A 72,089-nucleotide genomic window follows, 5' to 3' on the forward strand; every position below is an offset into this window, starting at 1 on the left:
TACTTGAAAAGAAAAATAATAATTTTCTTCATACAGAAAATTAAAAAAATAAATTGATGATATGATTAAAAGTGAAAATAAAAAGGATTCCGATGGCGCGGATCGAACCTGCTTCAACTAGTTTACAGGCCGACACTCGGACCACAAGGCAGCATACGACCTGTCGGAGACCGAATTTAAAGCCACATGTTTATTTATTTAATTTTATTCTATAATGGTGCATATCCATGCATGAAAGCCATGTGTATAAGAGAAGGGATAAGTCTGCGCATGCCCAGAATCTCTAACCAAACTGAGACTTTTATTTGCACAATTTCTTTATTTTGGAAGTTTTTTTAAATAATATATTGAAATCTTTGTAAATTCTGGTCAAAATTTTACTACTTGAAAAGAAAAACAATAATTTTCTCTTTACTGAAAATTAAAAAAATGAATAAATAATATGACGAAAAGTGAAAATAAAAACGATTCCGATGGCGCGGATCGAACCCTCGTCAACTAGTTTGTAGGCTGACACTCGGATTACAAGGCAGCATACGACCTGTCGGAGACCGAATTTAAAGCCACATGTTTATTTATTTAATTTTATTCTATAATGGTGCATATCCATGCATGAAAGCCATGTGTATAAGAGAAGGGATAAGTCTGCGCATGCCCAGAATCTCTAAGTAAAATGAGACTTTTATTTGTACAATTTCTTTATTTTGGAAGTTTTTTTAAATAATATATTGAAATCTTTGTAAATTCTGGTCAAAATTTTACTACTTGAAAAGAAAAACAATAATTTTCTCTTTACTGAAAATTAAAAAAATAAATAAATAATATGAAGAAAAGTGAAAATAATAACGATTCCGATGGCGCGGATCGAACCTGCGTCAACTAGTTTGTAGGCCGACACTCGGACTACAAGGCAGCATACGACCTGTCGGAGACCGAATTTAAAGCCACATGTTTATTTATTTAATTTTATTCTATAATGGTGTATATCCATGCATGAAAGCCATGTGTATAAGAGAAGGGATAAGTCTGCGCATGCCCAGAATCTCTAACCAAACTGAGACTTTTATTTGCACAATTTCTTTATTTTGGAAGTTTTTTTAAATAATATATTGAAATCTTTGTAAATAATAATTTTCTTCATACAGAAAATACTTAATAATTTTCTTCATACAGAAAATTAAAAATAAATTGATGATATGATTAAAAGTGAAAATAAAAAGGATTCCGATGGCGCGGATCGAACCTGCTTCAACTAGTTTACAGGCCGACACTCGGACCACAAGACAGCATACGACCTGTCGGAGACCGAATTTAAAGCCACATGTTTATTTATTTATTTTTATTCTATAATGGTGCATATATATGCATGAAAGCCATGTGTATAAGAGAAGGGATAAGTCTGCGCATGTCCAGAATCTCTAACCAAACTGAGACTTTTATTTGCACAATTTCTTTATTTTGGAAGTTTTTTTAAATAATATATTGAAATCTTTGTAAATTCTGGTCAAAATTTTGCTACTTGAAAAGAAAAACAATAATTTTCTCTTTACTGAAAATTAAAAAAATAAATAAATAATATGAAGAAAAGTGAAAATATAAAGGATTCCGATGGCGCGGATCGAACCTGCGTCAACTAGTTTGCAGGCCGACACTCGGAAAACAAGGCAGCAAACGACCTGTCGGAGACCGAATTTAAAGCCACATGTTTATTTATTTATTTTTATTCTATAATGGTGCATATCCATGCATGAAAACCATGTGTATAAGAGAAGGGATAAGTCTGCGCATGTCCAGAATCTCTAACCAAACTGAGACTTTTATTTGCACAATTTCTTTATTTTGGAAGTTTTTTTAAATAATATATTGAAATCTTTGTAAATTCTGGTCAAAATTTTACTACTTGAAAAGAAAAACAATAATTTTCTCTTTACTGAAAATTAAAAAAATAAATAAATAATATGAAGAAAAGTGAAAAGATAAAGGATTCCGATGGCGCGGATCGAACCTGCGTCAACTAGTTTGCAGGCCGACACTCGGACCACAAGGCAGCATACGACCTGTCGGAGACCGAATTTAAAGCCACATGTTTATTTATTTATTTTTATTCTATAATGGTGCATATCCATGCATGAAAGCCATGTGAATAAGAGAAGGGATAAGTCTGCGCATGCCCAGAATCTGTAACAAAACTGAGACTTTATTTGCACAATTTCTTTATTTTGGAAGTTTTTTTAAATAATATATTTAAATCTTTGTAAATTCTGGTCAAAATTTTACTACTTGAAAAGAAAAACAATAATTTTCTCTTTACTGAAAATTAAAAAAATAAATAAATAATATGAAGAAAAGTGAAAATATAAAGGATTCCGATGGCGCGGATCGAACCTGCTTCAACTAGTTTACAGGCCGACACTCGGACCACAAGGCAGCATACGACCTGTCGGAGACCGAATTTAAAGCCACATGTTTATTTATTTATTTTTATTCTATAATGGTGCATATATATGCATGAAAGCCATGTGTATAAGAGAAGGGATAAGTCTGCGCATGTCCAGAATCTCTAACCAAACTGAGACTTTTATTTGCACAATTTCTTTATTTTGGAAGTTTTTTTAAATAATATATTGAAATCTTTGTAAATTCTGGTCAAAATTTTACTACTTGAAAAGAAAAACAATAATTTTCTCTTTACTGAAAATTAAAAAAATAAATAAATAATATGAAGAAAAGTGAAAATATAAAGGATTCCGATGGCGCGGATCGAACCTGCGTCAACTAGTTTGCAGGCCGACACTCGGACCACAAGGCAGCATACGACCTGTCGGAGACCGAATTTAAAGCCACATGTTTATTTATTTATTTTTATTCTATAATGGTGCATATCCATGCATGAAAACCATGTGTATAAGAGAAGGGATAAGTCTGCGCATGTCCAGAATCTCTAACCAAACTGACACTTTTATTTGCACAATTTCTTTATTTTGGAAGTTTTTTTAAATAATATATTAAAATCTTTGTAAATTCTGGTCAAAATTTTACTACTTGAAAAGAAAAACAATAATTTTCTCTTTACTGAAAATTAAAAAAATAAATAAATAATATGAAGATAAGTGAAAATAAAAACGATTCCGATGGCGCGGATCGAACCTGCGGCAACTATTTTGCAGGCCGACACTGGGACCACAAGGCAGCATACGACCTGTTGGAGACCGAATTTAAAGGAACATGTTTATTTATTTATTTTTATTCTATAATGGTGCATATCCATGCATGAAAGACATGTGTATAAGAGAAGGGATAAGTCTGCGCATGCCCAGAATCTCTAACCAAACTGAGACATTTATTTGCATAATTTCTTTATTTTGGAAGTTTTTTTAAATAATATATTGAGATCTTTGTAAATTCTGGTCAAAATTTTACTACTTGAAAAGAAAAATAATAATTTTCTCTATACTGAAAAGTAAACAAATAAATAAATAATATGAAGAAAAGTGAAAATAAAAAGGAATCCAATGGCGCGGATCGAACCTGTGTCCACTAGTTTGCACGCCGACACTCGGACCACAAGGCAGCATACGACCTGTCGGAGACCGAATTTAAAGCCACATGTTTATTTATTTAATTTTATTCTATAATGGTGCATATCCATGCATGAAAGCCATGTGTATAAGAGAAGGGATAAGTCTGCGCATGCCCAGAATCTCTAAGTAAAATGAGACTTTTATTTGTACAATTTCTTTATTTTGGAAGTTTTTTTAAATAATATATTGAAATCTTTGTAAATTCTGGTCAAAATTTTACTACTTGAAAAGAAAAACAATAATTTTCTCTTTACTGAAAATTAAAAAAATAAATAAATAATATGAAGAAAAGTGAAAATATAAAGCATTCCGATGGCGCGGATCGAACCTACGTCAACTAGTTTGCAGGCCGACACTCGGACCACAAGGCAGCATACGACCTGTCGGAGACCGAATTTAAAGGCACATGTTTATTTTTTTTTTAATTCTATAATGGTGCATATCCATGCATGCAAGCCATGTGTATAAGAGAAGGGATAAGTCTGCGCATGTCCAGAATCTCTAAATAAACTGAGACTTTTATTTGCACAAATTCTTTATTTTGGAAGTTTTTTTAAATAATATATTGAAATCTTTGTAAATTCTGGTCAAAATTTTACTACTTGAAAAGAAAAACAATAATTTTCTCTTTACTGAAAATTAAAAAAATAAATAAATAATATGAAGAAAAGTGAAAATATTAAGGATTCCGATGGCGCGTATCGAACCTGCGTCAACTAGTTTGCAGGCCGACACTCGGACCACAAGGCAGCATACGACCTGTCGGAGACCGAATTTAAAGCCACATGTTTATTTATTTATTTTTATTCTATAATGGTGCATATATATGCATGAAAGCCATGTGTATAAGAGAAGGGATAAGTCTGCGCATGTCCAGAATCTCTAACCAAACTGAGACTTTTATTTGCACAATTTCTTTATTTTGGAAGTTTTTTTAAATAATATATTTAAATCTTTGTAAATTCTGGTCAAAATTTTACTACTTGATAAGAAAGACAATAATTTTCTCTTTACTGAAAATTAAAAAAATAAATAAATAATATGAAGAAAAGTGAAAATATAAAGGATTCCGATTGCGCGGATCGAACCTGCGTCAACTAGTTTGCAGGCCGACACTCGGACCACAAGGCAGCATACGGCCTGTCGGAGAACGAATTGAAAGCCACATGTTTATTTATTTATTTTTATTCTATAATGGTGCATATCCATGCATGAAAGCCATGTGTATAAGAGAAGGGATAAGTATGCGCATGTCCAGAATCTCTAACCAAACTGAGACTTTTATTTGCACAATTTCTTTATTTTGGAAGTTTTTTTAAATAATATATTGAAATCTTTGTAAATTCTGGTCAAAATTTTACTACTTGAAAAGAAAAATAATAATTTTCTTCATACAGAAAATTAAAAAAATTAATTGATGATATGATTAAAAGTGAAAATAAAAAGGATTCCGATGGCGCGGATCGAACCTGCTTCAACTAGTTTACAGGCCGACACTCGGACCACAAGGCAGCATACGACCTGTCGGAGACCGAATTTAAAGCCACATGTTTATTTATTTAATTTTATTCTATAATGGTGCATATCCATGCATGAAAGCCATGTGTATAAGAGAAGGGATAAGTCTGCGCATGCCCAGAATCTCTAACCAAACTGAGACTTTTATTTGCACAATTTCTTTATTTTGGAAGTTTTTTTAAATAATATATTGAAATCTTTGTAAATTCTGGTCAAAATGTTACTACTTGAAAAGAAAAACAATAATTTTCTCTTTACTGAAAATTAAAAAAATAAATAAATAATATGACGAAAAGTGAAAATAAAAACGATACCGATGGCGCGGATCGAACCCTCGTCAACTAGTTTGTAGGCTGACACTCGGATTACAAGGCAGCATACGACCTGTCGGAGGTCGAATTTAAAGCCACATGTTTATTTATTTAATTTTATTCTATAATGGTGCATATCCATGCATGAAAGCCATGTGTATAAGAGAAGGGATAAGTCTGGGCATGCCCAGAATCTCTAAGTAAAATGAGACTTTTATTTGTACAATTTCTTTATTTTGGAAGTTTTTTTAAATAATATATTGAAATCTTTGTAAATTCTGGTCAAAATTTTACTACTTTAAAAGAAAAACAATAATTTTCTCTTTACTGAAAATTAAAAAAATAAATAAATAATATGAAGAAAAGTGAAAATAATAACGATTCCGATGGCGCGGATCGAACCTGCGTCAACTAGTTTGTAGGCCGACACTCGGACTACAAGGCAGCATACGACCTGTCGGAGACCGAATTTAAAGCCACATGTTTATTTATTTAATTTTATTCTATAATGGTGTATATCCATGCATGAAAGCCATGTGTATAAGAGAAGGGATAAGTCTGCGCATGCCCAGAATCTCTAACCAAACTGAGACTTTTATTTGCACAATTTCTTTATTTTGGAAGTTTTTTTAAATAATATATTGAAATCTTTGTAAATAATAATTTTCTTCATACAGAAAATACTTAATAATTTTCTTCATACAGAAAATTTAAAAAATAAATTGATGATATGATTAAAAGTGAAAATAAAAAGGATTCCGATGGCGCGGATCGAACCTGCTTCAACTAGTTTACAGGCCGACACTCGGACCACAAGACAGCATACGACCTGTCGGAGACCGAATTTAAAGCCACATGTTTATTTATTTATTTTTATTCTATAATGGTGCATATATATGCATGAAAGCCATGTGTATAAGAGAAGGGATAAGTCTGCGCATGTCCAGAATCTCTAACCAAACTGAGACTTTTATTTGCACAATTTCTTTATTTTGGAAGTTTTTTTAAATAATATATTGAAATCTTTGTAAATTCTGGTCAAAATTTTACTACTTGAAAAGAAAAACAATAATTTTCTCTTTACTGAAAATTAAAAAAATAAATAAATAATATGAAGAAAAGTGAAAATATAAAGGATTCCGATGGCGCGGATCGAACCTGCGTCAACTAGTTTGCAGGCCGACACTCGGAAAACAATTCAGCAAACGACCTGTCGGAGACCGAATTTAAAGCCCCATGTTTATTTATTTATTTTTATTCTATAATGGTGCATATCCATGCATGAAAACCATGTGTATAAGAGAAGGGATAAGTCTGCGCATGTCCAGAATCTCTAACCAAACTGAGACTTTTATTTGCACAATTTCTTTATTTTGGAAGTTTTTTTAAATAATATATTGAAATCTTTGTAAATTCTGGTCAAAATTTTACTACTTGAAAAGAAAAACAATAATTTTCTCTTTACTGAAAATTAAAAAAAATATATAAATAATATAAAGAAAAGTGAAAATATAAAGGATTCCGATGGCGCGGATCGAACCTGCGTCAACTAGTTTGCAGGCCGACACTCGGAAAACAAGGCAGCAAACGACCTGTCGGAGACCGAATTTAAAGCCACATGTTTATTTATTTATTTTTATTCTATAATGGTGCATATCCATGCATGAAAGCCATGTGTATAAGAGAAGGGATAAGTCTGCGCATGTCCAGAATCTCTAACCAAACTGAGACTTTTATTTGCACAATTTCTTTATTTTGGAAGTTTTTTTAAATAATATATTGAAATCTTTGTAAATTCTGGTCAAAATTTTACTACTTGAAAAGAAAAATAATAATTTTCTTCATACAGAAAATTAAAAAAATAAATTGATGATATGATTAAAAGTGAAAATAAAAAGGATTCCGATGGCGCGGATCGAACCTGCTTCAACTAGTTTACAGGCCGACACTCGGACCACAAGGCAGCATACGACCTGTCGGAGACCGAATTTAAAGCCACATGTTTATTTATTTATTTTTATTCTATAATGGTGCATATCCATGCATGAAAGCCATGTGTATAAGAGAAGGGATAAGTCTTCGCATGTCCAGAATCTCTAACCAAACTAAGACTTTTATTTGCACAATTTCTTTATTTTGGAAGTTTTTTTAAATAATATATTGAAATCTTTGTAAATTCTGGTCAAAATTTTACTACTTGAAAAGAAAAACAATAATTTTCTCTTTACTTAAAATTAAAAAAATAAATAAATAATATGAAGAAAAGTGAAAATATAAAGGATTCCGATGGCGCGGATCGAACCTGCGTCAACTAGTTTGCAGGCCGACACTCGGACCACAAGGCAGCATACGACCTGTCGGAGACCGAATTTAAAGGCACATGTTTATTTATTTATTTTTATTCTATAATGGTGCATATCCATGCATGCAAGCCATGTGTATAAGAGAAGGGATAAGTCTGCGCATGTCCAGAATCTCTAACCAAACTGAGACTTTTATTTGCACAATTTATTTATTTTGGTAGTTTTTTTAAATAATATATTGAAATCTTTGTAAATTCTGGTCAAAATTTTACTACTTGAAAAGAAAAACAATAATTTTCTCTTTACTGAAAATTAAAAAAATAAATAAATAATATGAAGAAAAGTGAAAATATAAAGGATTCCGATGGCGCGCATCGAACCTGCGTCAACTAGTTTGCAGGCCGACACTCGGACCACAAGGCAGCATACGACCTGTCGGAGACCGAATTTAAAGCCACATGTTTATTTATTTATTTTTATTCTATAATGGTGCATATCCATGCATGAAAACCATGTGTATAAGAGAAGGGATAAGTCTGCGCATGTCCAGAATCTCTAACCAAACTGAGACTTTTATTTGCACAATTTCTTTATTTTGGAAGTTTTTTTAAATAATATATTGAAATCTTTGTAAATTATGGTCAAAATTTTACTACTTGAAAAGAAAAACAATAATTTTCTCTTTACTGAAAATTAAAAAAAAAAATAAATAATATGAAGAAAAGTGAAAATATAAAGGATTCCGATGGCGCGGATCGAACCTGCGTCAACTAGTTTGCAGGCCGACACTCGGACCACAAGGCAGCATACGACCTGTCGGAGACCGAATTTAAAGCCAAATGTTTATTTATTTATTTTTATTCTATAATGGTGCATATATATGCATGAAAGCCATGTGTATAAGAGAAGGGATAAGTCTGCGCATGTCCAGAATCTCTAACCAAACTGAGACTTTTATTTGCACAATTTCTTTATTTTGGAAGTTTTTTTAAATAATATATTTAAATCTTTGTAAATTCTGGTCAAAATTTTACTACTTGATAAGAAAGACAATAATTTTCTCTTTACTGAAAATTAAAAAAATAAATAAATAATATGAAGAAAAGTGAAAATATAAAGGATTCCGATTGCGCGGATCGAACCTGCGTCAACTAGTTTGCAGGCCGACACTCGGACCACAAGGCAGCATACGACCTGTCGGAGAACGAATTGAAAGCCACATGTTTATTTATTTATTTTTATTCTATAATGGTGCATATCCATGCATGAAAGCCATGTGTATAAGAGAAGGGATAAGTCTGCGCATGTCCAGAATCTCTAACCAAACTGAGACTTTTATTTGCACAATTTCTTTATTTTGGTAGTTTTTTTAAATAATATATTGAAATCTTTGTAAATTCTGGTCAAAATTTTACTACTTGAAAAGAAAAACAATAATTTTCTCTTTACTGAAAATTAAAAAAATAAATAAATAATATGAAGAAAAGGTTAAATATAAAGGATTCCGATGGCGCGGATCGAACCTGCGTCAACTAGTTTGCAGGCGGACGCTCGGACCACAAGGCAGCATACGACCTGTCGGAGACCGAATTTAAAGCCACATGTTTATTTATTTATTTTTATTCTAGAATGGTGCATATCCATGCATGAAAGCCATGTGAATGAGAGAAGGGATAAGTCTGCGCATGCCCAGAATCTGTAACAAAACTGAGACTTTTATTTGCACAATTTCTTTATTTTGGAAGTTTTTTTAAATAATATATTGAAATCTTTGTAAATTCTGGTCAAAATTTTACTACTTGAAAAGAAAAATAATAATTTTCTTCATACAGAAAATTAAAAAAATAAATTGATGATATGATTAAAAGTGAAAATAAAAAGGATTCCGATGGCGCGGATCGAACCTGCTTCAACTAGTTTACAGGCCGACACTCGGACCACAAGGCAGCATACGACCTGTCGGAGACCGAATTTAAAGCCACATGTTTATTTATTTATTTTTATTCTATAATGGTGCATATCCATGCATGAAAACCATGTGTATAAGAGAAGGGATAAGTCTGCGCATGTCCAGAATCTCTAACCAAACTGAGACTTTTATTTGCACAATTTCTTTATTTTGGAAGTTTTTTTAAATAATATATTGAAATCTTTGTAAATTATGGTCAAAATTTTACTACTTGAAAAAAAAAACAATAATTTTCTCTTTACTGAAAATTAAAAAAAAAAATAAATAATATGAAGAAAAGTGAAAATATAAAGGATTCCGATGGCGCGGATCGAACCTGCGTCAACTAGTTTGCAGGCCGACACTCGGACCACAAGGCAGCATACGACCTGTCGGAGACCGAATTTAAAGCCAAATGTTTATTTATTTATTTTTATTCTATAATGGTGCATATATATGCATGAAAGCCATGTGTATAAGAGAAGGGATAAGTCTGCGCATGTCCAGAATCTCTAACCAAACTGAGACTTTTATTTGCACAATTTCTTTATTTTGGAAGTTTTTTTAAATAATATATTTAAATCTTTGTAAATTCTGGTCAAAATTTTACTACTTGATAAGAAAGACAATAATTTTCTCTTTACTGAAAATTAAAAAAATAAATAAATAATATGAAGAAAAGTGAAAATATAAAGGATTCCGATTGCGCGGATCGAACCTGCGTCAACTAGTTTGCAGGCCGACACTCGGACCACAAGGCAGCATACGACCTGTCGGAGAACGAATTGAAAGCCACATGTTTATTTATTTATTTTTATTCTATAATGGTGCATATCCATGCATGAAAGCCATGTGTATAAGAGAAGGGATAAGTCTGCGCATGTCCAGAATCTCTAACCAAACTGAGACTTTTATTTGCACAATTTCTTTATTTTGGAAGTTTTTTTAAATAATATATTGAAATCTTTGTAAATTCTGGTCAAAATTTTACTACTTGAAAAGAAAAACAATAATTTTCTCTTTACTGAAAATTAAAAAAATTAATAAATAATATGAAGAAAAGTGAAAATATAAAGAATTCCGATGGCGCGGATCGAACCTGCGTCAACTAGTTTGCAGGCCGACACTCGGACCACAAGGCAGCATACGACCTGTCGGAGACCGAATTTAAAGCCACATGTTTATTTATTTATTTTTATTCTATAATGGTGCATATCCATGCATGCAAGCCATGTGTATAAGAGAAGGGATAAGTCTGCGCATGTCCAGAATCTCTAACCAAACTGAGACTTTTATTTGCACAATTTCTTTATTTTGGTAGTTTTTTTAAATAATATATTGAAATCTTTGTAAATTCTGGTCAAAATTTTACTACTTGAAAAGAAAAACAATAATTTTCTCTTTACTGAAAATTAAAAAAATAAATAAATAATATGAAGAAAAGGTTAAATATAAAGGATTCCGATGGCGCGGATCGAACCTGCGTCAACTAGTTTGCAGGCGGACGCTCGGACCACAAGGCAGCATACGACCTGTCGGAGACCGAATTTAAAGCCACATGTTTATTTATTTATTTTTATTCTATAATGGTGCATATCCATGCATGAAAGCCATGTGAATGAGAGAAGGGATAAGTCTGCGCATGCCCAGAATCTGTAACAAAACTGAGACTTTTATTTGCACAATTTCTTTATTTTGGAAGTTTTTTTAAATAATATATTGAAATCTTTGTAAATTCTGGTCAAAATTTTACTACTTGAAAAGAAAAATAATAATTTTCTTCATACAGAAAATTAAAAAAATAAATTGATGATATGATTAAAAGTGAAAATAAAAAGGATTCCGATGGCGCGGATCGAACCTGCTTCAACTAGTTTACAGGCCGACACTCGGACCACAAGGCAGCATACGACCTGTCGGAGACCGAATTTAAAGCCACATGTTTATTTATTTATTTTTATTCTATAATGGTGCATATATATGCATGAAAGCCATGTGTATAAGAGAAGGGATAAGTCTGCGCATGTCCAGAATCTCTAACCAAACTGAGACTTTTATTTGCACAATTTCTTTATTTTGGAAGTTTTTTTAAATAATATATTGAAATCTTTGTAAATTCTGGTCAAAATTTTACTACTTGAAAAGAAAAACAATAATTTTCTCTTTACTGAAAATTAAAAAAATAAATAAATAATATGAAGAAAAGTGAAAATATAAAGGATTCCGATGGCGCGCATCGAACCTGCGTCAACTAGTTTGCAGGCCGACACTCGGACCACAAGGCAGCATACGACCTGTCGGAGACCGAATTTAAAGCCACATGTTTATTTATTTATTTTTATTCTATAATAGTGCATATCCATGCATGCAAGCCATGTGTATAAGAGAAGGGATAAGTCTGCGCATGTCCAGAATCTCTAACCAAACTGAGACTTTTATTTGCACAATTTCTTTATTTTGGTAGTTTTTTTAAATAATATATTGAAATCTTTGTAAATTCTGGTCAAAATTTTACTACTTGAAAAGAAAAACAATAATTTTCTCTTTACTGAAAATTAAAAAAATAAATAAATAATATGAAGAAAAGGTTAAATATAAAGGATTCCGATGGCGCGGATCGAACCTGCGTCAACTAGTTTGCAGGCGGACGCTCGGACCACAAGGCAGCATACGACCTGTCGGAGACCGAATTTAAAGCCACATGTTTATTTATTTATTTTTATTCTATAATGGTGCATATCCATGCATGAAAGCCATGTGAATGAGAGAAGGGATAAGTCTGCGCATGCCCAGAATCTGTAACAAAACTGAGACTTTTATTTGCACAATTTCTTTATTTTGGAAGTTTTTTTAAATAATATATTGAAATCTTTGTAAATTCTGGTCAAAATTTTACTACTTGAAAAGAAAAATAATAATTTTCTTCATACAGAAAATTAAAAAAATAAATTGATGATATGATTAAAAGTGAAAATAAAAAGGATTCCGATGGCGCGGATCGAACCTGCGTCAACTAGTTTGCAGGCCGACACTCGGACCACAAGGCAGCATACGACCTGTCGGAGACCGAATTTAAAGCCACATGTTTATTTATTTATTTTTATTCTATAATGGTGCATATCCATGCATGAAAACCATGTGTATAAGAGAAGGGATAAGTCTGCGCATGTCCAGAATCTCTAACCAAACTGAGACTTTTATTTGCACAATTTCTTTATTTTGGAAGTTTTTTTAAATAATATATTGAAATCTTTGTAAATTCTGGTGAAAATTTTACTACTTGAAAAGAAAAACAATAATTTTCTCTTTACTGAAAATTAAAAAAATAAATAAATAATATGAAGAAAAGTGAAAATATAAAGGATTCCGATGGCGCGGATCGAACCTGCGTCAACTAGTTTGCAGGCCGACACTCGGACCACAAGGCAGCATACGACCTGTCGGAGACCGAATTTAAAGCCACATGTTTATTTATTTATTTTTATTCTATAATGGTGCATATATATGCATGAAAGCCATGTGTATAAGAGAAGGGATAAGTCTGCGCATGTCCAGAATCTCTAACCAAACTGAGACTTTTATTTGCACAATTTCTTTATTTTGGAAGTTTTTTTAAATAATATATTGAAATCTTTGTAAATTCTGGTCAAAATTTTACTACTTGAAAAGAAAAACAATAATTTTCTCTTTACTGAAAATTAAAAAAATAAATAAATAATATGAAGAAAAGTGAAAATATAAAGGATTCCGATGGCGCGCATCGAACCTGCGTCAACTAGTTTGCAGGCCGACACTCGGACCACAAGGCAGCATACGACCTGTCGGAGACCGAATTTAAAGCCACATGTTTATTTATTTATTTTTATTCTATAATGGTGCATATCCATGCATGAAAACCATGTGTATAAGAGAAGGGATAAGTCTGCGCATGTCCAGAATCTCTAACCAAACTGAGACTTTTATTTGCACAATTTCTTTATTTTGGAAAATTTTTTAAATAATATATTGAAATCTTTGTAAATTCTGGTCAAAATTTTACTACTTGAAAAGAAAAACAATAATTTTCTCTTTACTGAAAATTAAAAAAATAAATAAATAATATGAAGAAAAGTGAAAATATAAAGGATTCCGATGGCGCGGATCGAACCTGCGTCAACTAGTTTGCAGGCCGACACTCGGACCACAAGGCAGCATACGACCTGTCGGAGACCGAATTTAAAGCCACATGTTTATTTATTTATTTTTATTCTATAATGGTGCATATATATGCATGAAAGCCATGTGTATAAGAGAAGGGATAAGTCTGCGCATGCCCAGAATCTGTAACAAAACTGAGACTTTTATTTGCACAATTTCTTTATTTTGGAAGTTTTTTTAAATAATATATTGAAATCTTTGTAAATTCTGGTCAAAATTTTACTACTTGAAAAGAAAAATAATAATTTTCTTCATACAGAAAATTAAAAAAATAAATTGATGATATGATTAAAAGTGAAAATAAAAAGGATTCCGATGGCGCGGATCGAACCTGCTTCAACTAGTTTACAGGCCGACACTCGGACCACAAGGTAGCATACGACCTGTCGGAGACCGAATTTAAAGCCACATGTTTATTTATTTATTTTTATTCTATAATGGTGCATATATATGCATGAAAGCCATGTGTATAAGAGAAGGGATAAGTCTGCGCATGTCCAGAATCTCTAACCAAACTGAGACTTTTATTTGCACAATTTCTTTATTTTGGTAGTTTTTTTAAATAATATATTGAAATCTTTGTAAATTCTGGTCAAAATTTTACTACTTGAAAAGAAAAACAATAATTTTCTCTTTACTGAAAATTAAAAAAATAAATAAATAATATGAAGAAAAGGTTAAATATAAAGGATTCCGATGGCGCGGATCGAACCTGCGTCAACTAGTTTGCAGGCCGACGCTCGGACCACAAGGCAGCATACGACCTGTCGGAGACCGAATTTAAAGCCACATGTTTATTTATTTATTTTTATTCTATAATGGTGCATATCCATGCATGAAAGCCATGTGAATAAGAGAAGGGATAAGTCTGCGCATGCCCAGAATCTGTAACAAAACTGAGACTTTTATTTGCACAATTTCTTTATTTTGGAAGTTTTTTTAAATAATATATTGAAATCTTTGTAAATTCTGGTCAAAATTTTACTACTTGAAAAGAAAAATAATAATTTTCTTCATACAGAAAATTAAAAAAATAAATTGATGATATGATTAAAAGTGAAAATAAAAAGGATTCCGATGGCGCGGATCGAACCTGCTTCAACTAGTTTACAGGCCGACACTCGGACCACAAGGCAGCATACGACCTGTCGGAGACCGAATTTAAAGCCACATGTTTATTTATTTATTTTTATTCTATAATGGTGCATATATATGCATGAAAGCCATGTGTATAAGAGAAGGGATAAGTCTGCGCATGTCCAGAATCTCTAACCAAACTGAGACTTTTATTTGCACAATTTCTTTATTTTGGAAGTTTTTTTAAATAATATATTGAAATCTTTGTAAATTCTGGTCAAAATTTTACTACTTGAAAAGAAAAACAATAATTTTCTCTTTACTGAAAATTAAAAAAATAAATAAATAATATGAAGAAAAGTGAAAATATAAAGGATTCCGATGGCGCGCATCGAACCTGCTTCAACTAGTTTACAGGCCGACACTCGGACCACATGGCAGCATACGACCTGTCGGAGACCGAATTTAAAGCCACATGTTTATTTATTTATTTTTATTCTATAATGGTGCATATATATGCATGAAAGCCATGTGTATAAGAGAAGGGATAAGTCTGCGCATGTCCAGAATCTCTAACCAAACTGAGACTTTTATTTGCACAATTTCTTTATTTTGGAAGTTTTTTTAAATAATATATTGAAATCTTTGTAAATTCTGGTCAAAATTTTAATACTTGAAAAGAAAAACAATAATTTTCTCTTTACTGAAAATTAAAAAAATAAATAAATAATATGAAGAAAAGTGAAAATATAAAGGATTCCGATGGCGCGCATCGAACCTGCGTCAACTAGTTTGCAGGCCGACACTCGGACCACAAGGCAGCATACGACCTGTCGGAGACCGAATTTAAAGCCACATGTTTATTTATTTATTTTTATTCTATAATGGTGCATATCCATGCATGAAAACCATGTGTATAAGAGAAGGGATAAGTCTGCGCATGTCCAGAATCTCTAACCAAACTGAGACTTTTATTTGCACAATTTCTTTATTTTGGAAGTTTTTTTAAATAATATATTGAAATCTTTGTAAATTCTGGTCAAAATTTTACTACTTGAAAAGAAAAACAATAATTTTCTCTTTACTGAAAATTAAAAAAATAAATAAATAATATGAAGAAAAGTGAAAATATAAAGGATTCCGATGGCGCGGATCGAACCTGCTTCAACTAGTTTACAGGTCGACACTCGGACCACAAGGCAGCATACGACCTGTCGGAGACCGAATTTAAAGCCACATGTTTATTTATTTAATTTTATTCTATAATGGTGCATATCCATGCATGAAAGCCATGTGTATAAGAGAAGGGATAAGTCTGCGCATGCCCAGAATCTCTAAGTAAAATGAGACTTTTATTTGTACAATTTCTTTATTTTGGAAGTTTTTTTAAATAATATATTGAAATCTTTGTAAATTCTGGTCAAAATTTTACTACTTGAAAAGAAAAACAATAAATTTCTCTTTACTGAAAATTAAAAAAATAAATAAATAATATGAAGAAAAGTGAAAATAATAACGATTCCGATGGCGCGGATCGAACCTGCGTCAACTAGTTTGTAGGCCGACACTCGGACTACAAGGCAGCATACGACCTGTCGGAGACCGAATTTAAAGCCACATGTTTATTTATTTAATTTTATTCTATAATGGTGTATTTCCATGCATGAAAGCCATGTGTATAAGAGAAGGGATAAGTCTGCGCATGCCCAGAATCTCTAACCAAACTGAGACTTTTATTTGCACAATTTCTTTATTTTGGAAGTTTTTTTAAATAATATATTGAAATCTTTGTAAATAATAATTTTCTTCATACAGAAAATACTTAATAATTTTCTTCATACAGAAAATTAAAAAAATAAATTGATGATATGATTAAAAGTGAAAATAAAAAGGATTCCGATGGCGCGGATCGAACCTGCTTCAACTAGTTTACAGGCCGACACTCGGACCACAAGACAGCATACGACCTGTCGGAGACCGAATTTAAAGCCACATGTTTATTTATTTATTTTTATTCTATAATGGTGCATATATATGCATGAAAGCCATGTGTATAAGAGAAGGGATAAGTCTGCGCATGTCCAGAATCTCTAACCAAACTGAGACTTTTATTTGCACAATTTCTTTATTTTGGAAGTTTTTTTAAATAATATATTGAAATCTTTGTAAATTCTGGTCAAAATTTTACTACTTGAAAAGAAAAACAATAATTTTCTCTTTACTGAAAATTAAAAAAATAAATAAATAATATGAAGAAAAGTGAAAATATAAAGGATTCCGATGGCGCGGATCGAACCTGCGTCAACTAGTTTGCAGGCCGACACTCGGAAAACAAGGCAGCAAACGACCTGTCGGAGACCGAATTTAAAGCCACATGTTTATTTATTTATTTTTATTCTATAATGGTGCATATCCATGCATGAAATCCATGTGTATAAGAGAAGGGATAAGTCTGCGCATGTCCAGAATCTCTAACCAAACTGAGACTTTTATTTGCACAATTTCTTTATTTTGGAAGTTTTTTTAAATAATATATTGAAATCTTTGTAAATTCTGGTCAAAATTTTACTACTTGAAAAGAAAAATAATAATTTTCTTCATACAGAAAATTAAAAAAATAAATTGATGATATGATTAAAAGTGAAAATAAAAAGGATTCCGATGGCGCGGATCGAACCTGCTTCAACTAGTTTACAGGCCGACACTCGGACCACAAGGCAGCATACGACCTGTCGGAGACCGAATTAAAAGCCACATCTTTATTTATTTAATTTTATTCTATAATGGAGCATATCCATGCATGAAAGCCATGTGTATAAGAGAAGGGATAAGTCTGCGCATGCCCAGAATCTCTAACCAAACTGAGACTTTTATTTGCACAATTTCTTTATTTTGGAAGTTTTTTTAAATAATATATTGAAATCTTTGTAAATTCTGGTCAAAATTTTACTACTTGAAAAGAAAAATAATAATTTTCTTCATACAGAAAATTAAAAAAATAAATTGATGATATGATTAAAAGTGAAAATAAAAAGGATTCCGATGGCGCGGATCGAACCTGCTTCAACTAGTTTACAGGCCGACACTCGGACCACAAGGCAGCATACGACCTGTCGGAGACCGAATTTAAAGCCACATGTTTATTTATTTATTTTTATTCTATAATGGTGCATATATATGCATGAAAGCCATGTGTATAAGAGAAGGGATAAGTCTGCGCATGTCCAGAATCTCTAACCAAACTGAGACTTTTATTTGCACAATTTATTTATTTTGGTAGTTTTTTTAAATAATATATTGAAATCTTTGTAAATTCTGGTCAAAATTTTACTACTTGAAAAGAAAAACAATAATTTTCTCTTTACTGAAAATTGAAAAAATAAATAAATAATATGAAGAAAAGTGAAAATATAAAGGATTCCAATGGCGCGGATCGAAACTGCGTCAACTAGCTTGCAGGCCGACACTCGGACCACAAGGCAGCATACGACCTGTCGGAGACCGAATTTAAAGCCAGATGTTTATTTATTTATTTTTATTCTATAATGGTGCATATCCATGCATGAAAGCCATGTGAATAAGAGAAGGGATAAGTCTGCGCATGCCCAGAATCTGTAACAAAACTGAGACTTTTATTTGCACAATTTCTTTATTTTGGAAGTTTTTTTAAATAATATATTGAAATCTTTGTAAATTCTGGTCAAAATTTTACTACTTGAAAAGAAAAACAATAATTTTCTCTTTACTGAAAATTAAAAAAATAAATAAATAATATGAAGAAAAGTGAAAACATAAAGGATTCCGATGGCGCGGATCGAACCTGCGTCAACTAGTTTGCAGGCCGACACTCGGACCACAAGGCAGCATACGACATGTCGGAGACCGAATTTAAAGCCACATGTTTATTTATTTATTTTTATTCTATAATGGTGCATATCCATGCATGAAAGCCATGTGAATAAGTGAAGGGATAAGTCTGCGCATGCCCAGAATCTGTAACAAAACTGAGACTTTATTTGCACAATTTCTTTATTTTGGAAGTTTTTTTAAATAATATATTGAAATCTTTGTAAATTCTGGTCAAAATTTTACTACTTGAAAAGAAAAACAATAATTTTCTCTTTACTGAAAATTAAAAAAATAAATAAATAATATGAAGAAAAGTGAAAATATAAAGGATTCCGATGGCGCGGATCGAACCTGCGTCAACTAGTTTGCAGGCCGACACTCGGACCACAAGGCAGCATACGACCTGTCGGAGACCGAATTTAAAGCCACATGTTTATTTATTTATTTTTATTCTATAATGGTGCATATATATGCATGAAAGCCATGTGTATAAAAAAAAGGGATAAGTCTGCGCATGTCCAGAATCTCTAACCAAACTGAGACTTTTATTTGCACAATTTCTTTATTTTGGAAGTTTTTTTAAATAATATATTGAAATCTTTGTAAATTCTGGTCAAAATTTTACTACTTGAAAAGAAAAACAATAATTTTCTCTTGACTGAAAATTAAAAAAATAAATAAATAATATGAAGAAAAGTGAAAATATAAAGTATTCCGATGGCGCGGATCGAACCTGCGTCAACTAGTTTGCAGGCCGACACTCGGACCACAAGGCAGCATACGACCTGTCGGAGACCGAATTTAAAGCCACATGTTTATTTATTTATTTTTATTCTATAATGGTGCATATATATGCATGAAAGCCATGTGTATAAAAAAAGGGATAAGTCTGCGCATGTCCAGAATCTCTAATCAAACTGAGACTTTTATTTGCACAATTTCTTTAATTTGGAAGTTTTTTTAAATAATATATTGAAATCTTTGTAAATTCTGGTCAAAATTTTACTACTTGAAAAGAAAAACAATAATTTTCTCTTGACTGAAAATGAAAAAAATAAATAAATAATATGAAGAAAAGTGAAAATATAAAGGATTCCGATGGCGCGGATCGAACCTGCGTCAACTAGTTTGCAGGCCGACACTCGGACCACAAGGCAGTATACGACCTGTCGGAGACCGAATTTAAAGGCACAGGTTTATTTATTTATTTTTATTCTATAATGGTGCATATATATGCATGCAAGCCATGTGTATAAGAGAAGGGATAAGTCTGCGCATGTCCAGAATCTCTAACCAAACTGAGACTTTTATTTGCACAATTTCTTTATTTTGGAAGTTTTTTTAAATAATATATTGAAATCTTTGTAAATTCTGGTCAAAATTTTACTACTTGAAAAGAAAAACAATAATTTTCTCTTTACTGAAAATTAAAAAAATAAATAAATAATAGGAAGAAAAGTGAAAATATAAAGGATTCCGATGGCGCGGATCGAACCTGCGTCAACTAGTTTGCAGGCCGACCCTCGGACCAAAAGGCAGCATACGACCTGTCGGAGACCGAATTTAAAGCCACATGTTTATTTATTTATTTTTATTCTATAATGGTGCATATCCATGCATGAAAGCCATGTGTATAAGAGAAGGGATAAGTCTGCGCATGTCCAGAATCTCTAACCAAACTGAGACTTTTATTTGCACAATTTCTTTATTTTGGAAGTTTCTTTAAATAATATATTGAAATCTTCGTAAATTCTGGTCAAAATTTTACTACTTGAAAAGAAAAACAATAATTTTCTCTATACTGAAAATTAAAAAAAATAAATAAATAATATGAAGAAAAGTGAAAATAAAAACGATTCCGATGGCGCGGATCGAACCTGCGTCAACTAGTTTGTAGGCCGACACTCGGACTACAAGGCAGCATACCACCTGTCGGAGACCGAATTTAAAGCCACATGTTTATTTATTTAATTTTATTCTATAATGGTTTATATCCATGCATGAAAGCCATGTGTATAAGAGAAGGGATAAGTCTGCGCATGCCCAGAATCTCTAACCAAACTGAGACTTTTATTTGCACAATTTCTTTATTTTGGAAGTTTTTTTAAATAATATATTGAAATCTTTGTAAATTCTGGTCAAAATTTTACTACTTGAAAAGAAAAACAATAATTTTCTCTTTACTGAAAATTAAAAAAATAAATAAATAATATGAAGAAAAGTGAAAATATAAAGGATTCCGATGGCGCGGATCGAACCTGCGTCAACTAGTTTGCAGGCCGACACTCGGACCACAAGGCAGCATACGACCTGTCGGAGACCGAATTTAAAGCCACATGTTTATTTATTTATTTTTATTCTATAATGGTGCATATATATGCATGAAAGCCATGTGTATAAAAAAAGGGATAAGTCTGCGCATGTCCAGAATCTCTAACCAAACTGAGACTTTTATTTGCACAATTTCTTTATTTTGGAAGTTTTTTTAAATAATATATTGAAATCTTTGTAAATTCTGGTCAAAATTTTACTACTTGAAAAGAAAAACAATAATTTTCTCTTTACTGAAAATTAAAAAAATAAATAAATAATATGAAGAAAAGTGAAAATATAAAGGATTCCGATGGCGCGGATCGAACCTGCGTCAACTAGTTTGCAGTTCGACACTCGGACCACAAGGCAGCATACGACCTGTCGGAGACCGAATTTAAAGCCACATGTTTATTTATTTATTTTTATTCTATAATGGTGCATATATATGCATGAAAGCCATGTGTATAAGAGAAGGGATAAGTCTGCGCATGTCCAGAATCTCTAACCAAACTGAGACTTTTATTTGCACAATTTCTTTATTTTGGAAGTTTTTTTAAATAATATATTGAAATCTTTGTAAATTCTGGTCAAAATTTTACTACTTGAAAAGAAAAACAATAATTTTCTCTTGACTGAAAATTAAAAAAAAAAATAAATAATATGAAGAAAAGTGAAAATATAAAGGATTCCGATGGCGCGGATCGAACCTGCGTCAACTAGTTTGCAGGCCGACACTCGGACCACAAGGCAGCATACGACCTGTCGGAGACCGAATTTAAAGCCACATGTTTATTTATTTATTTTTATTCTATAATGGTGCATATCCATGCATGAAAGCCATGTGTATAAGAGAAGGGATAAGTCTGCGCATGTCCAGAATCTCTAACCAAACTGAGACTTTTATTTGCACAATTTCTTTATTTTGGAAGTTTCTTTAAATAATATATTGAAATCTTTGTAAATTCCGGTCAAAATTTTACTACTTGAAAAGAAAAACAATAATTTTCTCTTTACTGAAAATGAAAAAAATAAATAAATAATATGAAGAAAAGTGAAAATATAAAGGATTCCGATGGCGCGGATCCAACCTGCTTCAACTAGTTTACAGGCCGACACTCGGACCACAAGGCAGCATACGACCTGCTTTAGACCGAATTTAAAGCCACATGTTTATTTATTTATTTTTATTCTATAATGGTGCATATCCATGCATGAAAGCCATGTGAATAAGAGAGGGGATAAGTCTGCGCATGCCCAGAATCTGTAACAAAACTGAGACTTTTATTTGCACAATTTCTTTATTTTGGAAGTTTTTTTAAATAATATATTGAAATCTTTGTAAATTCTGGTCAAAATTTTACTACTTGAAAAGAAAAATAATAATTTTCTTCATACAGAAAATTAAAAAAATAAATTGATGATATGATTAAAAGTGAAAATAAAAAGGATTCCGATGGCGCGGATCGAACCTGCTTCAACTAGTTTACAGGCCGACACTCGGACCACAAGGCAGCATACGACCTGTCGGAGACCGAATTTAAAGCCACATGTTTATTTATTTATTTTTATTCTATAATGGTGCATATATATGCATGAAAGCCATGTGTATAAGAGAAGTGATAAGTCTGCGCATGTCCAGAATCTCTAACCAAACTGAGACTTTTATTTGCACAATTTCTTTATTTTGGAAGTTTTTTTAAATAATATATTGAAATCTTTGTAAATTCTGGTCAAAATTTTACTACTTGAAAAGAAAAACAATAATTTTCTCTTTACTGAAAATTAAAAAAATAAATAAATAATATGAAGAAAAGTGAAAATATAAAGGATTCCGATGGCGCGCATCGAACCTGCGTCAACTAGTTTGCAGGCCGACACTCGGACCACAAGGCAGCATACGACCTGTCGGAGACCGAATTTAAAGCCACATGTTTATTTATTTATTTTTATTCTATAATGGTGCATATCCATGCATGAAAACCATGTGTATAAGAGAAGGGATAAGTCTGCGCATGTCCAGAATCTCTAACCAAACTGAGACTTTTATTTGCACAATTTCTTTATTTTGGAAGTTTTTTTAAATAATATATTGAAATCTTTGTAAATTCTGGTCAAAATTTTACTACTTGAAAAGAAAAACAATAATTTTCTCTTTACTGAAAATTAAAAAAATAAATAAATAATATGAAGAAAAGTGAAAATATAAAGGATTCCGATGGCGCGCATCGAACCTGCGTCAACTAGTTTGCAGGCCGACACTCGGACCACAAGGCAGCATACGACCTGTCGGAGACCGAATTTAAAGCCACATGTTTATTTATTTATTTTTATTCTATTATGGTGCATATCCATGCATGAAAACCAAGTGTATAAGAGAAGGGATAAGTCTGCGCATGTCCAGAATCTCTAACCAAACTGAGACTTTTATTTGCACAATTTCTTTATTTTGGAAGTTTTTTTAAATAATATATTGAAATCTTTGTAAATTCTGGTCAAAATTTTACTACTTGAAAAGAAAAACAATAATTTTCTCTTTACTGAAAATTAAAAAAATAAATAAATAATATGAAGAAAAGTGAAAATATAAAGGATTCCGATGGCGCGGATCGAACCTGCGTCAACTAGTTTGCAGGCCGACACTCGGACCACAAGGCAGCATACGACCTGTCGGAGACCGAATTTAAAGCCACATGTTTATTTATTTATTTTTATTCTATAATGGTGCATATATATGCATGAAAGCCATGTGTATAAGAGAAGGGATAAGTCTGCGCATGCCCAGAATCTGTAACAAAACTGAGACTTTTATTTGCACAATTTCTTTATTTTGGAAGTTTTTTTAAATAATATATTGAAATCTTTGTAAATTCTGGTCAAAATTTTACTACTTGAAAAGAAAAATAATAATTTTCTTCATACAGAAAATTAAAAAAATAAATTGATGATATGATTAAAAGTGAAAATAAAAAGGATTCCGATGGCGCGGATCGAACCTGCTTCAACTAGTTTACAGGCCGACACTCGGACCACAAGGCAGCATACGACCTGTCGGAGACCGAATTTAAAGCCACATGTTTATTTATTTAATTTTATTCTATAATGGTGCATATCCATGCATGAAAGCCATGTGTATAAGAGAAGGGATAAGTCTGCGCATGCCCAGAATCTCTAAGTAAAATGAGACTTTTATTTGTACAATTTCTTTATTTTGGAAGTTTTTTTAAATAATATATTGAAATCTTTGTAAATTCTGGTCAAAATTTTACTACTTGAAAAGAAAAACAATAATTTTCTCTTTACTGAAAATTAAAAAAATAAATAAATAATATGAAGAAAAGTGAAAATAATAACGATTCCGATGGCGCGGATCGAACCTGCGTCAACTAGTTTGTAGGCCGACACTCGGACTACAAGGCAGCATACGACCTGTCGGAGACCGAATTTAAAGCCACATGTTTATTTATTTAATTTTATTCTATAATGGTGTATATCCATGCATGAAAGCCATGTGTATAAGAGAAGGGATAAGTCTGCGCATGCCCAGAATCTCTAACCAAACTGAGACTTTTATTTGCACAATTTCTTTATTTTGGAAGTTTTTTTAAATAATATATTGAACTCTTTGTAAATAATAATTTTCTTCATACAGAAAATACTTAATAATTTTCTTCATACAGAAAATTAAAAAAATAAATTGATGATATGATTAAAAGTGAAAATAAAAAGGATTCCGATGGCGCGGATCGAACCTGCTTCAACTAGTTTACAGGCCGACACTCGGACCACAATACAGCATAAGACCTGTCGGAGACCGAATTTAAAGCCACATGTTTATTTATTTATTTTTATTCTATAATGGTGCATATATATGCATGAAAGCCATGTGTATAAGAGAAGGGATAAGTCTGCGCATGTCCAGAATCTCTAACCAAACTGAGAATTTTATTTGCACAATTTCTTTATTTTGGAAGATTTTTTTAAATAATATATTGAAATCTTTGTAAATTCTGGTCAAAATTTTACTACTTGAAAAGAAAAACAATAATTTTCTCTTTACTGAAAATTAAAAAAATAAATAAATAATATGAAGAAAAGTGAAAATATAAAGGATTCCGATGGCGCGGATCGAACCTGCGTCAAATAGTTTGCAGGCCGACACTCGGAAAACAAGGCAGCAAACGACCTGTCGGAGACCGAATTTAAAGCCACATGTTTATTTATTTATTTTTATTCTATAATGGTGCATATCCATGCATGAAATCCATGTGTATAAGAGAAGGGATAAGTCTGCGCATGTCCAGAATCTCTAACCAAACTGAGACTTTTATTTGCACAATTTCTTTATTTTGGAAGTTTTTTTAAATAATATATTGAAATCTTTGTAAATTCTGGTCAAAATTTTACTACTTGAAAAGAAAAATAATAATTTTCTTCATACAGAAAATTAAAAAAATAAATTGATGATATGATTAAAAGTGAAAATAAAAAGGATTCCGATGGCGCGGATCGAACCTGCTTCAACTAGTTTACAGGCCGACACTCGGACCACAAGGCAGCATACGACCTATCGGAGACCGAATTTAAAGCCACATGTTTATTTATTTAATTTTATTCTATAATGGTGCATATCCATGCATGAAAGCCATGTGTATAAGAGAAGGGATAAGTCTGCGCATGCCCAGAATCTCTAAGTAAAATGAGACTTTTATTTGTACAATTTCTTTATTTTGGAAGTTTTTTTAAATAATATATTGAAATCTTTGTAAATTCTGGTCAAAATTTTACTACTTGAAAAGAAAAACAATAATTTTCTCTTTACTGAAAATTAAAAAAATAAATAAATAATATGAAGAAAAGTGAAAATAATAACGATTCCGATGGCGCGGATCGAACCTGCGTCAACTAGTTTGTAGGCCGACACTCGGACTACAAGGCAGCATACGACCTGTCGGAGACCGAATTTAAAGCCACATGTTTATTTATTTAATTTTATTCTATAATGGTGTATATCCATGCATGAAAGCCATGTGTATAAGAGAAGGGATAAGTCTGCGCATGCCCAGAATCTCTAACCAAACTGAGACTTTTATTTGCACAATTTCTTTATTTTGGAAGTTTTTTTAAATAATATATTGAACTCTTTGTAAATAATAATTTTCTTCATACAGAAAATACTTAATAATTTTCTTCATACAGAAAATTAAAAAAATAAATTGATGATATGATTAAAAGTGAAAATAAAAAGGATTCCGATGGCGCGGATCGAACCTGCTTCAACTAGTTTACAGGCCGACACTCGGACCACAATACAGCATACGACCTGTCGGAGACCGAATTTAAAGCCACATGTTTATTTATTTATTTTTATTCTATAATGGTGCATATATATGCATGAAAGCCATGTGTATAAGAGAAGGGATAAGTCTGCGCATGTCCAGAATCTCTAACCAAACTGAGACTTTTATTTGCACAATTTCTTTATTTTGGAAGTTTTTTTAAATAATATATTGAAATCTTTGTAAATTCTGGTCAAAATTTTACTACTTGAAAAGAAAAACAATAATTTTCTCTTTACTGAAATTTAAAAAAATAAATAAATAATATGAAGAAAAGTGAAAATATAAAGGATTCCGATGGCGCGGATCGAACCTGCGTCAAATAGTTTGCAGGCCGACACTCGGAAAACAAGGCAGCAAACGACCTGTCGGAGACCGAATTTAAAGCCACATGTTTATTTATTTATTTTTATTCTATAATGGTGCATATCCATGCATGAAATCCATGTGTATAAGAGAAGGGATAAGTCTGCGCATGTCCAGAATCTCTAACCAAACTGAGACTTTTATTTGCACAATTTCTTTATTTTGGAAGTTTTTTTAAATAATATATTGAAATCTTTGTAAATTCTGGTCAAAATTTTACTACTTGAAAAGAAAAATAATAATTTTCTTCATACAGAAAATTAAAAAAATAAATTGATGATATGATTAAAAGTGAAAATAAAAAGGATTCCGATGGCGCGGATCGAACCTGCTTCAACTAGTTTACAGGCCGACACTCGGACCACAAGGCAGCATACGACCTGTCGGAGACCGAATTAAAAGCCACATCTTTATTTATTTAATTTTATTCTATAATGGAGCATATCCATGCATGAAAGCCATGTGTATAAGAGAAGGGATAAGTCTGCGCATGCCCAGAATCTCTAACCAAACTGAGACTTTTATTTGCACAATTTCTTTATTTTGGAAGTTTTTTTAAATAATATATTGAAATCTTTGTAAATTCTGGTCAAAATTTTACTACTTGAAAAGAAAAACAATAATTTTCTCTTTACTGAAAATTAAAAAAATAAATAAATAATATGAAGAAAAGTGAAAATATAAAGGATTCCGATGGCGCGGATCGAACCTGCGTCAACTAGTTTGCAGGCCGACACTCGGACCACAAGGCAGCATACGACCTGTCGGAGACCGAATTTAAAGGCACATGTTTATTTATTTATTTTTATTCTATAATGGTGAATATCCATGCATGCTAGCCATGTGTATAAGAGAAGGGATAAGTCTGCGCATGTCCAGAATCTCTAACCAAACTGAGACTTTTATTTGCACAATTTATTTATTTTGGTAGTTTTTTTAAATAATATATTGAAATCTTTGTAAATTCTGGTCAAAATTTTACTACTTGAAAAGAAAAACAATAATTTTCTCTTTACTGAAAATTGAAAAAATAAATAAATAATATGAAGAAAAGTGAAAATATAAAGGATTCCAATGGCGCGGATCGAAACTGCGTCAACTAGCTTGCAGGCCGACACTCGGACCACAAGGCAGCATACGACCTGTCGGAGACCGAATTTAAAGCCACATGTTTATTTATTTATTTTTATTCTATAATGGTGCATATCCATGCATGAAAGCCATGTGAATAAGAGAAGGGATAAGTCTGCGCATGCCCAGAATCTGTAACAAAACTGAGACTTTTATTTGCACAATTTCTTTATTTTGGAAGTTTTTTTAAATAATATATTGAAATCTTTGTAAATTCTGGTCAAAATTTTACTACTTGAAAAGAAAAACAATAATTTTCTCTTTACTGAAAATTAAAAAAATAAATAAATAATATGAAGAAAAGTGAAAACATAAAGGATTCCGATGGCGCGGATCGAACCTGCGTCAACTAGTTTGCAGGCCGACACTCGGACCACAAGGCAGCATACGACATGTCGGAGACCGAATTTAAAGCCACATGTTTATTTATTTATTTTTATTCTATAATGGTGCATATCCATGCATGAAAACCATGTGTATAAGAGAAGGGATAAGTCTGCGCATGCCCAGAATCTCTAACCAAACTGAGACTTTTATTTGCACAATTTCTTTATTTTGGAAGTTTTTTTAAATAATATATTGAAATCTTTGTAAATTCTGGTCAAAATTTTACTACTTGAAAAGAAAAACAATAATTTTCTCTTTACTGAAAATTAAAAAAATAAATAAATAATATGAAGAAAAGTGAAAATATAAAGGATTCCGATGGCGCGGATCGAACCTGCGTCAACTAGTTTGCAGGCCGACACTCGGACCACAAGGCAGCATACGACCTGTCGGAGACCGAATTTAAAGGCACATGTTTATTTATTTATTTTTATTCTATAATGGTGCATATCCATGCATGCAAGCCATGTGTATAAGAGAAGGGATAAGTCTGCGCATGTCCAGAATCTCTAACCAAACTGAGACTTTTATTTGCACAATTTATTTATTTTGGTAGTTTTTTTAAATAATATATTGAAATCTTTGTAAATTCTGGTCAAAATTTTACTACTTGAAAAGAAAAACAATAATTTTCTCTTTACTGAAAATTGAAAAAATAAATAAATAATATGAAGAAAAGTGAAAATATAAAGGATTCCAATGGCGCGGATCGAAACTGCGTCAACTAGCTTGCAGGCCGACACTCGGACCACAAGGCAGCATACGACCTGTCGGAGACCGAATTTAAAGCCACATGTTTATTTATTTATTTTTATTCTATAATGGTGCATATCCATGCATGAAAGCCATGTGAATAAGAGAAGGGATAAGTCTGCGCATGCCCAGAATCTGTAACAAAACTGAGACTTTTATTTGCACAATTTCTTTATTTTGGAAGTTTTTTTAAATAATATATTGAAATCTTTGTAAATTCTGGTCAAAATTTTACTACTTGAAAAGAAAAACAATAATTTTCTCTTTACTGAAAATTAAAAAAATAAATAAATAATATGAAGAAAAGTGAAAACATAAAGGATTCCGATGGCGCGGATCGAACCTGCGTCAACTAGTTTGCAGGCCGACACTCGGACCACAAGGCAGCATACGACATGTCGGAGACCGAATTTAAAGCCACATGTTTATTTATTTATTTTTATTCTATAATGGTGCATATCCATGCATGAAAGCCATGTGAATAAGAGAAGGGATAAGTCTGCGCATGCCCAGAATCTGTAACAAAACTGAGACTTTATTTGCACAATTTCTTTATTTTGGAAGTTTTTTTAAATATTTTATTGAAATCTTTGTAAATTCTGGTCAAAATTTTACTACTTGAAAAGAAAAACAATAATTTTCTCTTTACTGAAAATTAAAAAAATAAATAAATAATATGAAGAAAAGTGAAAATATAAAGGATTCCGATGGCGCGGATCGAACCTGCGTCAACTAGTTTGCAGGCCGACACTCGGACCACAAGGCAGCATACGACCTGTCGGAGACCGAATTTAAAGCCACATGTTTATTTATTTATTTTTATTCTATAATGGTGCATATATATGCATGAAAGCCATGTGTATAAAAAAAAGGGATAAGTCTGCGCATGTCCAGAATCTCTAACCAAACTGAGACTTTTATTTGCACAATTTCTTTATTTTGGAAGTTTTTTTAAATAATATATTGAAATCTTTGTAAATTCTGGTCAAAATTTTACTACTTGAAAAGAAAAACAATAATTTTCTCTTGACTGAAAATTAAAAAAATAAATAAATAATATGAAGAAAAGTGAAAATATAAAGGATTCCGATGGCGCGGATCGAACCTGCGTCAACTAGTTTGCAGGCCGACACTCGGACCACAAGGCAGCATACGACCTGTCGGAGACCGAATTTAAAGCCACATGTTTATTTATTTATTTTTATTCTATAATGGTGCATATCCATGCATGAAAGCCATGTGTATAAGAGAAGGGATAAGTCTGCGCATGTCCAGAATCTCTAACCAAACTGAGACTTTTATTTGCACAATTTCTTTATTTTGGAAGTTTCTTTAAATAATATATTGAAATCTTCGTAAATTCTGGTCAAAATTTTACTACTTGAAAAGAAAAACAATAATTTTCTCTATACTGAAAATTAAAAAAAATAAATAAATAATATGAAGAAAAGTGAAAATAAAAACGATTCCGATGGCGCGGATCGAACCTGCGTCAACTAGTTTGTAGGCCGACACTCGGACTACAAGGCAGCATTCCACCTGTCGGAGACCGAATTTAAAGCCACATGTTTATTTATTTAATTTTATTCTATAATGGTTTATATCCATGCATGAAAGCCATGTGTATAAGAGAAGGGATAAGTCTGCGCATGCCCAGAATCTCTAACCAAACTGAGACTTTTATTTGCACAATTTCTTTATTTTGGAAGTTTTTTTAAATAATATATTGAAATCTTTGTAAATTCTGGTCAAAATTTTACTACTTGAAAAGAAAAACAATAATTTTCTCTTTACTGAAAATTAAAAAAATAAATAAATAATATGAAGAAAAGTGAAAATATAAAGGATTCCGATGGCGCGGATCGAACCTGCGTCAACTAGTTTGCAGGCCGACACTCGGACCACAAGGCAGCATACGACCTGTCGGAGACCGAATTTAAAGCCACATGTTTATTTATTTATTTTTATTCTATAATGGTGCATATATATGCATGAAAGCCATGTGTATAAAAAAAGGGATAAGTCTGCGCATGTCCAGAATCTCTAACCAAACTGAGACTTTTATTTGCACAATTTCTTTATTTTGGAAGTTTTTTTAAATAATATATTGAAATCTTTGTAAATTCTGGTCAAAATTTTACTACTTGAAAAGAAAAACAATAATTTTCTCTTTACTGAAAATTAAAAAAATAAATAAATAATATGAAGAAAAGTGAAAATATAAAGGATTCCGATGGCGCGGATCGAACCTGCGTCAACTAGTTTGCAGTTCGACACTCGGACCACAAGGCAGCATACGACCTGTCGGAGACCGAATTTAAAGCCACATGTTTATTTATTTATTTTTATTCTATAATGGTGCATATATATGCATGAAAGGCATGTGTATAAAAAAAGGGATAAGTCTGCGCATGTCCAGAATCTCTAACCAAACTGAGACTTTTATTTGCACAATTTCTTTATTTTGGAAGTTTTTTTAAATAATATATTGAAATCTTTGTAAATTCTGGTCAAAATTTTACTACTTGAAAAGAAAAACAATAATTTTCTCTTGACTGAAAATTAAAAAAATAAATAAATAATATGAAGAAAAGTGAAAATATAAAGGATTCCGATGGCGCGGATCGAACCTGCGTCAACTAGTTTGCAGGCCGACACTCGGACCACAAGGCAGCATACGACCTGTCGGAGACCGAATTTAAAGCCACATGTTTATTTATTTATTTTTATTCTATAATGGTGCATATCCATGCATGAAAGCCATGTGTATAAGAGAAGGGATAAGTCTGCGCATGTCCAGAATCTCTAACCAAACTGAGACTTTTATTTGCACAATTTCTTTATTTTGGAAGTTTCTTTAAATAATATATTGAAATCTTCGTAAATTCTGGTCAAAATTTTACTACTTGAAAAGAAAAACAATAATTTTCTCTATGCTGAAAATTAAAAAAAATAAATAAATAATATGAAGAAAAGTGAAAATAAAAACGATTCCGATGGCGCGGATCGAACCTGCGTCAACTAGTTTGTAGGCCGACACTCGGACTACAAGGCAGCATACCACCTGTCGGAGACCGAATTTAAAGCCACATGTTTATTTATTTAATTTTATTCTATAATGGTTTATATCCATGCATGAAAGCCATGTGTATAAGAGAAGGGATAAGTCTGCGCATGCCCAGAATCTCGAACCAAACTGAGACTTTTATTTGCACAATTTCTTTATTTTGGAAGTTTTTTTAAATAATATATTGAAATCTTTGTAAATTCTGGTCAAAATTTTACTACTTGAAAAGAAAAACAATAATTTTCTCTTTACTGAAAATGAAAAAAATAAATAAATAATATGAAGAAAAGTGAAAATATAAAGGATTCCGATGGCGCGGATCTAACCTGCGTCAACTAGTTTGCAGGCCGACACTCGGACCACAAGGCAGCATACGACCTGTCGGAGACCGAATTTAAAGGCACATGTTTATTTATTTATTTTTATTCTATAATGGTGCATATCCATGCATGCAAGCCATGTGTATAACAGAAGGGATAAGTCTGCGGATGTCCAGAATCTCTAACCAAAATGAGACTTTTATTTGCACAATTTCTTTATTTTGGAAGTTTTTTTAAATAATATATTGAAATCTTTGTAAATTCCGGTCAAAATTTTACTACTTGAAAAGAAAAACAATAATTTTCTCTTTACTGAAAATGAAAAAAATAAATAAATAATATGAAGAAAAGTGAAAATATAAAGGATTCCGATGGCGCGGATCGAACCTGCTTCAACTAGTTTACAGGCCGACACTCGGACCACAAGGCAGCATACGACCTGCTTTAGACCGAATTTAAAGCCACATGTTTATTTATTTATTTTTATTCTATAATGGTGCATATCCATGCATGAAAACCATGTGAATAAGAGAAGGGATAAGTCTGCGCATGCCCAGAATCTGTAACAAAACTGAGACTTTTATTTGCACAATTTCTTTATTTTGGAAGTTTTTTTAAATAATATATTGAAATCTTTGTAAATTTTGGTCAAAATTTTACTACTTGAAAAGAAAAATAATAATTTTCTTCATACAGAAAATTAAAAAAATAAATTGATGATATGATTAAAAGTGAAAATAAAAAGGATTCCGATGGCGCGGATCGAACCTGCTTCAACTAGTTTACAGGCCGATACTCGGACCACAAGGCAGCATACGACCTGTTTTAGACCGAATTTAAAGCCACATGTTTATTTATTTATTTTTATTCTATAATGGTGCATATCCATGCATGAAAGCCATGTGAATAAGAGAAGGGATAAGTCTGCGCATGCCCAGAATCTGTAACAAAACTGAGACTTTTATTTGCACAATTTCTTTATTTTGGAAGTTTTTTTAAATAATATATTGAAATCTTTGTAAATTCTGGTCAAACTTTTACTACTTGAAAAGAAAAATAATAATTTTCTTCATACAGAAAATTAAAAAAATAAATTGATGATATGATTAAAAGTGAAAATAAAAAGGATTCCGATGGCGCTGATCGAACCTGCTTCAACTAGTTTACAGGCCGACACTCGGACCACAAGGCAGCATACGACCTGTCGGAGACCGAATTTAAAGCCACATGTTTATTTATTTAATTTTATTCTATAATGGTGCATATCCATGCATGAAAGCCATGTGTATAAGAGAAGGGATAAGTCTGCGCATGCCCAGAATCTCTAAGTAAAATGAGACTTTTATTTGTACAATTTCTTTATTTTGGAAGTTTTTTTTAAATAATATATTGAAATCTTTGTAAATTCTGGTCAAAATTTTACTACTTGAAAAGAAAAATAATAATTTTCTTCATACAGAAAATTAAAAAAATAAATTGATGATATGATTAAAAGTGAAAATAAAAAGGATTCCGATGGCGCGGATCGAACCTGCTTCAACTAGTTTACAGGCCGACACTCGGACCACGAGGCAGCATACGACCTGTCGGAGACCGAATTTAAAGCCGCATGTTTATTTATTTAATTTTATTCTATAATGGTGCATATCCATGCATGAAAGCCATGTGTATAAGAGAAGGGATAAGTCTGCGCATGCCCAGAATCTCTAACCAAAATGAGACTTTTATTTGCACAATTTCTTTATTTTGGAAGTTTTTTTAAATAATATATTGAAATCTTTGTAAATTCTGGTCAAAATTTTACTACTTGAAAAGAAAAACAATAATTTTCTCTATACTGAAAATTAAAAAAAAAAAATAATATGAAGAAAAGTGAAAATAAAAACGATTCCGATGGCGCGGATCGAACCTGCGTCAACTAGTTTGTAGGCCGACACTCGGACTACAAGGCAGCATACCACCTGTCGGAGACCGAATTTAAAGCCACATGTTTATTTATTTAATTTTATTCTATAATGGTGCATAACCATGCATGAAAGCCATGTGTATAAGAGAAGGGATAAGTCTGCGCATGCCTAGAATCTCTAAGTAAAATGAGACTTTTATTTGTACAATTTCTTTATTTTGGAAGTTTTTTTAAATAATATATTGAAATCTTTGTAAATTCTGGTCAAAATTTTACTACTTGAAAAGAAAAACAATAATTTTCTCTTTACTGAAAATTAAAAAAATAAATAAATAATATGAAGAAAAGTGAAAATATAAAGGATTCCGATGGCGCGGATCGAACCTGCGTCAACTATTTTGCAGGCCGACACTCGGACCACAAGGCAGCATACGACCTGTCGGAGACCGAATTTAAAGCCACATGTTTATTTATTTATTTTTATTCTATAATGGTGCATATCCATGCATGAAAACCATGTGTATAAGAGAAGGGATAAGTCTGCGCATGTCCAGAATCTCTAACCAAACTGAGACTTTTATTTGCACAATTTCTATATTTTGGAAGTTTTTTTAAATAATATATTGAAATCTTTGTAAATTCTGGTCAAAATTTTACTACTTGAAAAGAAAAACAATAATTTTCTCTTTACTGAAAATTAAAAAAATAAATAAATAATATGAAGAAAAGTGAAAATATAAAGGATTCCGATGGCGCGGATCGAACCTGCGTCAACTAGTTTGCAGGCCGACACTCGGACCACAAGGCAGCATACGACCTGTCGGAGACCGAATTTAAAGGCACATGTTTATTTATTTATTTTTATTCTATAATGGTGCATATCCATGCATGCAAGCCATGTGTATAACAGAAGGGATAAGTCTGCGGATGTCCAGAATCTCTAACCAAAATGAGACTTTTATTTGCACAATTTCTTTATTTTGGAAGTTTTTTTAAATAATATATTGAAATCTTTGTAAATTCCGGTCAAAATTTTACTACTTGAAAAGAAAAACAATAATTTTCTCTTTACTGAAAATGAAAAAAATAAATAAATAATATGAAGAAAAGTGAAAATATAAAGGATTCCGATGGCGCGGATCGAACCTGCTTCAACTAGTTTACAGGCCGACACTCGGACCACAAGGCAGCATACGACCTGCTTTAGAACGAATTTAAAGCCACATGTTTATTTATTTATTTTTATTCTATAATGGTGCATATCCATGCATGAAAGCCATGTGAATAAGAGAAGGGATAAGTCTGCGCATGCCCAGAATCTGTAACAAAACTGAGACTTTTATTTGCACAATTTCTTTATTTTGGAAGTTTTTTTAAATAATATATTGAAATCTTTGTAAATTCCGGTCAAAATTTTACTACTTGAAAAGAAAAACAATAATTTTCTCTTTACTGAAAATGAAAAAAATAAATAAATAATATGAAGAAAAGTGAAAATATAAAGGATTCCGATGGCGCGGATCGAACCTGCTTCAACTAGTTTACAGGCCGACACTCGGACCTCAAGGCAGCATACGACCTGCTTTAGACCGAATTTAAAGCCACATGTTTATTTATTTATTTTTATTCTATAATGGTGCATATCCATGCATGAAAGCCATGTGAATAAGAGAAGGGATAAGTCTGCGCATGCCCAGAATCTGTAACAAAACTGAGACTTTTATTTGCACAATTTCTTTATTTTGGAAGTTTTTTTAAATAATATATTGAAATCTTTGTAAATTCTGGTCAAAATTTTACTACTTGAAAAGAAAAATAATAATTTTCTTCATACAGAAAATTAAAAAAATAAATTGATGATATGATTAAAAGTGAAAATAAAAAGGATTCCGATGGCGCGGATCGAACCTGCTTCAACTAGTTTACAGGCCGACACTCGGACCACAAGGCAGCATACGACCTGTTTTAGACTGAATTTAAAGCCACATGTTTATTTATTTATTTTTATTCTATAATGGTGCATATCCATGCATGAAAGCCATGTGAATAAGAGAAGGGATAAGTCTGCGCATGCCCAGAATCTGTAACAAAACTGAGACTTTTATTTGCACAATTTCTTTATTTTGGAAGTTTTTTTAAATAATATATTGAAATCTTTGTAAATTCTGGTCAAACTTTTACTACTTGAAAAGAAAAATAATAATTTTCTTCATACAGAAAATTAAAAAAATAAATTGATGATATGATTAAAAGTGAAAATAAAAAGGATTCCGATGGCGCTGATCGAACCTGCTTCAACTAGTTTACAGGCCGACACTCGGACCACAAGGCAGCATACGACCTGTCGGAGACCGAATTTAAAGCCACATGTTTATTTATTTAATTTTATTCTATAATGGTGCATATCCATGCATGAAAGCCATGTGTATAAGAGAAGGGATAAGTCTGCGCATGCCCAGAATCTCTAACTAAAATGAGACTTTTATTTGTACAATTTCTTTATTTTGGAAGTTTTTTTTAAATAATATATTGAAATCTTTGTAAATTCTGGTCAAAATTTTACTACTTGAAAAGAAAAATAATAATTTTCTTCATACAGAAAATTAAAAAAATAAATTGATGATATGATTAAAAGTGAAAATAAAAAGGATTCCGATGGCGCGGATCGAACCTGCTTCAACTAGTTTACAGGCCGACACTCGGACCACGAGGCAGCATACGACCTGTCGGAGACCGAATTTAAAGCCGCATGTTTATTTATTTAATTTTATTCTATAATGGTGCATATCCATGCATGAAAGCCATGTGTATAAGAGAAGGGATAAGTCTGCGCATGCCCAGAATCTCTAACCAAAATGAGACTTTTATTTGCACAATTTCTTTATTTTGGAAGTTTTTTTAAATAATATATTGAAATCTTTGTAAATTCTGGTCAAAATTTTACTACTTGAAAAGAAAAACAATAATTTTCTCTATACTGAAAATTAAAAAAAAAAATAAATAATATGAAGAAAAGTGAAAATAAAAACGATTCCGATGGCGCGGATCGAACCTGCGTCAACTAGTTTGTAGGCCGACACTCGGACTACAAGGCAGCATACCACCTGTCGGAGACCGAATTTAAAGCCACATGTTTATTTATTTATTTTTATTCTATAATGGTGCATATCCATGCATGAAAGCCATGTGTATAAGAGAAGGGATAAGTCTGCGCATGCCCAGAATCTCTAACCAAAATGAGACTTTTATTTGCACAATTTCTTTATTTTGGAAGTTTTTTTAAATAATATATTGAAATCTTTGTAAATTCTGGTCAAAATTTTACTACTTGAAAAGAAAAACAATAATTTTCTCTATACTGAAAATTAAAAAAATAAATAAATAATATGAAGAAAAGTGAAAATAAAAACGATTCCGATGGCGCGGATCGAACCTGCGTCAACTAGTTTGTAGGCCGACACTCGGACTACAAGGCAGCATACGACCTGTCGGAGAACGAATTTAAAGCCACATGTTTATTTATTTAATTTTATTCTATAATGGTGCATATCCATGCATGAAAGCCATGTGTATAAGAGAAGGGATAAGTCTGCGCATGCCTAGAATCTCTAAGTAAAATGAGACTTTTATTTGTACAATTTCTTTATTTTGGAAGTTTTTTTAAATAATATATTGAAATCTTTGTAAATTCTGGTCAAAATTTTACTACTTGAAAAGAAAAACAATAATTTTCTCTTTACTGAAAATTAAAAAAATAAATAAATAATATGAAGAAAAGTGAAAATATAAAGGATTCCGATGGCGCGGATCGAACCTGCGTCAACTAGTTTGCAGGCCGACACTCGGACCACAAGGCAGCATACGACCTGTCGGAGACCGAATTTAAAGCCACATGTTTATTTATTTAATTTTATTCTATAATGGTGCATATCCATGCATGAAAGCCATGTGTATAAGAGAAGGGATAAGTCTGCGCATGCCTAGAATCTCTAAGTAAAATGAGACTTTTATTTGTACAATTTCTTTATTTTGGAAGTTTTTTTAAATAATATATTGAAATCTTTGTAAATTCTGGTCAAAATTTTACTACTTGAAAAGAAAAACAATAATTTTCTCTTTACTGAAAATTAAAAAAATAAATAAATAATATGAAGAAAAGTGAAAATATAAAGGATTCCGATGGCGCGGATCGAACCTGCGTCAACTAGTTTGTAGGCCGACACTCGGACTACAAGGCAGCATACCACCTGTCGGAGACCGAATTTAAAGCCACATGTTTATTTATTTATTTTTATTCTATAATGGTGCATATCCATGCATGAAAACCATGTGTATAAGAGAAGGGATAAGTCTGCGCATGTCCAGAATCTCTAACCAAACTGAGACTTTTATTTGCACAATTTTTTTATTTTGGAAGTTTTTTTAAATAATATATTGAAATCTTTGTAAATTCTGGTCAAAATTTTACTACTTGAAAAGAAAAATAATAATTTTCTTCATACAGAAAATTAAAAAAATAAATTGATGATATGATTAAAAGTGAAAATAAAAAGGATTCCGATGGCGCGGATCGAACCTGCTTCAACTAGTTTACAGGCCGACACTCGGACCACGAGGCATCATACGACCTGTCGGAGACCGCATTTAAAGCCGCATGTTTATTTATTTAATTTTATTCTATAATGGTGCATATCCATGCATGAAAGCCATGTGTATAAGAGAAGGGATAAGTCTGCGCATGCCCAGAATCTCTAACCAAAATGAGACTTTTATTTGCACAATTTCTTTATTTTGGAAGTTTTTTTAAATAATATATTGAAATCTTTGTAAATTCTGGTCAAACTTTTACTACTTGAAAAGAAAAACAATAATTTTCTCTATACTGAAAATTAAAAAAATAAATAAATAATATGAAGAAAAGTGAAAATAAAAACGATTCCGATGGCGCGGATCGAACCTGCGTCAACTAGTTTGTAGGCCGACACTCGGACTACAAGGCAGCATACGACCTGTCGGAGACCGAATTTAAAGCCACATGTTTATTTATTTAATTTTATTCTATAATGGTGCATATCCATGCATGAAAACCATGTGTATAAGAGAAGGGATAAGTCTGCGCATGTCCAGAATCTCTAACCAAACTGAGACTTTTATTTGCACAATTTCTTTATTTTGGAAGTTTTTTTAAATAATATATTGAAATCTTTGTAAATTCTGGTCAAAATTTTACTACTTGAAAAGAAAAATAATAATTTTCTTCATACAGAAAATTAAAAAAATAAATTGATGATATGATTAAAAGTGAAAATAAAAAGGATTCCGATGGCGCGGATCGAACCTGCTTCAACTAGTTTACAGGCCGACACTCGGACCACGAGGCATCATACGACCTGTCGGAGACCGCATTTAAAGCTGCATGTTTATTTATTTAATTTTATTCTATAATGGTGCATATCCATGCATGAAAGCCATGTGTATAAGAGAAGGGATAAGTCTGCGCATGCCCAGAATCTCTAACCAAAATGAGACTTTTATTTGCACAATTTCTTTATTTTGGAAGTTTTTTTAAATAATATATTGAAATCTTTGTAAATTCTGGTCAAAATTTTACTACTTGAAAAGAAAAACAATAATTTTCTCTTTACTGAAAATTAAAAAAATAAATAAATAATATGAAGAAAAGTGAAAATATAAAGGATTCCGATGGCGCGGATCGAAACTGCGTCAACTATTTTGCAGGCCGACACTCGGACCACAAGGCAGCATACGACCTGTCGGAGACCGAATTTAAAGCCACATGTTTATTTATTTATTTTTATTCTATAATGGTGCATATCCATGCATGAAAACCATGTGTATAAGAGAAGGGATAAGTCTGCGCATGTCCAGAATCTCTAACCAAACTGAGACTTTTATTTGCACAATTTCTTTATTTTGGAAGTTTTTTTAAATAATATATTGAAATCTTTGTAAATTCTGGTCAAAATTTTACTACTTGAAAAGAAAAACAATAATTTTCTCTTGACTGAAAATTAAAAAAATAAATAAATAATATGAAGAAAAGTGAAAATATAAAGGATTCCGATGGCGCGGATCGAACCTGCGTCAACTGGTTTGCAGGCCGACACTCGGACCACAAGGCAGCATACGACCTGTCGCAGACCGAATTTAAAGGCACAGGTTTATTTATTTATTTTTATTCTATAATGGTGCATATCCATGCATGAAAGCCATGTGTATAAGAGAAGGGATAAGTCTGCGCATGCCCAGAATCTCTAACCAAAATGAGACTTTTATTTGCACAATTTCTTTATTTTGGAAGTTTTTTTAAATAATATATTGAAATCTTTGTAAATTCTGGTCAAAATTTTACTACTTGAAAAGAAAAATAATAATTTTCTTCATACAGAAAATTAAAAAAATAAATTGATGATATGATTAAAAGTGAAAATAAAAAGGATTCCGATGGCGCGGATCGAACCTGCTTCAACTAGTTTACAGGCCGACACTCGGACCACGAGGCATCATACGACCTGTCGGAGACCGCATTTAAAGCCGCATGTTTATTTATTTAATTTTATTCTATAATGGTGCATATCCATGCATGAAAGCCATGTGTATAAGAGAAGGGATAAGTCTGCGCATGCCCAGAATCTCTAACCAAAATGAGACTTTTATTTGCACAATTTCTTTATTTTGGAAGTTTTTTTAAATAATATATTGAAATCTTTGTAAATTCTGGTCAAACTTTTACTACTTGAAAAGAAAAACAATAATTTTCTCTATACTGAAAATTAAAAAAATAAATAAATAATATGAAGAAAAGTGAAAATAAAAACGATTCCGATGGCGCGGATCGAACCTGCGTCAACTAGTTTGTAGGCCGACACTCGGACTACAAGGCAGCATACGACCTGTCGGAGAACGAATTTAAAGCCACATGTTTATTTATTTAATTTTATTCTATAATGGTGCATATCCATGCATGAAAGCCATGTGTATAAGAGAAGGGATAAGTCTGCGCATGCCTAGAATCTCTAAGTAAAATGAGACTTTTATTTGCACAATTTCTTTATTTTGGAAGTTTTTTTAAATAATATATTGAAATCTTTGTAAATTCTGGTCAAAATTTTACTACTTGAAAAGAAAAACAATAATTTTCTCTTTACTGAAAATTAAAAAAATAAATAAATAATATGAAGAAAAGTGAAAATATAAAGGATTCCGATGGCGCGGATCGAAACTGCGTCAACTATTTTGCAGGCCGACACTCGGACCACAAGGCAGCATACGACCTGTCGGAGACCGAATTTAAAGCCACATGTTTATTTATTTATTTTTATTCTATAATGGTGCATATCCATGCATGAAAACCATGTGTATAAGAGAAGGGATAAGTCTGCGCATGTCCAGAATCTCTAACCAAACTGAGACTTTTATTTGCACAATTTCTTTATTTTGGAAGTTTTTTTAAATAATATATTGAAATCTTTGTAAATTCTGGTCAAAATTTTACTACTTGAAAAGAAAAACAATAATTTTCTCTTGACTGAAAATTAAAAAAATAAATAAATAATATGAAGAAAAGTGAAAATATAAAGGATTCCGATGGCGCGGATCGAACCTGCGTCAACTGGTTTGCAGGCCGACACTCGGACCACAAGGCAGCATACGACCTGTCGCAGACCGAATTTAAAGGCACAGGTTTATTTATTTATTTTTATTCTATAATGGTGCATATCCATGCATGAAAGCCATGTGTATAAGAGAAGGGATAAGTCTGCGCATGCCCAGAATCTCTAACCAAAATGAGACTTTTATTTGCACAATTTCTTTATTTTGGAAGTTTTTTTAAATAATATATTGAAATCTTTGTAAATTCTGGTCAAAATTTTACTACTTGAAAAGAAAAACAATAATTTTCTCTATACTGAAAATTAAAAAAATAAATAAATAATATGAAGAAAAGATAAAATAAAAACGATTCCGATGGCGCGGATCGAACCTGCGTCAACTAGTTTGTAGGCCGACACTCGGACTACAAGGCAGCATACGACCTGTCGGAGACCGAATTTAAAGCCACATGTTTATTTATTTAATTTTATTCTATAATGGTGCATATCCATGCATGAAAGCCATGTGTATAAGAGAAGGGATAAGTCTGCGCATGCCTAGAATCTCTAAGTAAAATGAGACTTTTATTTGTACAATTTCTTTATTTTGGAAGTTTTTTTAAATAATATATTGAGATCTTTGTAAATTCTGGTCAAAATTTTACTACTTGAAAAGAAAAACAATAATTTTCTCTTTACTGAAAATTAAAAAAATAAATAAATAATATGAAGAAAAGTGAAAATATAAAGGATTCCGATGGCGCGGATCGAACCTGCGTCAACTAGTTTGCAGGCCGACACTCGGACCACAAGGCAGCATACGACCTGTCGGAGACCGAATTTAAAGCCACATGTTTATTTATTTAATTTATTCTATAATGGTGCATATCCATGCATGAAAGCCATGTGTATAAGAGAAGGGATAAGTCTGCGCATGCCTAGAATCTCTAAGTAAAATGAGACTTTTATTTGCACAATTTCTTTATTTTGGAAGTTTTTTTAAATAATATATTGAAATCTTTGTAAATTCTGGTCAAAATTTTACTACTTGAAAAGAAAAATAATAATTTTCTTCATACAGAAAATTAAAAAAATAAATTGATGATATGATTAAAAGTGAAAATAAAAAGGATTCCGATGGCGCGGATCAAACCTGCTTCAACTAGTTTACAGGCCGACACTCGGACCACAAGACAGCATACGACCTGTCGGAGACCGAATTTAAAGCCACATGTTTATTTATTTATTTTTATTCTATAATGGTGCATATATATGCATGAAAGCCATGTGTATAAGAGAAGGGATAAGTCTGCGCATGTCCAGAATCTCTAACCAAACTGAGACTTTTATTTGCACAATTTCTTTATTTTGGAAGTTTTTTTAAATAATATATTGAAATCTTTGTAAATTCTGGTCAAAATTTTACTACTTCAAAAAAAAACAATAATTTTCTCTTGACTGAAAATTAAAAAAATAAATAAATAATATGAAGAAAAGTGAAAATATAAAGGATTCCGATGGCGCGGATCGAACCTGCGTCAACTAGTTTGCAGGCCGACCCTCGGACCACAAGGCAGCATACGACCTGTCGGAGACCGAATTTAAAGCCACATGTTTATTTATTTATTTTTATTCTATAATGGTGCATATCCATGCATGAAAGCCATGTGTATAAGAGAAGGGATAAGTCTGCGCATGTCTAGAATCTCTAACCAAACTGAGACTTTTATTTGCACAATTTCTTTATTTTGGAAGTTTCTTTAAATAATATATTGAAATCTTCGTAAATTCTGGTCAAAATTTTACTACTTGAAAAGAAAAACAATAATTTTCTCTATACTGAAAATTAAAAAAAATAAATAAATAATATGAAGAAAAGTGAAAATAAAAACGATTCCGATTGCGCGGATCGAACCTGCGTCAACTAGTTTGTAGGCCGACACTCGGACTACAAGGCAGCATACCACCTGTCGGAGACCGAATTTAAAGCCACTTGTTTATTTATTTAATTTTATTCTATAATGGTTTATATCCATGCATGAAAGCCATGTGTATAAGAGAAGGGATAAGTCTGCGCATGCCCAGAATCTCTAACCAAACTGAGACTTTTATTTGCACAATTTCTTTATTTTGGAAGTTTTTTTAAATAATATATTGAAATCTTTGTAAATTCCGGTCAAAATTTTACTACTTGAAAAGAAAAACAATAATTTTCTCTTTACTGAAAATGAAAAAAATAAATAAATAATATGAAGAAAAGTGAAAATATAAAGGATTCCGATGGCGCGGATCGAACCTGCGTCAACTAGTTTGCAGGCCGACACTCGGACCACAAGGCAGCATACGACCTGTCGGAGACCGAATTTAAAGCCACATGTTTATTTATTTATTTTTATTCTATAATGGTGCATATCCATGCATGAAAGCCATGTGTATAAGAGAAGGGATAAGTCTGCGCATGTCCAGAATCTCTAACCAAACTGAGACTTTTATTTGCACAATTTCTTTATTTTGGAAGTTTTTTTAAATAATATATTGAAATCTTTGTAAATTCTGGTCAAAATTTTACTACTTGAAAAGAAAAATAATAATTTTCTTCATACAGAAAAATAAAAAAATAAATTGATGATATGATTAAAAGTGAAAATAAAAAGGATTCCGATGGCGCGGATCGAACCTGCTTCAACTAGTTTACAGGCCGACACTCGGACCACAAGACAGCATACGACCTGTCGGAGACCGAATTTAAAGCCACATGTTTATTTATTTATTTTTATTCTATAATGGTGCATATATATGCATGAAAGCCATGTGTATAAGAGAAGGGATAAGTCTGCGCATGTCCAGAATCTCTAACCAAACTGAGACTTTTATTTGCACAATTTCTTTATTTTGGAAGTTTTTTTAAATAATATATTGAAATCTTTGTAAATTCTGGTCAAAATTTTACTACTTGAAAAAAAAAACAATAATTTTCTCTTTACTGAAAATTAAAAAAATAAATAAATAATATGAAGAAAAGTGAAAATATAAAGGATTCCGATGGCGCGGATCGAACCTGCGTCAACTAGTTTGCAGGCCGACCCTCGGACCACAAGGCAGCATACGACCTGTCGGAGACCGAATTTAAAGCCACATGTTTATTTATTTATTTTTATTCTATAATGGTGCATATCCATGCATGAAAGCCATGTGTATAAGAGAAGGGATAAGTCTGCGCATGTCCAGAATCTCTAACCAAACTGAGACTTTTATTTGCACAATTTCTTTATTTTGGAAGTTTCTTTAAATAATATATTGAAATCTTCGTAAATTCTGGTCAAAATTTTACTACTTGAAAAGAAAAACAATAATTTTCTCTATACTGAAAATTAAAAAAATAAATAAATAATATGAAGAAAAGATAAAATAAAAACGATTCCGATGGCGCGGATCGAACCTGCGTCAACTAGTTTGTAGGCCGACACTCGGACTACAAGGCAGCATACGACCTGTCGGAGACCGAATTTAAAGCCACATGTTTATTTATTTAATTTTATTCTATAATGGTGCATATCCATGCATGAAAGCCATGTGTATAAGAGAAGGGATAAGTCTGCGCATGCCTAGAATCTCTAAGTAAAATGAGACTTTTATTTGTACAATTTCTTTATTTTGGAAGTTTTTTTAAATAATATATTGAGATCTTTGTAAATTCTGGTCAAAATTTTACTACTTGAAAAGAAAAACAATAATTTTCTCTTTACTGAAAATTAAAAAAATAAATAAATAATATGAAGAAAAGTGAAAATATAAAGGATTCCGATGGCGCAGATCGAACCTGCGTCAACTAGTTTGCAGGCCGACACTCGGACCACAAGGCAGCATACGACCTGTCGGAGACCGAATTTAAAGCCACATGTTTATTTATTTAATTTATTCTATAATGGTGCATATCCATGCATGAAAGCCATGTGTATAAGAGAAGGGATAAGTCTGCGCATGCCTAGAATCTCTAAGTAAAATGAGACTTTTATTTGCACAATTTCTTTATTTTGGAAGTTTTTTTAAATAATATATTGAAATCTTTGTAAATTCTGGTCAAAATTTTACTACTTGAAAAGAAAAATAATAATTTTCTTCATACAGAAAATTAAAAAAATAAATTGATGATATGATTAAAAGTGAAAATAAAAAGGATTCCGATGGCGCGGATCAAACCTGCTTCAACTAGTTTACAGGCCGACACTCGGACCACAAGACAGCATACGACCTGTCGGAGACCGAATTTAAAGCCACATGTTTATTTATTTATTTTTATTCTATAATGGTGCATATATATGCATGAAAGCCATGTGTATAAGAGAAGGGATAAGTCTGCGCATGTCCAGAATCTCTAACCAAACTGAGACTTTTATTTGCACAATTTCTTTATTTTGGAAGTTTTTTTAAATAATATATTGAAATCTTTGTAAATTCTGGTCAAAATTTTACTACTTCAAAAAAAAAACAATAATTTTCTCTTGACTGAAAATTAAAAAAATAAATAAATAATATGAAGAAAAGTGAAAATATAAAGGATTCCGATGGCGCGGATCGAACCTGCGTCAACTAGTTTGCAGGCCGACCCTCGGACCACAAGGCAGCATACGACCTGTCGGAGACCGAATTTAAAGCCACATGTTTATTTATTTATTTTTATTCTATAATGGTGCATATCCATGCATGAAAGCCATGTGTATAAGAGAAGGGATAAGTCTGCGCATGTCTAGAATCTCTAACCAAACTGAGACTTTTATTTGCACAATTTCTTTATTTTGGAAGTTTCTTTAAATAATATATTGAAATCTTCGTAAATTCTGGTCAAAATTTTACTACTTGAAAAGAAAAACAATAATTTTCTCTATACTGAAAATAAAAAAAAATAAATAAATAATATGAAGAAAAGTGAAAATAAAAACGATTCCGATTGCGCGGATCGAACCTGCGTCAACTAGTTTGTAGGCCGACACTCGGACTACAAGGCAGCATACCACCTGTCGGAGACCGAATTTAAAGCCACTTGTTTATTTATTTAATTTTATTCTATAATGGTTTATATCCATGCATGAAAGCCATGTGTATAAGAGAAGGGATAAGTCTGCGCATGCCCAGAATCTCTAACCAAACTGAGACTTTTATTTGCACAATTTCTTTATTTTGGAAGTTTTTTTAAATAATATATTGAAATCTTTGTAAATTCCGGTCAAAATTTTACTACTTGAAAAGAAAAACAATAATTTTCTCTTTACTGAAAATGAAAAAAATAAATAAATAATATGAAGAAAAGTGAAAATATAAAGGATTCCGATGGCGCGGATCGAACCTGCGTCAACTAGTTTGCAGGCCGACACTCGGACCACAAGGCAGCATACGACCTGTCGGAGACCGAATTTAAAGCCACATGTTTATTTATTTATTTTTATTCTATAATGGTGCATATCCATGCATGAAAGCCATGTGTATAAGAGAAGGGATAAGTCTGCGCATGTCCAGAATCTCTAACCAAACTGAGACTTTTATTTGCACAATTTCTTTATTTTGGAAGTTTTTTTAAATAATATATTGAAATCTTTGTAAATTCTGGTCAAAATTTTACTACTTGAAAAGAAAAATAATAATTTTCTTCATACAGAAAAATAAAAAAATAAATTGATGATATGATTAAAAGTGAAAATAAAAAGGATTCCGATGGCGCGGATCGAACCTGCTTCAACTAGTTTACAGGCCGACACTCGGACCACAAGACAGCATACGACCTGTCGGAGACCGAATTTAAAGCCACATGTTTATTTATTTATTTTTATTCTATAATGGTGCATATATATGCATGAAAGCCATGTGTATAAGAGAAGGGATAAGTCTGCGCATGTCCAGAATCTCTAACCAAACTGAGACTTTTATTTGCACAATTTCTTTATTTTGGAAGTTTTTTTAAATAATATATTGAAATCTTTGTAAATTCTGGTCAAAATTTTACTACTTGAAAAAAAAAAACAATAATTTTCTCTTTACTGAAAATTAAAAAAATAAATAAATAATATGAAGAAAAGTGAAAATATAAAGGATTCCGATGGCGCGGATCGAACCTGCGTCAACTAGTTTGCAGGCCGACCCTCGGACCACAAGGCAGCATACGACCTGTCGGAGACCGAATTTAAAGCCACATGTTTATTTATTTATTTTTATTCTATAATGGTGCATATCCATGCATGAAAGCCATGTGTATAAGAGAAGGGATAAGTCTGCGCATGTCCAGAATCTCTAACCAAACTGAGACTTTTATTTGCACAATTTCTTTATTTTGGAAGTTTCTTTAAATAATATATTGAAGTCTTCGTAAATTCTGGTCAAAATTTTACTACTTGAAAAGAAAAACAATAATTTTCTCTATACTGAAAATTAAAAAAAATAAATAAATAATATGAAGAAAAGTGAAAATAAAAACGATTCCGATTGCGCGGCTCGAACCTGCGTCAACTAGTTTGTAGGCCGACACTCGGACTACAAGGCAGCATACCACCTGTCGGAGACCGAATTTAAAGCCACATGTTTATTTATTTAATTTTATTCTATAATGGTTTATATCCATGCATGAAAGCCATGTGTATAAGAGAAGGGATAAGTCTGCGCATGCCCAGAATCTCTAACCAAACTGAGACTTTTATTTGCACAATTTCTTTATTTTGGAAGTTTTTTTAAATAATATATTGAAATCTTTGTAAATTCTGGTCAAAATTTTACTACTTGAAAAGAAAAACAATAATTTTCTCTTTACTGAAAATGAAAAAAAATAAATAAATAATATGAAGAAAAGTGAAAATATAAAGGATTCCGATGGCGCGGATCGAACCTGCGTCAACTAGTTTGCAGGCCGACACTCGGACCACAAGGCAGCATACGACCTGTCGGAGACCGAATTTAAAGGCACATGTTTATTTATTTATTTTTATTCTATAATGGTGCATATCCATGCATGCAAGCCATGTGTATAACAGAAGGGATAAGTCTGCGCATGTCCAGAATCTCTAACCAAAATGAGACTTTTATTTGCACAATTTCTTTATTTTGGAAGTTTTTTTAAATAATATATTGAAATCTTTGTAAATTCCGGTCAAAATTTTACTACTTGAAAAGAAAAACAATAATTTTCTCTTTACTGAAAATGAAAAAAATAAATAAATAATATGAAGAAAAGTGAAAATATAAAGGATTCCGATGGCGCGGATCGAACCTGCGTCAACTAGTTTGCAGGCCGACACTCGGACCACAAGGCAGCATACGACCTGTCGGAGACCGAATTTAAAGCCACATGTTTATTTATTTATTTTTATTCTATAATGGTGCATATCCATGCATGAAAGCCATGTGTATAAGAGAAGGGATAAGTCTGCGCATGTCCAGAATCTCTAACCAAACTGAGACTTTTATTTGCACAATTTCTTTATTTTGGAAGTTTTTTTAAATAATATATTGAAATCTTTGTAAATTCTGGACAAAATTTTACTACTTGAAAAGAAAAATAATAATTTTCTTCATACAGAAAATTAAAAAAATAAATTGATGATATGATTAAAAGTGAAAATAAAAAGGATTCCGATGGCGCGGATCGAACCTGCTTCAACTAGTTTACAGGCCGACACTCGGACCACAAGACAGCATACGACCTGTCGGAGACCGAATTTAAAGCCACATGTTTATTTATTTATTTTTATTCTATAATGGTGCATATATATGCATGAAAGCCATGTGTATAAGAGAAGGGATAAGTCTGCGCATGTCCAGAATCTCTAACCAAACTGAGACTTTTATTTGCACAATTTCTTTATTTTGGAAGTTTTTTTAAATAATATATTGAAATCTTTGTAAATTCTGGTCAAAATTTTACTACTTGAAAAGAAAAATAATAATTTTCTCTTTACTGAAAATTAAAAAAATAAATAAATAATATGAAGAAAAGTGAAAATATAAAGGATTCCGATGGCGCGGATCGAACCTGCGTCAACTAGTTTGCAGGCCGACACTCGGAAAACAAGGCAGCAAACGACCTGTCGGAGACCGAATTTAAAGCCACATGTTTATTTATTTATTTTTATTCTATAATGGTGCATATCCATGCATGAAATCCATGTGTATAAGAGAAGGGATAAGTCTGCGCATGTCCAGAATCTCTAACCAAACTGAGACTTTTATTTGCACAATTTCTTTATTTTGGAAGTTTTTTTAAATAATATATTGAAATCTTTGTAAATTCTGGTCAAAATTTTACTACTTGAAAAGAAAAACAATAATTTTCTCTTTACTGAAATTTAAAAAAATAAATAAATAATATGAAGAAAAGTGAAAATATAAAGGATTCCGATGGCGCGGATCGAACCTGCGTCAACTAGTTTGCAGGCCGACACTCGGACCACAAAGCAGCATACGACCTGTCGGAGACCGAATTTAAAGCCACATGTTTATTTATTTATTTTTATTCTATAATGGTGCATATATATGCATGAAAGCCATGTGTATAAGAGAAGGGATAAGTCTGCGCATGTCCAGAATCTCTAACCAAACTGAGACTTTTATTTGCACAATTTCTTTATTTTGGAAGTTTCTTTAAATAATATATTGAAATCTTCGTAAATTCTGGTCAAAATTTTACTACTTGAAAAGAAAAACAATAATTTTCTCTATACTGAAAATTAAAAAAAATAAATAAATAATATGAAGAAAAGTGAAAATAAAAACGATTCCGATTGCGCGGATCGAACCTGCGTCAACTAGTTTGTAGGCCGACACTCGGACTACAAGGCAGCATACCACCTGTCGGAGACCGAATTTAAAGCCACATGTTTATTTATTTAATTTTATTCTATAATGGTTTATATCCATGCATGAAAGCCATGTGTATAAGAGAAGGGATAAGTCTGCGCATGCCCAGAATCTCTAACCAAACTGAGACTTTTATTTGCACAATTTCTTTATTTTGGAAGTTTTTTTAAATAATATATTGAAATCTTTGTAAATTCTGGTCAAAATTTTACTACTTGAAAAGAAAAACAATAATTTTCTCTTTACTGAAAATGAAAAAAATAAATAAATTATATGAAGAAAAGTGAAAATATAAAGGATTCCGATGGCGCGGATCGAACCTGCGTCAACTAGTTTGCAGGCCGACACTCGGACCACAAGGCAGCATACGACCTGTCGGAGACCGAATTTAAAGGCACATGTTTATTTATTTATTTTTATTCTATAATGGTGCATATCCATGCATGCAAGCCATGTGTATAACAGAAGGGATAAGTCTGCGCATGTCCAGAATCTCTAACCAAACTGAGACTTTTATTTGCACAATTTCTTTATTTTGGAAGTTTTTTTAAATAATATATTGAAATCTTTGTAAATTCTGGTCAAAATTTTACTACTTGAAAAGAAAAACAATAATTTTCTCTTTACTGAAAATTAAAAAAATAAATAAATAATATGAAGAAAAGTGAAAATATAAAGGATTCCGATGGCGCGGATCGAACCTGCGTCAACTAGTTTGCAGGCCGACACTCGGAAAACAAGGCAGCAAACGACCTGTCGGAGACCGAATTTAACCCTCTAAGGGTTCCACACGTATTTCGACGTAGCCCCATAGATGTCTTTAAAGTGAACCGCACGGATTTTAACGTAGGGTAACGAACGATGCAGATTCGTTTTGCACTGAAAATCACGTAGGGGTGTTACTGCACCGCAGATGGTGTCGACGTATTTTAACGTATTTCTTTCCCCCTACCAGTTTCGACATCTTGATGAATTGGAGGGGAGACAACACAATGAAGTTTTACGGCCATTTAAGGAAGTCACAGGATCTGAGAGCCCGAAGATTCCTTTAGGCATAGGGCATTGTGATGGTGCCGGCGTTATGGAGGAATGAGGGGTGAAAAAGGAAAGGGCTCGCCCAAGAAAAGAGGAACAGGAATTTTTCCCCAATTGTGTCTCCCATAATGGCTCTATGTGAACTTAAATTTAAATTGCATTTTGTCTCAATAGTTTTTGTTTGATATCGATAGGGATAGGATTTCTTTGATCTAAGCGTTGCCTCAAAGTTCCATTGAGTTATTTTTTTCTTAATGCAGTTTTATGCTTACTTGTGATTAAACATCACATTGAAGTACTAGCAACTCGAAAGGGATATATTTGAAAAATTGCCATCAATATATAGTTAAAATATTAAATATATTTTTCATTCTTAGTTCAACTGTTATGATGATTCAAATTTATTTTTATGCTAATCTATACCTCCAATTATTTTTCACGAAGTAAACAGATGCAAATGAATTTTGCGTTTTTAAGCAGTCTAAATTTCACAGAATATAATAAAATATATTATTATATTGTTTCTCTTATCTTGTAAAAATTTGGAATAATGTGTCATTTTTTATCATGCGACTCCTTTTCAAAGTTTTTTTTAAAGAACTGAATAGAATAATTTCATTCAAATTCATAAAAGAAACAAAAACATTTTTTTAAGAATTATGTCTATTCAGAAAATTATTAATATTTAGTCTTAATATACCTTGATGTAGATGAAAGCAAATAGTAAAATAAATTTAATTCAGGGTTTGATTTATTTTGTTAGGAATATTAAGAAACGAATCGCATTGTAAAAGTCTTAACATTGTAAACTATCTGAAGATATTTTTTCAACAGTTTATCAAAGAAAATATATTTCTTAGATAAAATTATAGATCTCTAAAACACTTCTAAAAAAATAAGTAGGTAGTTCAAAAATTCTGTTCTTATTTTACAAGTCTTTGAAGCAGTATTTTTTTTTTTTTTTTTTTTTGTAGATAAGTTAATGAGCATTCTTCAATATAGAATAAAATCTGAGTGGATAAATGAGATAACTTTTGGTGAATCTTGTGCTAAGTACAGAATGAGTTTTAACTATACGTTTTTAAGGATGTTCTAATACAAAATGGTGCAGATAAATTCCTGAATGGTGCATGGATAATAAATTATTTTTGAATATTCAAAAGCTTAGCATTCATAGTTATGCCTTGAAATCACAACCTGCTATTTTCTCCTATCAAATAAATGACTTTGCATTACTTTATTCAGATTTTGTTACTGATGCTGGTGTTACTTATGGAAGAAAACTTCATAAACTGCACACTAATGCAGGATCGACCTTAAAGGTTGTTGGGCCCAAACAGGAAAACAATTATTATTATTAAAAGCAATCCAAGGTTTACAATCAAGGTAAAGATCAATGGTAGCATCAGCATTCTTACTTTTTCCCATTCATCTGCTTATGCAGTGTAGCGCTATCCATATTTCTTAGCACATTTTGAATAGAATCAAGTATGAATTTGGTGCGTCTTCCTATCCTTTCAGACTGGAGCAAAAATTCGACTCATTCGCAATAACGATATCAAACAACTCACCAAACTTCATTTATCTATATTGTATGTGTGCGTGTGATTTCAAATAATTATTTAAACACTCATGTGTAATAAATCCTTTGTCAGAATACATTTAAAAAAATTAATACAAATCTACATTTTGATAAAATTTCATGATACATTTAATTTATCTCGATGCTTCCGTTTTGGGATATCATGTACATGCATACATGACTTTTACATACAGATTTCTCATCAGTCAGTTTATCTAATATTTGAAGATAAAATTACATATAAATTAATTACAATTAATTATAGAAAGGTTGCTATATGTTGATTTACGATAAAGAAAGAAATCGTTTCTCAAATTCTTTGACTGGAATGATTCCTAGTGAATGCTCAGCCTTTTTAACCTAAGCTATTGAATGGGGAGGTTAAAAAAAAGTTAATAAAGTGTTTTAAAGGGTTGAAAAAAGGGATTAAGCCATATCCAGTATGCTATATTAAACTGAAATTTGAGAAACAATTGTTTATTTTTTAAACCAATTATATAAATAATATTGTCAATCATATATTAATTTTCCTTTTATATGAGGGCTAATGACTATTGATATATCATCAATGGTCACCTATCATATATATATATATATATATATTTAGTTGATACGTCTATGGCGGAATTACTTCCAAAACCTTTTGGTATTCTACTTGCCCCAGTCATTCGACCAAATCTGTCAATTTATATTTCATAATAAAACCATTGGCCATTAGATATATCATCAATGATCGTCTGCTCTATATAATTTTTCAATTTCGAAAGAAGAAAAAAACGCCTTTTTTTAATGTATTTTCATTTTGAAATAAATAAATTCTTTCTTTCCACTATTTGGCTGCATGATTCATCAACAATTCAATCAAGTTTATTAATTTTTTCTACCGCTTGGAGATATATTTGATAAATTATAAAAATAAAGTATCAAGCGTTGTGGATAGGTACAATTTGTTTCAAACATTTTTTTTTTTTTTTTTTTGTAACCATGTTTCTCTGCGCGCTGGGGAACGTGAATACAGAATTTCTGCGAAACATGCGAATAACTTTGTATAATAAATTTTACGAAAATCAGTTCTGTGATACTTGAAGTTTATAAATATTTTACTGAAGCAGATATGTATTGTAATGCTTAAAACTAGTTAAATGAATATTATAATTCGGTATAACTATACTGCATAATATTTTAATTATTCTAATAATTTATATATTAAAAATTTTCTGTTCTTTATATAATATATATTATAAAGTGACAAAAGAAAGCGACAGGAATTTGAGGTTGAGTTTTGAGGTTGAAATGGATTTCTCTTCATGATTCCTCTATGAGCTTATACTGCGGCCATGAATTTATACTTTTGTTTCTTTTGCTTGGCTCCTTTTTAGTATTGGTTTCTATATATGTATTTCCTCTTTAAAAAATTAAAATTACTGAATTTGTGTATTTTAGTAATGCGTTTATTATTCTTGTTGTCACGTGAAGTATTTCCTTTTAAAATATTTTCATTCTATTACTTTTTTTAATGGATTTTGCTGTTGAATTCTGTTCATAATTGTCCTTATTGTGAGGATATAGAAACAACGCAAGAATAAGCAACACATTGAAAATATTTAAAAAGTATATCAACTTTTTTTTATTGAAATGGCTGTTATTTAATTATATAAAGTTTTTATAAAGTAAAATGCGTTTTCCTGTATTAAATCCAACATCCTACACAACTGTGAAAAAGATTTCAATTTTTGGTTAGTTCTTTTGGAAGTTATCAAGAAGTACAGTAAGTAAAATGTTGAGTTGAGTAAAATGTTCGGTCTGTAGAAAAACGGCGGCCCAAACTCATAGCGACACGGGTGGCATTTGAATCCGTATAGTGTGAGACGAGCCTTAGGGCCACACGGATGGTTAATCGCGAGATGGTCTTTCTGATTTAAAGGGGGGGGATCCATAAATCAATGGAATAGCTTACAAATTAGAAAGTAACTGCTTTATAAAGGCTTTTTTTTTATCAAGATTTAATTTGATAAGTTTGTGAAATTAAGTCAGTAGATGTAATCGTTTAAACACTATTATTAATTTTCGACAAAAAATATGATTAAAAACTAAAATCAACTTTTGATAATAATATGACGTGATGTTCTAAGACTGGGCATATTTTGTAAGTATCAAATTTCGAGAATCTGTGAATTATTCTTTTCAATAACGAAATACAAAGAGTGATTATTTAGTTATGGTAAAAGATAGCTTCATACTTAATGAACTAAGGTATGCGATTAATATATTCCTTCTAATATTGAATGTGTTTATTTACTAAATGCGATCTTCAGATTTATTTTGAATTGCTCTGAATAATCATATCATAAATCACCATAGCACTCATGACATAAATCATCATAAAACAGATTTCAAAACAAACATCATAATATTGATTTATTTAGAGGAAATAACAGGAGATGTAAATGTTATTTATGATTTCCAGGTATGTTAATTGTTGTAATATAATTTAGAATACGGTTTATTAAGTTATAATCAAAATAAGAAGTGTTTACGTCCTACGCGTAACTACTAAACCTTTTTTTACTAATTAAAAAAAAAAGAAAGAAAAGAAAAAAACTTTATTTTTGTGTATTTCAAAACCGATTCAAGGCTAATGTCAATGATTCTGGATACAAGGCTACTTTCATAAATGAAACTACTTTCATAAATGAAAGTAATTGCTTACACTGGTAATTACTTCTAAATAAGGAACCAGTTACCTCTTACGCTGGTTTTCGAGAGTTTTCACACTATGCTGTCAAATATTTGTAAAATTTATAAATCCCAATTTCACTGAAATACGAATATCACTATTTCTTCACTAAATCCATTTACTTATATAGTTTGATATTTTTACAATGTCTATGGAGGTAATCAACAAAAGTAAAAACTTTTCTAGTAAGCAATTAAAACTTCCAAACTTTGTTTCAAATACAGTTCTAAGACATAAAATTTCTTAATTCAATTGTGGAATTGTTGCGGTTCCTACCAAAGCAAGACGCTTATTCTTTTATTGAATCCATCGTCATGAATTATTGTTAAAAAAAATGTTTTCGGTGATTGTTATCTTCACTCCTAGCGATCATTAGAAAGAGAAAGAAAATGGAATGTTGCAAAGATACGTTAATGCAACATATGCTTTACAAGTTTAATTTTACATATTTAAATCATCAATTACTTTTCCACAGTAAATTTTATAAAAATATGTAAGCACAATTGAAACTTTTGTCATTTAAATTTTTTTTTGATAAAACTAGCAGAAATAGCAATGAATAAATAGTGTTTTCTTTTTTAGAATGCACGAAAATTAGAAAATTATTACGTCCATTGTATTTTTTTAAAGAACATCATAAATGTATCGAAATTTACGAGGAATGAAATACTCCTGTATAATACTTTAAAAGAATCATTTGTTTGTTCCTTTGAATATTTTTGAAGATAGCAATTTCTTTGAATATGCACACAAAATAGTGAAAAAGGTGGGAAAAAAATAGCAAAAAAAAGTCGATAATTTTAATAAATTTCTAAAACATTTTAAAATCAATAGAACAGTCTATAATTTCAAAAATAAATTTTAAATAAGGTCATTTAATCTGCATTTACCCTGATATATTTGATGAGGTTTTAATTGAAATTTTCATTATTTTGAAACATTAAAAGCGAATATGCCATTATTTTTCAATAAAAAAATGTTTAAAAAAAGTATTGAACTTTAAAAAAATTGATGTGATATATTTTAGAGCCTGGGTCATTAATACATAAATAGCAAATCATATGGCTCTAGATTTGTATATTTTTTAAGCTACTCAATCAATTTGCTGATTTGCATATTTTATTATAATAGAAGATAATGCTATTTTAATGATAAATCGGTTTTATATTGTTATTTATACACATCTGATTGACATAACTATTTGTGATTAGTCCTAATTTTAGACAAATGCTATTCAAATATTGATTACTCAGTAAAAAATATTACAATGATTTATTTGAAAGAATAATAAAGGAATATGAATGGAATTTGAATCCTCATTAATTACTTATTTTATATATATATATATATATATATATATATATATATATATATATATATATATATATATATATATATATATATATATATATAGTGAGACCGATGAGAGTTTCTGTGCTTAAAATACCTAGCAAAAATTAAGAGAAAACCCTTCTGTTTATATTTGCTCTGTACAACTTTTTACAGAGCGATATTATCTACTATCGGGGTTAAAAAGCAACAAAACTGGATCCCCATACACTATTCCTAGAAACCATCTGACTTTTCTAGCCATAAACGAAAGCTATAAGATCTGACATGAATGAGCGGTAATTTGCGCATACCCCAGGGTGTGTAGACCACCCGTGAAGAAGAAGAGGGGAAAGAAAAAAGTGCTCGCGCTTGCTGTACATTTCTTTAGGAAAACCGAAACGATTGTGAGAGAGAATACTAGTCAAGTTTAGTTCCCTTTTTAGAGGTTTCAGACGTAGAATGAAAACGCTCAGAGGGTTAAAGCCACATGTTTATTTATTTATTTTTATTCTATAATGGTGCATATCCATGCATGAAAGCCATGTGTATAAGAGAAGGGATAAGTCTGCGCATGCCCAGAATCTCTAACCAAACTGAGACTTTTATTTGCACAATTTCTTTATTTTGGAAGTTTTTTTAAATAATATATTGAAATCTTTGTAAATTCTGGTCAAAATTTTACTACTTGAAAAGAAAAACAATAATTTTCTCTTTACTGAAATTTAAAAAAATAAATAAATAATATGAAGAAAAGTGAAAATATAAAGGATTCCGATGGCGCGGATCGAACCTGCGTCAACTAGTTTGCAGGCCGACACTCGGACCACAAAGCAGCATACGACCTGTCGGAGACCGAATTTAAAGCCACATGTTTATTTATTTATTTTTATTCTATAATGGTGCATATATATGCATGAAAGCCATGTGTATAAGAGAAGGGATAAGTCTGCGCATGTCCAGAATCTCTAACCAAACTGAGACTTTTATTTGCACAATTTCTTTATTTTGGAAGTTTTTTTAAATAATATATTGAAATCTTTGTAAATTCTGGTCAAAATTTTACTACTTGAAAAGAAAAATAATAATTTTCTTCATACAGAAAATTAAAAAAATAAATTGATGATATGATTAAAAGTGAAAATAAAAAGGATTCCGATGGCGCGGATCGAACCTGCTTCAACTAGTTTACAGGCCGACACTCGGACCACAAGACAGCATACGACCTGTCGGAGACCGAATTTAAAGCCACATGTTTATTTATTTATTTTTATTCTATAATGGTGCATATATATGCATGAAAGCCATGTGTATAAGAGAAGGGATAAGTCTGCGCATGTCCAGAATCTCTAACCAAACTGAGACTTTTATTTGCACAATTTCTTTATTTTGGAAGTTTTTTTAAATAATATATTGAAATCTTTGTAAATTCTGGTCAAAATTTTACTACTTGAAAAGAAAAACAATAATTTTCTCTTTACTGAAAATTAAAAAAATAAATAAATTATATGAAGAAAAGTGAAAATATAAAGGATTCCGATGGCGCGGATCGAACCTGCGTCAACTAGTTTGCAGGCCGACACTCGGACCACAAGGCAGCATACGACCTGTCGGAGACCGAATTTAAAGGCACATGTTTATTTATTTATTTTTATTCTATAATGGTGCATATCCATGCATGCAAGCCATGTGTATAACAGAAGGGATAAGTCTGCGCATGTCCAGAATCTCTAACCAAACTGAGACTTTTATTTGCACAATTTCTTTATTTTGGAAGTTTTTTTAAATAATATATTGAAATCTTTGTAAATTCTGGTCAAAATTTTACTACTTGAAAAGAAAAACAATAATTTTCTCTTTACTGAAAATTAAAAAAATAAATAAATAATATGAAGAAAAGTGAAAATATAAAGGATTCCGATGGCGCGGATCGAACCTGCGTCAACTAGTTTGCAGGCCGACACTCGGAAAACAAGGCAGCAAACGACCTGTCGGAGACCGAATTTAACCCTCTAAGGGTTCCACACGTATTTCGACGTAGCCCCATAGATGTCTTTAAAGTGAACCGCACGGATTTTAACGTAGGGTAACGAACGATGCAGATTCGTTTTGCACTGAAAATCACGTAGGGGTGTTACTGCACCGCAGATGGTGTCGACGTATTTTAACGTATTTCTTTCCCCCTACCAGTTTCGACATCTTGATGAATTGGAGGGGAGACAACACAATGAAGTTTTACGGCCATTTAAGGAAGTCACAGGATCTGAGAGCCCGAAGATTCCTTTAGGCATAGGGCATTGTGATGGTGCCGGCGTTATGGAGGAATGAGGGGTGAAAAAGGAAAGGGCTCGCCCAAGAAAAGAGGAACAGGAATTTTTCCCCAATTGTGTCTCCCATAATGGCTCTATGTGAACTTAAATTTAAATTGCATTTTGTCTCAATAGTTTTTGTTTGATATCGATAGGGATAGGATTTCTTTGATCTAAGCGTTGCCTCAAAGTTCCATTGAGTTATTTTTTTCTTAATGCAGTTTTATGCTTACTTGTGATTAAACATCACATTGAAGTACTAGCAACTCGAAAGGGATATATTTGAAAAATTGCCATCAATATATAGTTAAAATATTAAATATATTTTTCATTCTTAGTTCAACTGTTATGATGATTCAAATTTATTTTTATGCTAATCTATACCTCCAATTATTTTTCACGAAGTAAACAGATGCAAATGAATTTTGCGTTTTTAAGCAGTCTAAATTTCACAGAATATAATAAAATATATTATTATATTGTTTCTCTTATCTTGTAAAAATTTGGAATAATGTGTCATTTTTTATCATGCGACTCCTTTTCAAAGTTTTTTTTAAAGAACTGAATAGAATAATTTCATTCAAATTCATAAAAGAAACAAAAACATTTTTTTAAGAATTATGTCTATTCAGAAAATTATTAATATTTAGTCTTAATATACCTTGATGTAGATGAAAGCAAATAGTAAAATAAATTTAATTCAGGGTTTGATTTATTTTGTTAGGAATATTAAGAAACGAATCGCATTGTAAAAGTCTTAACATTGTAAACTATCTGAAGATATTTTTTCAACAGTTTATCAAAGAAAATATATTTCTTAGATAAAATTATAGATCTCTAAAACACTTCTAAAAAAATAAGTAGGTAGTTCAAAAATTCTGTTCTTATTTTACAAGTCTTTGAAGCAGTATTTTTTTTTTTTTTTTTTTTGTAGATAAGTTAATGAGCATTCTTCAATATAGAATAAAATCTGAGTGGATAAATGAGATAACTTTTGGTGAATCTTGTGCTAAGTACAGAATGAGTTTTAACTATACGTTTTTAAGGATGTTCTAATACAAAATGGTGCAGATAAATTCCTGAATGGTGCATGGATAATAAATTATTTTTGAATATTCAAAAGCTTAGCATTCATAGTTATGCCTTGAAATCACAACCTGCTATTTTCTCCTATCAAATAAATGACTTTGCATTACTTTATTCAGATTTTGTTACTGATGCTGGTGTTACTTATGGAAGAAAACTTCATAAACTGCACACTAATGCAGGATCGACCTTAAAGGTTGTTGGGCCCAAACAGGAAAACAATTATTATTATTAAAAGCAATCCAAGGTTTACAATCAAGGTAAAGATCAATGGTAGCATCAGCATTCTTACTTTTTCCCATTCATCTGCTTATGCAGTGTAGCGCTATCCATATTTCTTAGCACATTTTGAATAGAATCAAGTATGAATTTGGTGCGTCTTCCTATCCTTTCAGACTGGAGCAAAAATTCGACTCATTCGCAATAACGATATCAAACAACTCACCAAACTTCATTTATCTATATTGTATGTGTGCGTGTGATTTCAAATAATTATTTAAACACTCATGTGTAATAAATCCTTTGTCAGAATACATTTAAAAAAATTAATACAAATCTACATTTTGATAAAATTTCATGATACATTTAATTTATCTCGATGCTTCCGTTTTGGGATATCATGTACATGCATACATGACTTTTACATACAGATTTCTCATCAGTCAGTTTATCTAATATTTGAAGATAAAATTACATATAAATTAATTACAATTAATTATAGAAAGGTTGCTATATGTTGATTTACGATAAAGAAAGAAATCGTTTCTCAAATTCTTTGACTGGAATGATTCCTAGTGAATGCTCAGCCTTTTTAACCTAAGCTATTGAATGGGGAGGTTAAAAAAAAGTTAATAAAGTGTTTTAAAGGGTTGAAAAAAGGGATTAAGCCATATCCAGTATGCTATATTAAACTGAAATTTGAGAAACAATTGTTTATTTTTTAAACCAATTATATAAATAATATTGTCAATCATATATTAATTTTCCTTTTATATGAGGGCTAATGACTATTGATATATCATCAATGGTCACCTATCATATATATATATATATATATATTTAGTTGATACGTCTATGGCGGAATTACTTCCAAAACCTTTTGGTATTCTACTTGCCCCAGTCATTCGACCAAATCTGTCAATTTATATTTCATAATAAAACCATTGGCCATTAGATATATCATCAATGATCGTCTGCTCTATATAATTTTTCAATTTCGAAAGAAGAAAAAAACGCCTTTTTTTAATGTATTTTCATTTTGAAATAAATAAATTCTTTCTTTCCACTATTTGGCTGCATGATTCATCAACAATTCAATCAAGTTTATTAATTTTTTCTACCGCTTGGAGATATATTTGATAAATTATAAAAATAAAGTATCAAGCGTTGTGGATAGGTACAATTTGTTTCAAACATTTTTTTTTTTTTTTTTTGTAACCATGTTTCTCTGCGCGCTGGGGAACGTGAATACAGAATTTCTGCGAAACATGCGAATAACTTTGTATAATAAATTTTACGAAAATCAGTTCTGTGATACTTGAAGTTTATAAATATTTTACTGAAGCAGATATGTATTGTAATGCTTAAAACTAGTTAAATGAATATTATAATTCGGTATAACTATACTGCATAATATTTTAATTATTCTAATAATTTATATATTAAAAATTTTCTGTTCTTTATATAATATATATTATAAAGTGACAAAAGAAAGCGACAGGAATTTGAGGTTGAGTTTTGAGGTTGAAATGGATTTCTCTTCATGATTCCTCTATGAGCTTATACTGCGGCCATGAATTTATACTTTTGTTTCTTTTGCTTGGCTCCTTTTTAGTATTGGTTTCTATATATGTATTTCCTCTTTAAAAAATTAAAATTACTGAATTTGTGTATTTTAGTAATGCGTTTATTATTCTTGTTGTCACGTGAAGTATTTCCTTTTAAAATATTTTCATTCTATTACTTTTTTTAATGGATTTTGCTGTTGAATTCTGTTCATAATTGTCCTTATTGTGAGGATATAGAAACAACGCAAGAATAAGCAACACATTGAAAATATTTAAAAAGTATATCAACTTTTTTTTATTGAAATGGCTGTTATTTAATTATATAAAGTTTTTATAAAGTAAAATGCGTTTTCCTGTATTAAATCCAACATCCTACACAACTGTGAAAAAGATTTCAATTTTTGGTTAGTTCTTTTGGAAGTTATCAAGAAGTACAGTAAGTAAAATGTTGAGTTGAGTAAAATGTTCGGTCTGTAGAAAAACGGCGGCCCAAACTCATAGCGACACGGGTGGCATTTGAATCCGTATAGTGTGAGACGAGCCTTAGGGCCACACGGATGGTTAATCGCGAGATGGTCTTTCTGATTTAAAGGGGGGGGGATCCATAAATCAATGGAATAGCTTACAAATTAGAAAGTAACTGCTTTATAAAGGCTTTTTTTTATCAAGATTTAATTTGATAAGTTTGTGAAATTAAGTCAGTAGATGTAATCGTTTAAACACTATTATTAATTTTCGACAAAAAATATGATTAAAAACTAAAATCAACTTTTGATAATAATATGACGTGATGTTCTAAGACTGGGCATATTTTGTAAGTATCAAATTTCGAGAATCTGTGAATTATTCTTTTCAATAACGAAATACAAAGAGTGATTATTTAGTTATGGTAAAAGATAGCTTCATACTTAATGAACTAAGGTATGCGATTAATATATTCCTTCTAATATTGAATGTGTTTATTTACTAAATGCGATCTTCAGATTTATTTTGAATTGCTCTGAAAATCATATCATAAATCACCATAGCACTCATGACATAAATCATCATAAAACAGATTTCAAAACAAACATCATAATATTGATTTATTTAGAGGAAATAACAGGAGATGTAAATGTTATTTATGATTTCCAGGTATGTTAATTGTTGTAATATAATTTAGAATACGGTTTATTAAGTTATAATCAAAATAAGAAGTGTTTACGTCCTACGCGTAACTACTAAACCTTTTTTTACTAATTAAAAAAAAAAGAAAGAAAAGAAAAAAACTTTATTTTTGTGTATTTCAAAACCGATTCAAGGCTAATGTCAATGATTCTGGATACAAGGCTACTTTCATAAATGAAACTACTTTCATAAATGAAAGTAATTGCTTACACTGGTAATTACTTCTAAATAAGGAACCAGTTACCTCTTACGCTGGTTTTCGAGAGTTTTCACACTATGCTGTCAAATATTTGTAAAATTTATAAATCCCAATTTCACTGAAATACGAATATCACTATTTCTTCACTAAATCCATTTACTTATATAGTTTGATATTTTTACAATGTCTATGGAGGTAATCAACAAAAGTAAAAACTTTTCTAGTAAGCAATTAAAACTTCCAAACTTTGTTTCAAATACAGTTCTAAGACATAAAATTTCTTAATTCAATTGTGGAATTGTTGCGGTTCCTACCAAAGCAAGACGCTTATTCTTTTATTGAATCCATCGTCATGAATTATTGTTAAAAAAAATGTTTTCGGTGATTGTTATCTTCACTCCTAGCGATCATTAGAAAGAGAAAGAAAATGGAATGTTGCAAAGATACGTTAATGCAACATATGCTTTACAAGTTTAATTTTACATATTTAAATCATCAATTACTTTTCCACAGTAAATTTTATAAAAATATGTAAGCACAATTGAAACTTTTGTCATTTAAATTTTTTTTTGATAAAACTAGCAGAAATAGCAATGAATAAATAGTGTTTTCTTTTTTAGAATGCACGAAAATTAGAAAATTATTACGTCCATTGTATTTTTTTAAAGAACATCATAAATGTATCGAAATTTACGAGGAATGAAATACTCCTGTATAATACTTTAAAAGAATCATTTGTTTGTTCCTTTGAATATTTTTGAAGATAGCAATTTCTTTGAATATGCACACAAAATAGTGAAAAAGGTGGGAAAAAAATAGCAAAAAAAAGTCGATAATTTTAATAAATTTCTAAAACATTTTAAAATCAATAGAACAGTCTATAATTTCAAAAATAAATTTTAAATAAGGTCATTTAATCTGCATTTACCCTGATATATTTGATGAGGTTTTAATTGAAATTTTCATTATTTTGAAACATTAAAAGCGAATATGCCATTATTTTTCAATAAAAAAATGTTTAAAAAAAGTATTGAACTTTAAAAAAATTGATGTGATATATTTTAGAGCCTGGGTCATTAATACATAAATAGCAAATCATATGGCTCTAGATTTGTATATTTTTTAAGCTACTCAATCAATTTGCTGATTTGCATATTTTATTATAATAGAAGATAATGCTATTTTAATGATAAATCGGTTTTATATTGTTATTTATACACATCTGATTGACATAACTATTTGTGATTAGTCCTAATTTTAGACAAATGCTATTCAAATATTGATTACTCAGTAAAAAATATTACAATGATTTATTTGAAAGAATAATAAAGGAATATGAATGGAATTTGAATCCTCATTAATTACTTATTTTATATATATATATATATATATATATATATATATATATATATATATATATATATATATATATATATATATATATATATATAGTGAGACCGATGAGAGTTTCTGTGCTTAAAATACCTAGCAAAAATTAAGAGAAAACCCTTCTGTTTATATTTGCTCTGTACAACTTTTTACAGAGCGATATTATCTACTATCGGGGTTAAAAAGCAACAAAACTGGATCCCCATACACTATTCCTAGAAACCATCTGACTTTTCTAGCCATAAACGAAAGCTATAAGATCTGACATGAATGAGCGGTAATTTGCGCATACCCCAGGGTGTGTAGACCACCCGTGAAGAAGAAGAGGGGAAAGAAAAAAGTGCTCGCGCTTGCTGTACATTTCTTTAGGAAAACCGAAACGATTGTGAGAGAGAATACTAGTCAAGTTTAGTTCCCTTTTTAGAGGTTTCAGACGTAGAATGAAAACGCTCAGAGGGTTAAAGCCACATGTTTATTTATTTATTTTTATTCTATAATGGTGCATATCCATGCATGAAATCCATGTGTATAAGAGAAGGGATAAGTCTGCGCATGCCCAGAATCTCTAACCAAACTGAGACTTTTATTTGCACAATTTCTTTATTTTGGAAGTTTTTTTAAATAATATATTAAAATCTTTGTAAATTCCGGTCAAAATTTTACTACTTGAAAAGAAAAACAATAATTTTCTCTTTACTGAAATTTAAAAAAATAAATAAATAATATGAAGAAAAGTGAAAATATAAAGGATTCCGATGGCGCGGATCGAACCTGCGTCAACTAGTTTGCAGGCCGACACTCGGACCACAAAGCAGCATACGACCTGTCGGAGACCGAATTTAAAGCCACATGTTTATTTATTTATTTTTATTCTATAATGGTGCATATATATGCATGAAAGCCATGTGTATAAGAGAAGGGATAAGTCTGCGCATGTCCAGAATCTCTAACCAAACTGAGACTTTTATTTGCACAATTTCTTTATTTTGGAAGTTTTTTTAAATAATATATTGAAATCTTTGTAAATTCTGGTCAAAATTTTACTACTTGAAAAGAAAAATAATAATTTTCTTCATACAGAAAATTAAAAAAATAAATTGATGATATGATTAAAAGTGAAAATAAAAAGGATTCCGATGGCGCGGATCGAACCTGCTTCAACTAGTTTACAGGCCGACACTCGGACCACAAGACAGCATACGACCTGTCGGAGACCGAATTTAAAGCCACATGTTTATTTATTTATTTTTATTCTATAATGGTGCATATATATGCATGAAAGCCATGTGTATAAGAGAAGGGATAAGTCTGCGCATGTCCAGAATCTCTAACCAAACTGAGACTTTTATTTGCACAATTTCTTTATTTTGGAAGTTTTTTTAAATAATATATTGAAATCTTTGTAAATTCTGGTCAAAATTTTACTACTTGAAAAAAAACAACAATAATTTTCTCTTTACTGAAAATTAAAAAAATAAATAAATAATATGAAGAAAAGTGAAAATATAAAGGATTCCGATGGCGCGGATCGAACCTGCGTCAACTAGTTTGCAGGCCGACCCTCGGACCACAAGGCAGCATACGACCTGTCGGAGACCGAATTTAAAGCCACATGTTTATTTATTTATTTTTATTCTATAATGGTGCATATCCATGCATGAAAGCCATGTGTATAAGAGAAGGGATAAGTCTGCGCATGTCCAGAATCTCTAACCAAACTGAGACTTTTATTTGCACAATTTCTTTATTTTGGAAGTTTCTTTAAATAATATATTGAAATCTTCGTAAATTCTGGTCAAAATTTTACTACTTGAAAAGAAAAACAATAATTTTCTCTATACTGAAAATTAAAAAAAATAAATAAATAATATGAAGAAAAGTGAAAATAAAAACGATTCCGATTCCGCGGATCGAACCTACGTCAACTAGTTTGTAGGCCGACACTCGGACTACAAGGCAGCATACCACCTGTCGGAGACCGAATTTAAAGCCACATGTTTATTTATTTAATTTTATTCTATAATGGTTTATATCCATGCATGAAAGCCATGTGTATAAGAGAAGGGATAAGTCTGCGCATGCCCAGAATCTCGAACCAAACTGAGACTTTTATTTGCACAATTTCTTTATTTTGGAAGTTTTTTTAAATAATATATTGAAATCTTTGTAAATTCCGGTCAAAATTTTACTACTTGAAAAGAAAAACAATAATTTTCTCTTTACTGAAAATGAAAAAAATAAATAAATAATATGAAGAAAAGTGAAAATATAAAGGATTCCGATGGCGCGGATCGAACCTGCTTCAACTAGTTTACAGGCCGACACTCGGACCACAAGGCAGCATACGACCTGCTTTAGACCGAATTTAAAGCCACATGTTTATTTATTTATTTTTATTCTATAATGGTGCATATCCATGCATGAAAGCCATGTGAATAAGAGAAGGGATAAGTCTGCGCATGCCCAGAATCTGTAACAAAACTGAGACTTTTATTTGCACAATTTCTTTATTTTGAAAGTTTTTTTAAATAATATATTGAAATCTTTGTAAATTCCGGTCAAAATTTTACTACTTGAAAAGAAAAACAATAATTTTCTCTTTACTGAAAATGAAAAAAATAAATAAATAATATGAAGAAAAGTGAAAATATAAAGGATTCCGATGGCGCGGATCGAACCTGCTTCAACTAGTTTACAGGCCGACACTCGGACCACAAGGCAGCATACGACCTGCTTTAGACCGAATTTAAAGCCACATGTTTATTTATTTATTTTTATTCTATAATGGTGCATATCCATGCATGAAAGCCATGTGAATAAGAGAAGGGATAAGTCTGCGCATGCCCAGAATCTGTAACAAAACTGAGACTTTTATTTGCACAATTTCTTTATTTTGGAAGTTTTTTTAAATAATATATTGAAATCTTTGTAAATTCTGGTCAAAATTTTACTACTTGAAAAGAAAAATAATAATTTTCTTCATACAGAAAATTAAAAAAATAAATTGATGATATGATTAAAAGTGAAAATAAAAAGGATTCCGATGGCGCGGATCGAACCTGCTTCAACTAGTTTACAGGCCGACACTCGGACCACAAGGCAGCATACGACCTGTTTTAGACTGTATTTAAAGCCACATGTTTATTTATTTATTTTTATTCTATAATGGTGCATATCCATGCATGAAAGCCATGTGTATAAGAGAAGGGATAAGTCTGCGCATGCCCAGAATCTCTAAGTAAAATGAGACTTTTATTTGTACAATTTCTTTATTTTGGAAGTTTTTTTTAAATAATATATTGAAATCTTTGTAAATTCTGGTCAAAATTTTACTACTTGAAAAGAAAAATAATAATTTTCTTCATACAGAAAATTAAAAAAATAAATTGATGATATGATTAAAAGTGAAAATAAAAAGGATTCCGATGGCGCGGATCGAACCTGCTTCAACTAGTTTACAGGCCGACACTCGGACCACGAGGCAGCATACGACCTGTCGGAGACCGAATTTAAAGCCGCATGTTTATTTATTTAATTTTATTCTATAATGGTGCATATCCATGCATGAAAGCCATGTGTATAAGAGAAGGGATAAGTCTGCGCATGCCCAGAATCTCTAACCAAAATGAGACTTTTATTTGCACAATTTCTTTATTTTGGAAGTTTTTTTAAATAATATATTGAAATCTTTGTAAATTCTGGTCAAAATTTTACTACTTGAAAAGAAAAACAATAATTTTCTCTATACTGAAAATTAAAAAAAAAAAATAATATGAAGAAAAGTGAAAATAAAAACGATTCCGATGGCGCGGATCGAACCTGCGTCAACTAGTTTGTAGGCCGACACTCGGACTACAAGGCAGCATACGACCTGTCGGAGAACGAATTTAAAGCCACATGTTTATTTATTTAATTTTATTCTATAATGGTGCATATCCATGCATGAAAGCCATGTGTATAAGAGAAGGGATAAGTCTGCGCATGCCTAGAATCTCTAAGTAAAATGAGACTTTTATTTGTACAATTTCTTTATTTTGGAAGTTTTTTTAAATAATATATTGAAATCTTTGTAAATTCTGGTCAAAATTTTACTACTTGAAAAGAAAAACAATAATTTTCTCTTTACTGAAAATTAAAAAAATAAATAAATAATATGAAGAAAAGTGAAAATATAAAGGATTCCGATGGCGCGGATCGAACCTGCGTCAACTAGTTTGCAGGCCGACACTCGGACCACAAGGCAGCATACGACCTGTCGGAGACCGAATTTAAAGCCACATGTTTATTTATTTAATTTTATTCTATAATGGTGCATATCCATGCATGAAAGCCATGTGTATAAGAGAAGGGATAAGTCTGCGCATGCCTAGAATCTCTAAGTAAAATGAGACTTTTATTTGTACAATTTCTTTATTTTGGAAGTTTTTTTAAATAATATATTGAAATCTTTGTAAATTCTGGTCAAAATTTTACTACTTGAAAAGAAAAACAATAATTTTCTCTTTACTGAAAATTAAAAAAATAAATAAATAATATGAAGAAAAGTGAAAATATAAAGGATTTCGATGGCGCGGATCGAACCCGCGTCAACTAGTTTGCAGGCCGACACTCGGACCACAAGGCAGCATACGACCTGTCGGAGACCGAATTTAAAGCCACATGTTTATTTATTTATTTTTATTCTATAATGGTGCATATCCATGCATGAAAACCATGTGTATAAGAGAAGGGATAAGTCTGCGCATGTCCAGAATCTCTAACCAAACTGAGACTTTTATTTGCACAATTTCTTTATTTTGGAAGTTTTTTTAAATAATATATTGAAATCTTTGTAAATTCTGGTCAAAATTTTACTACTTGAAAAGAAAAATAATAATTTTCTTCATACAGAAAATTAAAAAAATAAATTGATGATATGATTAAAAGTGAAAATAAAAAGTATTCCGATGGCGCGGATCGAACCTGCTTCAACTAGTTTACAGGCCGACACTCGGACCACGAGGCATCATACGACCTGTCGGAGACCGCATTTAAAGCCGCATGTTTATTTATTTAATTTTATTCTATAATGGTGCATATCCATGCATGAAAGCCATGTGTATAAGAGAAGGGATAAGTCTGCGCATGCCCAGAATCTCTAACCAAAATGAGACTTATTTGCACAATTTTTTTATTTTGGAAGTTTTTTTAAATAATATATTGAAATCTTTGTAAATTCTGGTCAAAATTTTACTACTTGAAAAGAAAAACAATAATTTTCTCTATACTGAAAATTAAAAAAAAAATAAATAATATGAAGAAAAGTGAAAATAAAAACGATTCCGATGGCGCGGATCGAACCTGCGTCAACTAGTTTGTAGGCCGACACTCGGACCACAAGGCAGCATACGACCTGTCGGAGACCGAATTTAAAGCCACATGTTTATTTATTTATTTTTATTCTATAATGGTGCATATCCATGCATGAAAACCATGTGTATAAGAGAAGGGATAAGTCTGCGCATGTCCAGAATCTCTAACCAAACTGAGACTTTTATTTGCACCAATTTCCTTTATTTTGGAAGTTTTTTTAAATAATATATTGAAATCTTTGTAAATTCTGGTCAAAATTTTACTACTTGAAAAGAAAAACAATAATTTTCTCTTGACTGAAAATTAAAAAAATAAATAAATAATATGAAGAAAAGTGAAAATATAAAGGATTCCGATGGCGCGGATCGAACCTGCGTCAACTAGTTTGTAGGCCGACACTCGGACTACAAGGCAGCATACGACCTGTCGGAGACCGAATTTAAAGCCACATGTTTATTTATTTAATTTTATTCTATAATGGTGCATATCCATGCATGAAAGCCATGTGTATAAGAGAAGGGATAAGTCTGCGCATGCCTAGAATCTCTAAGTAAAAATGAGACTTTTATTTGTACAATTTCTTTATTTTGGAAGTTTTTTTAAATAATATATTGAAATCTTTGTAAATTCTGGTCAAAATTTTACTACTTGAAAAGAAAAACAATAATTTTCTCTTTACTGAAAATTAAAAAAATAAATAAATAATATGAAGAAAAGTGAAAATATAAAGGATTCCGATGGCGCGGATCGAACCTGCGTCAACTAGTTTGCAGGCCGACACTCGGACCACAAGGCAGCATACGACCTGTCGGAGACCGAATTTAAAGCCACATGTTTATTTATTTATTTTTATTCTATAATGGTGCATATCCATGCATGAAAACCATGTGTATAAGAGAAGGGATAAGTCTGCGCATGTCCAGAATCTCTAACCAAACTGAGACTTTTATTTGCACAATTTCTTTATTTTGGAAGTTTTTTTAAATAATATATTGAAATCTTTGTAAATTCTGGTCAAAATTTTACTACTTGAAAAGAAAAACAATAATTTTCTCTTTACTGAAAATTAAAAAATAAATAAATAATATGAAGAAAAGTGAAAATATAAAGGATTCCGATGGCGCGGATCGAACCTGCGTCAACTAGTTTGCAGGCCGACACTCGGACCACAAGGCAGCATACGACCTGTCGGAGACCGAATTTAAAGGCACAGGTTTATTTATTTATTTTTATTCTATAATGGTGCATATCCATGCATGCAAGCCATGTGTATAAGAGAAGGGATAAGTCTGCGCATGTCCAG

This window comes from Argiope bruennichi, chromosome 2 (genome assembly GCF_947563725.1).
Source record: "Argiope bruennichi chromosome 2, qqArgBrue1.1, whole genome shotgun sequence".
NCBI classification, from domain to species: domain Eukaryota; kingdom Metazoa; phylum Arthropoda; class Arachnida; order Araneae; family Araneidae; genus Argiope; species Argiope bruennichi.